Here is a 72,089-nt window from a genome sequence, read left to right on the forward strand (position 1 = left end):
ACATAAATCAAAGAATGGTCAGATATGGCCATGGAGTATACATCTGAAAAAAGATCACCTAATGTTTCAGATACCAAAATCAAATCTATCAATGTTTCACTATATCGAGTTATCCTCGTTGGCTTGGATACAATCTGTGACATATGGAGAGTATTGCAAATTTGCACAATTTTACGTGAAAAAAATATTTTCAGTTAACATATTACAATTCATATCTCCAATCACTACGATCTTATCACTGAAATTACATACATTTTCAAGATTTTCCTCAAGATTTTCAAAAAATGTTACATCCGTGCTCGGTGGGCGATATACTATTCCCACAAAATATGACTTACTGTTTGGTATTTTGATTTCCAACCACATTAGTTCTAATGAATCTTTTTCCAAATCTGTCCTTCTTTTATATGTGATGGCGGTACTTATGAAAACACCAACTCCCCCTCCTGTTCTTTCTACACGGTCATATCTTTCCAGATGGTATCCGTCAACAACAAGGGAAGCAGAGGGACAATCTGCATTCAACCATGTCTCCGACATCGTGAATATATCATATGGATTGTTTTTCAGGAAAATGCGTAATTCGTCAAACTTGTTACGAATACTACGTACATTAAGATGGGCTATTTTTAACCCCTTTTGTTTAGGGAAGTGAACAGTTGCTGATCTATCCTCGGCTATTTCAGTTTGTGAACTTATGCACACATTGTCATCAATCTCATCATTATTTACTGATTCTTCGGAGTGAAATGGTAGTTCAGATATTATACATTTCCAGCAAATCCAGTTAACGTTTGAATAAAAGATATCATCAGAAACTTCACCACATTTAACATGCGCCCATTTATCACAGTTAGTACATAGTATAGATTTTTGATTCCTCTTAACAGATTTTGCACAATATATGCATGGGTATTTATAGTTCATAATTATTGAAACAGTCTAACATATCAAACTACTGCTATTTAGTTCTTAGTCAAATTGTTCAATTTCTCTTTCACTGTTAATGTGTACCTTCTTCTTTGATTTCAGGAAAGCCGTGATACGACCGTCGTTTGTCCAGACTTTGAGAACTTGGGCCGATCGTCGTGTTTTGTTGAGAAGTTCTTGTCGTGATTTGGTCAGGTCCTCGTGAACGTAGATGTTTGTACCTTTCAGTTTTGATCGACTGTCGTAGATTTCCTGGCGCACATTGTAGCTGGTGAATTTGATGATGATGGGTCTCGGTTTCTTCCGGTCAGCTGATCCGGATCGTGGAGAGATGCGGTGACTTTGGTCAATGTTGGATGGCGTCAGTTGAATGCTCAATTTGTCAGCTACCACTTTCCGTACAAGATCATCGGTGTTCTCGTTCGTCGTCTCGGGAATGCCGTGAAAACGTAAGCAGTTCCTCCTCGAGTATTGCTCTTGTTCCTCACATTTTTGTTCCATGGTCTTCACTTGCAGTTGGAGATTGTTTATTTTGTCGTTGAGTGCACGCATTTGCTTTTTGTGTTCGTCAAGGTCAAGCTTGATAGCTTCATACACAGATTGGGTGACCTGCTCAACCATGGCATCCACAATGGCATTCACAAGCCTGTTCTTGGTGTCTTCGGAACAAAGAGCGTTCACAATAGCTTCTTGGATAGCATGTTGTGGCGCCACTTCTGGTCTCGTGATCCCCGTTTGCTCGCTTGACGGGGCAGCCATATCCCTGTCAGAGTCTATCGCAAATTCCTGGGGCTTCTCGGCCAGGCTCCCCCCGCTGGACTCCGGCAAGGGTCTGCTTTCCCTCTGAGTTTCTATGTTGCTCTTTTTCTGTCCTCTCGTCTTCATTTATATGTTGGCAATTCACCTTTATGGAAGTACAGTAATAATCCACATGGAGTCCTGAGTAATCCAACAATCAAAATATAATCAAATTCTCTCAGATCTTGGCTCCAAAAGGTGAAATTTTAGACGTGAAAACGCCGGACCTTACGTGACGTTCGTTCTCCTAATTTTCTGGCTTCTCCGTCTTTGAAATTAGTGCCGATAATATAGAATTGCAGATCCTGAATTGAGTGGTTGCCTGAGTTGAAATGTTCGGCAACTGGTAGTGATGAGTTGTGTTGAACTGAATTTCTGTGATTGTTGAAACAAAGTCTGAACTTAGTATGGTAGCCCTACTACATAATCGACCACCCTTTTTGAAACTGACCGCGTATAGATGATCTACATTGGCGCACAGAGCATATAGGCACAGCTTTGGCAACGGCTTTTACCACACGGACGGTTAGCCTTCTGTTTTTGTTTTTGGTTATTTTTTTAGATTGAGCTCTTTACCAACAAGTGTCGTAGGTTTTTCGGTTGTTGTTTTTGTTGTTTTTGTTTTTGTTTTGTTTTTTGTTTTTTGCGTTGATAGGGTGGTTCGAAAATGCGGCAGGGAGAGATTAATGTTGTCAAGAGATAGGTGTTTCCACTCCTTGTTGATTCCGTTAACCAACGTTTTTGTGGAGGGATGAAACGCGGTTAAAAGAGGTACCCTGTCAGATGGTTTAGCAGTTTCGTTTTTACTCTTGAGTAATTCTTCACGATTTTTTTTTATTTGATTTGGCTCTTTCTAGACTGCGTTTTATCATGTAGATTGGATATCCTCTTTGTAAGAAGAAGCCTCCTAGTGTGATTGCTTGCTTGTCAAATTCCTCGTCATCTGATATGACTCCGGTATCTCAAAAACTAACTGTACACGACCGCTTCTTGCAGTGTTTCGGCTTTCATGGCGAAGATAGGTGTGGGCTTGTGACACACACTTGCCGAAATCTTGTTTCCGTCTGTTATTTTGAGTTTTACATCAACGAATGCAATCTCTGAATTTGACTTAGACATAGTGAATTGGATGCTTCGGTTGACCTTTCCGAAGTCTTCTACGAATTTTATCAGTGACTCGTCTGAATCTGTCCAAATTATGAAAATATCATCAATGTATCTCAGAGAGAATAGAGGCTTCTTCTCACATTTGGATAGGAAACTTTGTTCTATCTCACACATGAATATAGTGGCGGTGTGGCGCCTTCCGGTTATCGTCGAGGGCGCTGTCGCCACCACAGAAAATAAAATATGACCGAGGTAATAGTAATGTGATGTTGTGTGTTTTTTGGTGTTTTTTTTTTCCAGAAAGATGAATTAACTCCGCGGGCGTGGTGTTAAGACCAAATGTCCGAGCGGTAAATACATACAGAGTTAATTGACCTTTCGGAAACTAATAGTCTCGGTGGGGATGAGTTCTTAGTTCAAAGTATATGACCGTGGAGGGAAGATGGAATATTCAAGGGGAGGAATATATGTGCAGTGTGTTATGCATGTGTGTATATGTATATATGTATGCTGTGTATGTGTGTATGTTGTGTATCGTGTGGTGTATGAGAATAGTAACTAAGTCAAGTGAGTCGTACACAGAAACAAAGAAAGACACAAGGTTGTAGTACTCAGATTTCAGGTTCAACCCCAAAAAAAAAATCAAAGTTTATCATTTCTTTTACAAAGTTCCAACAAGTTCGCCACTCTCACATACTCATTCACGTGTGTGGGACTAAACCCCTGAGGTAAATAAAGCTATCTTCAAGTTATTCATGCGTGTCTATTTAACCACTTCGTAAATTCTGATATCAACGGCGTAAATCCGTACTGAGGAGTGGGGGGGGGGGGGATGGTCACCATCACCACGATTACAAGCCCATAACCGGACCGGGGGGGGGGGGGGGGAGAGGGTGGGGGGGAAGAAGCTTGGTGCCCCCCCCCCTCCCCACACACACACACACACTTTACAGGGACCGGATGTCCCACTCTTTTGCATGAAATATAAAGTGGGAGGAAAGTGGCAGCAAAAATATGAAGACTTTTTGTTCTTGTTGCTTTTTTTTTTTTTTTTTTTGCTTGTCAGATGACTTTCGGCGGAAAATCAGACCTTAAAAGTATGAAGACATTTTTTTGTTTTTTAAATATCTGTGAGAGGGAGCGGAGCGACCAAACGGGGGGAGGGTGTGTGGGGGGGGGGTATCCCTCTCCCACACGAGGAAGATTTTGCATTTTCAGACCTGAAATTCAGCGATCTGGTGCACACTTTTGGTGAAAATTTTATTTTCTTTTCTTAAAAGAAAAATAAGAAAATGAAATATTCACAAGATTATTGAAAGACTAAATCGTGGTATTTCAGCTCTTGCTCCGCCTGTGCGACATCACTGTGAAGGCCTACTAAATAATGGGGCCTATCACCGGCGTAGACAGGATTTGACCTTAGGAGGAGCGGTTATGTGAGGGAGCGAAGCAAACGAGGGGGGGGTATAAATCTTTTTGCATTGAAAATTTTGACATTTTACAGTCCAAAAACTGCCGTTTGTAGCTATAATTTCGCTTTGAAAATTAAGGGGGGCACACCGGGTGCAACTGCTGTCAATCACTGGCAGCAACATCAGGAGAATGGCCGCTATTTGATAGCGAATAAATGCGAGCGAGCTTGAAAATTTTGACATTCTACAGTCTAAAAACTGCCGTTTGTCGCTATACTTTTTTGCTTTGGAAATTAAGGGGGCCGCGCCGGGCGCAACTGCTGTCAATCACTGGCAGCAACATCAGGAGAATGGCATAGCGGTCAAATGCGAGCGAGCGGAGCGAGCGAGCTTAAAAGTTTTGACATTTTACAGTCCAAAGACTGCCGTTTGTGGCTGTATTTTTTCGCTTTGGAAATTAAGGGGGACAGACCGGGCAAAACTGCCGGCAATTACTCGCAGCAACATCAGGAGAATAGCATAACGAATAAATGCGAGCGAGCGAAGCGAGTGAGCTTGAAAATTTTGATTTTTTACAGTCCCCCAAACTGTCCTTTGTGGTTGTATTTTTTCGCTTGGGAAATAAAGGGGGCGCACCGGGCGAAAACTGCTGGCAATTACTGGCAGCAACATCAGGAGAATGGCATAATGGTTAAATGCGAGCGAGCGAAGCGAGCGAGCTTAAAAACTTTCACATTTTACAGTCCAAAAACTACCGTTCGTAGTTATATTTTTCGCTTTGGAAATTAAGGGGGACCGCACCGGGCGCAACTGCTGTCAATCACTGGCAGCAACATCAGGAGAATGGCATAGCGATTAAATGCGAGCGAGCGGAGCGAGCGAGCTTGAAAATTCTGTCATTTTAGAGTCTAAAAACTGCCGTTTGTAGCTATACTTTTTCGCTTTGAAAATTAAGGGGAGCCGCACCGGGCGCAACTGCTGGCAATCACTGGCAGCAACATCAGAAGAATGGCATAGCGGTTAAATGCGACCGAGCGGAGCGAGCGAGCTTGAAAATTTTGACATTTTACAGTCCAAAGACTGCCGTTTGTGGCTGTATTATTTCACTTTGGAAATAAAGGGGAGCGTACCGGGCGAAAACTGCTGGCAATTACTGGCAGCAACATCAGGAGAATGGCATAATGATTATTTGATAGCGATTAAATGCGAGCGAACTTGAAAATTTTTGACATTCTACAGTCTAAAAAATGCCGTTTGTCGCTATACTTTTTCGCTTTGGAAATTAAGGGGGGCCGCGCCGGGCGCAACTGCTGGCAATCACTGGCAGCAACATCAGGAGAATGGCATAGCGGTTAAATGCGAGCGAGCGGAGCGAGCGAGCTTGAAAATTTTGACATTTTACAGTCCAAAGACTGCCGTTTGTGGCTATATTATTTCACTTTGGAAATAAAGGGGAGCGCACCGGGCGAAAACTGCTGGCAATTACTGGCAGCAACATCAGGAGAATGGCATAATGATTAAATGCGAGCGAGCGAAGCGAGCGAGCTTCAAAATTTTCTTTTACAGTCCCAACTGCTGTCAATCACTGGCAGCAACATCAGGAGAATGGCATAATGATTGAATGCGAGCGAGCTTCAAAATTTTCACATTTTACAGTCCCAAAACTGCCGTTCGTAGCTATATTTTTCGCTTTGGAAATTGAGGGGGGCGCACCGGTCGAAAACTGCTGTCAGTCACGTTTGGCAGCAACATCATAGAGAATGGCATGAATGCGAGCGAACGGAGCGAGCGAGCTTTAAAATTTTGATATTTTACACTCCAAAAACTGCCGTTCGTAGCTATATTTTTCGCTTTTGTTTGTCCCACTTTTATGGGAGAACCATCCCCCCCCCCCCCCCGATCGACGCCTCTGCATATGAGGGTGCTTTTGTTAAGTGAAAGATCTGCTGCACACTCTTTGATGAATTAGGGATATATACGTCAATGTCAAAAGTGTACAAAGTTTATCGAAAGGGATCCTGTATAGCGGAGCTTTTGCATGCTTATGATTGCAATACAACGATCTGGTGCATAGTTCTGGGGATATTTGGACAATTTTCCATTAAGAAAGTTCGAGATTTGTCCTCATCTCGGGAATTGCTTGGGGATAAATGATTTGTCTGCCTTAACACTTCCAAAGGGGCGGGGCAAATGCCCCTTTGCCCCCCCCCCCCCACCCCCCGAGACAGATTTGACGCCCCTGATCTTCCCTGGGAATGCCCATAGATGTATCCTGACTGAGTAATCAGTCACTGTCGTTTCTCAGGAATGATTCGGGAAATGGAGGGGGTTCAATTATGACGATATAGTTTTTGTTATTGTTTGTTTGTTTGTTTGTTTTCGTACATATTTTGCAGATGGTCCCCAGTTACTCGCGTCATAGCATGTTTACATGTAGGTCTATACTATTTGACGTTGTCAACGTCTGAGCCATACCTTACAGTGACTGTATGTCGATGTTACTTTCTTCGCGAGCGAGCGAAGCGAGCGAGCGCTTGAGAAAATTATGTATACATTTTCCTACAAGATAGAATACTGTTCAGCTATGTTACCTGTCTGAAGGCCGGCGTACAAACGTCATGCAATAATTATGTCAAAATTGTTGCAATCACATTTCTGCTTCCTCCATTTTTTTCCTCAAAATTCAGGGGGATGATTGTACAGGCCATCCCCCCTCCTCCATTTCAGGGGGGGGGGATATATCCCGCCATCCCCCCCCCCCCCGGGATTTACGCCCCTGATATAGAATCCTCTACATTTCGTTTGATTTGTACGTGTGCCTAAGCTCCTCTGTTTCGACTTATTAATGACTCGCTAGAATCCCTAAGATCTCCTGAAACTAATATAAAGTATACGTCTCTTATATTCTAGTAGAATTTTAATTTGCCAGATAGAGTACATCAGTTTACTAATGAAAATTTAATTGATCCTACCTAGTATTGTGCAAATGCAACTGTAATTTGATGTTATTTTATGGACCTCATTTGCTAGCCAACTTAAAATGGTCATTGATTTAATTAACAAAGAGCAATACTTTGTTCCTTCTTTCCCTATCTCTTGTTTACCGAGTTCATCATAGACATTTTAGATATTATGTATACGGCGTTACTGTTTATTATGAGAGCACTGTAACAGAGTAATCATCTCGGGGTTTGTTTCTTTTTTCGTGTTTTTTTTTTGTTTTTTTTTTTCCGTTTTCCGTTTCATGCAAGTGTTAAAAATGTGTGAATACATTGCAATTTGTTGCAACTACTATATATTTTCTAAACTGTTCCTGCATAGAGTTACTGTTGAGACAGCTTATAAGACTGCAAAGTCATGGATTCAAAACATTTCTTTCGACAGTATGAAAATAACAAGTTACAAGACATCAATTATGAAGATAACAAGTTACAAGACGTCAACCATACGTTTAATTTGATTAAATTAAAGTGAAACCTACGTTACCCGCCACTCTTTAAGATTACACGTACATCATGACAATATTTTCGTCCGTTAAGGCACGGTACAGCAAGTTCCCAACTCTTACCATTTCAATGCAATAAAATCATTAGTATGAGGCCAATTGTCTTCAAAGTATCAACAGTTATACGGATTACTGTTCTACTGCACAGTTTATGCACAGATATGTCATAAAGTCTTGCTGTTTTACAACTATTTCATTGTATTTTTTTGAGAATTGTATCGCCATATCACGATATCGTGTTACAATATACGTTCACTTACAGTTGATGAAAAGTAATGTAAGAATATACACCAAAACCAAAAAGAGAATGTACCAAACCGAGTTGCGCATTTATTTAGTATTATCTTTGTAACTTACGTTACATAATATGAAACATACTTTACATGGAATCTACCGAATACATTTTAAGCACATACTTTCACATGCTTCATCGATGGTACTCAAGAATTGAGTGGCAATTTGGGACTGATAAATGTTGAAATTGTTTTCTGAAAGAAATCTGATGTCAAATTATCAAGAAAACAAATTATCACTATAGGAAGTATGGTTTAAAGGGGATGGCTAGTAACTGATCAGTGGGAATCAGTGGGAATGCTGGGGAATGATTCTTCCAATTCTTGTGGGATTTATTTCAGAGTACATTATGTATCTATCGTTGTGTGAAAATTATTTGCTTCAGAACGGTCTCATATTCAAGTAATGTGCAGTTTAATGCCGCGTCACTGTACAGGCATGCCAGCCTGGAACCATTAAACTGCACATTACTTGAATATGAGACCATTCTCATTTGAGATAGAATGAGAGGGGTAATGAATGTTACACAAGGAAATTTACGTTCCATGAAAGAAACTATCACATCACAAATATAAAGTAAGTATTATGTGTTCATATCTTTAACAACAAACTTAAATATTTGTCTCATGGATATGTATCAGAATGAAACGTGTTCGAACAACTTGGATTAATTTTCCACTTTTGTGATTTTCCAGTTTCGCCGAAATACTAGTAGTGGTTTTGGGCCAGGAACACTGCAATTGTCAAAATGGCGTTCAACATGATGGGAGACCGAGATCGTTACCAAGAATAAACCATGCCAAATCATCATATATGGGCCCTGTTTTATAAAGAGTTAAAATTAATATTATAGTTGATTTCAACTGTGAGTCTATGGCAACCTGTGTGGTAAGGAAATTTAAATCGATTTTATCTTTTGATAAAACGGGGCCCTGGAGATGTTTCTTCATTCTCTTGTATCATATCAAGAGATGGACATCAAACAGAACACTAAATCGGTAAGTGTAGACATGTTATACACGATGTACTCATATTTGTTCTACATGTATTTAATCCATTGGAGCAAGAACGTGAATGGGCTTAAACAAAGAACTGTGATTTATTCATGATTCAATCACCATATGGGGGGGGGGCTTGTAACTTTAATGTTCAAATGGCTTACTCTATTACACAAGACAATCACCAGCTGCATCACCATAGAGTATGTTGCTGTATTAAGTGCATGTTTCCTTGTTTATACTATCAAATTGGATTAATGTCTTCCCAAATTCTTTGATAAAACTCACACACACAATCTTCAGTATAATCAATGTACATTACCATCCCAGATTGACCTCAAAATGGTGTTTTTCATTGAGAGAGGTTATTTTGAAGACACTTATCCTCCAATAACATGTGCTCGAAAAACTGACTTTATAAGTCTCTGGTGTTGTACCACGTTATTAAACTGAAAATATTCCTTTGGAGCTTACTGTCATCTATAATACAATATGTGATTTTTAAAACATTAAAGCGTTTTGCCTACTCAGTGAAACATTCACTAGATAGGTTCTCGTTTCTTCAGAATCGTTGATCGTTGTCAAGATTGGCACTGTCTGGTTAAAGTATATACGGCTTTAAGTGTGGACTGACAGTCTTCATTATGTTTTATTTTGATGCACTAATCAAGGTACATGTCCACTCCAAACCTGATAGAGGTGAATCACGGTTGTAAGGGGGTACAAAAGAATCAACCATTAGTAATGTGATTGCACAAAACTTTAATAGCTACAGGTACACGACAAATCAAAGACAGCTGGCCTACATACACTCTCCCCTCCCCCCCCCCCCCCCCAAAAAAAGGTGAAAAACAACCACTGTAAAGCAGTAATTATGCAGACACAAGTTGAACTAGACCGATAAATCTGCATCTTGTTCAGTGGCCTCTTCATTAATAAAAAAAAAATGAAAAAAAAAACTTACAATGTTTGCAGTCGCTATGCTAGTTGAGGGTCTGTACTAACAACTCAAAAAGGATGCACAACACATGCCTGACATATGGAGACAAATAAAGAATGACAGAACAAATATACTGCTACCTTTTTTTTTACCCTGTTATTTAACAAATCTATAGCAATATCTACTTGTAGGTTTATAAGCTACATTGTACCAATTCAGGCGGTGTTGTCTGCTATTCTGTTATTTACTCAGTAAGTGGAAAAGCCAGTAGTACGGTACTCAATTTTTTAGATAATACATTATGTTCGTTGAAAAAAAAAAAAATAGCCATACAGACACAATTAACCCTTCCAGCAACAACAATCAGCATTAAGTTTCTTCCTAATAATTGAAATCTGTAGAAAAACCAAAACCATGAATTAAAGCAATCACTATGCACCATTAAAACATATTCTCACATGCATGTCATGAATAGGGTAGAGTCTAATTCTTCTTCTTTTAGTACAGTACAGGCCACCATCACATGAGGTTTATCGGTATGCCGATGAGCTATAAGCACTACAGGCCTAAAGGCAGAAAGATACAGTGAAACATACCTAAGAAAGAGGGGTAGGGAGGGAGAGAGGGAGATAGACAGAAAGAGAGACAGGGAGGGAGAGAGAGAGAAAGGGAGAGAGAAATGGGAGGCGAGATAACAAAAAACTGGATATTTCTTCTTTTTTTTCCAGTCTCAAATGTATATCATGATATTGTGCAATATTAATCTCGCGATTCCATTTTTACGTGTAATATTTTATATTTAATAGAATAAGTGGTATACTTCATTTGAGTTTATTATGGATATTTATGTGTATAGGTCATCTTTTTGTACATGTATTCCAGTTTTGAGCTATTTTTATGTATTCATGTTTATCATTTGCTGTAAAACGTCACAATTCGGCCTTTGGCCAATTCAAAATGCAGCTCAGCTGGGATGTTCACCGGAGCCTTGCAGACGAACTATAATGTCTGGTGGGAGTGGTGTGAGTACTGATGTATGACACATTTGCTCCTGCAACAATTGCTCAGGTCTAATTTTTCTCCAAAACTCCAAAACTGTTATCATATATATAGGATAGGCTGTTTGATAAGGTTTTATATCACGTTTTATGCGAGGACTACATAGGGTGGGAAATTTAAATAGGGTTATCTATAAGGCCAGCGCTTTGTTAGTAGAATTTATGCTTGGATTAGCGTTCACATATTGTATAACGTTTTTCGTATCATTGAATGCACTGAAACAAAATAATAAAAATCATGTAGATCCTCGGCAGCCTGTAAAGTACACTGAGATACAGATAGATTAATATTTAAGTTTAACAGGTATGAAATGCGCTACACGAAACTATTTCTATAGGTGCCACTAGTAGGCTAATATTAGGCCTATTATTACTAACATTATCATTATTATCACTATTATAATCATATCATCATCATCAAAATTATATTTCATGGAAGCGTTAGAATATCGCAGAAGCAAATGCCATGGAAACTTGTTGTGAGCCCCATAGCCGCCGGCCTAGCAGAAATGATAGCACGCAGTTTAGTGCGCATAAGCAAATCTCAAATACGAGTTCACTGACCCTACCTGCTAAAATATCGAAAATCCTTCATAAGATCCATGAAAATTCCCAGATCACTAATTAAATTTCATCCTAAGTTCATTTCATGCTAATATTCTCAACATTTCCTGTAAGTTTCATCAAAAACTGTTCATAACTTTTTGAGTTATTTTGCAAACGAACAAACAAACCAAGTGACGCCGAAGAAAACACAACCTCCTCCCTCGGCGGAGCTTGGCGGAGGGTGTCAGATAAGGAATCGCTGTGGCATCCGTCCGTCCTGCCGTATCGCTCGTAAAAATTTGAACAACTTTGTACTAAAGGCTCTGATTTCACTTTTGGAGGCTAGAGGTGATACAAATTTTTTGTGTTGTTACATTTATATATATATATATATATATATATATATATATATATATATACACCGGTTTGTGACAAAACTGATTGTAGAGTGAAATTTCCATGCAACCACCTGCATAACTGCCTACAAAATAATAATGAAAAAAAAATCGCCAGAAAACCAAATGTGTTGTTTTTTTTTCTTTCTTTCTTTTTTTTTTTTTTTTGGGGGGGGGTGTTTTTAAACTTGTTAAGTTGAGACTCAATAGTGCGGTGCATGCAGAGCGACTTGCCATATTCAAATGTGTCCAGCCTGATTTTTTTTTTTTTTTTGACATGCGTAGCACAAAATCTGATATTAAATTTTCTACTTTGATTGTATTTTGTAGGACAAGTGTAAATGGTGAAACAAATGTTAACGGGGTTTATATCAAAAACCTTTTCTGAAGTCTAGAGGACATTTCCCTGCCTGCATTTACACACTTCTACACGATATGTAGAAATAATCAAAATTAGATTACCTCATTTACCTTAAATTGATCTTTCTGATAGTGATTAAGACTGTAATTGATTTGAGGATGGAACTTTGTTTTTTCTTTATCTAGACGATGTCCTGGATACTTCTAATGTTGCTTCATTCAAGGCTCTCATGAAAGAAAAAGGCCCTTACTGACATTATTGAAAGTTATTATCTATCACAAATCAAGAAAGATGATCCATATGATATAAACAATTACCGCCTAATATCTCTATATTTTCTAGTTTATCCATAATACTTTAGAAAATAATCTAAAAAGATAACATAACTTTCTGAAAACACACAATGTAATGGATTTCATCAATATGGTTTTAGGAAAAATCATTTTACCGATTTAGCTTTATTGCAAATTTATGATAAAATTTCAAATGTTATGTCGAATAAGGAACATGTGATTTATATATTTTTTTTTTATCTGAGCAAGGCGTTTGATACATTAAACCATGCGATTTTGATTTCTAAAGTGTGTTCATACGGTCAACATGGTAATGCGCTTTCATGGTTTCAAGATCATCTCTCAAATAGAAAACAATATGTATAATTTAATGGTACAGAATCGTGTTTTATCCCAAGAAGTAGCGGAGTTCCACAAGGCTCAATTTTAGGGCCTCTTCTTTGTCTTTTGTATATATGTCAATGATTATGTAATGCGTAATCTTTATTATCATTCATTTTATTTGCTGATGATACGAATATATATTTTACTCACCTAACTTGGAAATATTAATGGAATAATATAGTAAATCTAAAATTACCAAAAGTTTCTGAATGGTTTAAATGTAATAAATTATCTTTGAATACAGATAAAACTCATTTCATACATTGTAAACATTACAATGTTACATCAGTTACTACTCACTTAAACATTAAGATTGATGAGGTATTTATTCAACAGAAACAACATTTCAAATTTCTTGGAGTAGTTATTGATGAAAATATAAGCTGGAATGCTCATATACGTTATATCTTAGGTTCAAAATCAAGAGGTGTCGGAATTACCTCTTACCTGAAACTTGCTTTACCTTACCATGGTATCACCATATATATTTCACTGTAATATTGCTTGGGCTAATTGTGGTATAACTAAAGTTAATCCTTTTTATTATTACAAAAAAAAGCAGACCGCATTTGTACAGGATCGTCTTATTTTGCTAATACTGATCAATTGTTTTATAAGTTAAAAACACTAAAAGTGGCCGATATAAATGCTCTTCAAGTTGCAGTGTTTATGTTTGAATATATTTATAAACAACTTCCTTCATCTCTTATTTTTTTTTAATTACAGTATACATTCATTCCCAACTCACAATGCCAGAAATTTTCATCTTACAAATCCAAAATTGTTAGTAGCACATAAAATCCATAAGACATTATGGGCCTGACTTGTGGAATAGTCTTCCCAATTGTATTAAGATATCTTCCAGTCAATTCTCAGTCATGGCAAATATGAAACATTTATTATTGTCGTACAATAAAGGCAATTGCCGATTCTCTTTGTTATTCCATGACAGTTTACTAAATTTTAGATTCTTCTATTTTCTATTTGATCTTAATTTTCTGTAGTGTTATGTCATTTTGATTAAAAAAATTATCATGTTTAATAAAACACAGTGTGCGGACACAGTTTCGGAAATTGCCAAGAAAAACTTTTTTTTTCCACCACAATGTTATACCACATAATTCGTGTCCATACAAAATATCCATACATAAACATTATGTACATCATTTTTTATTATTAAATTAATCTAAACTTAAAAAAAAAATAGCAATAACAATAATAATACAACAAAAAAACACACATCCACGAACACCTTAATTCACCTTTGCACTGATGCATTTTGCAGCTACCCAACTCAGTTATACAGTTAAATATAATGATGTAAAGAAGTAGAAGCCATATGCTTTTCCAGAGACCGCCATCAAACTCAAGCTTAAGCTTGAGATGACGGTCTCCTGCATTCTTTATCATATGCAATGTGGTATGTATTAATTCAATTGAATAAGCAATGATTTTCCTATTGTTTTTTGTATGATTATAATTCACCTGTGCAATATTACATTATTGATATATTACATATGATTATATCTATATAAATTTTGTGCTGGATATGTGATTAGTAGTGGAAATTGTTTATTACGTTGTACATATATACCCTGTGAAAAATGCAGAAATAAATTAAATAAAATTAAATCAAAATTTGAAATTCATAATGCTTTGACTTACACAAGGAGCCATATGGAGTCTGTATGTCACCATGATTTATCTTTTTATTTTTCTATTTTCTAGCTAGATGCATTTAATTTAATTTCTTTTCTTCATGCTTTCCTCGAGAATTGTATTTGAAACTATCAAATACAATTGAAATACATTCATAACACAAGTCAAAATAAAAGACTTCTATTAACGCATGCAAACTACACAATGTGATGTTTGATGGTGATTCCCAAACTCCAGGAACGCCGTACCTGTGGTTAATTCATTGATACCTGTGTTTTAAACTTTTAATGAATTTCTCATGTTCTACTGCATTTATTTTAGATAAGATCAGGTTAGGTCAAACAGCCTGGTTGAACCAGGCTGCAGTGAGAGACTTCTTGTTTGATCGACTTATTTACCGTCCATGTACAACGAACCTGTGTGGGCACAACTCTCACATCGGAGGAATACAGCGATAGGCGATGCATTGATGGCAAAACTCGCCTGCGGGTATCTTGAAACTTTTTTTTTTTTTTTTACAAATGGTTTTAATGACTGTTGATATAATTGTGTCATCATGCAAATGAGTTGTTTCACACACGGACAACCAATCAACAAACGCCGGTTTGTTTGTTTCTATGTTGTTCTTTTTTTTTTAATTCCTTGAAGTTGTCATGTGTAAAATTAATGAAAGGCATAGAGAAATCATGTTTTTCTTTTGCACGACTTTTGGTATTTACTGGCAGGTTGAGACTCAGTAGTGCAGTACATGCAGAGAAATGCTACTTTCAAATGTGTCAAGCCCGAATTCACTGAAAAACTCGTGTTGAATTATCTACTTTGATTATATTTTGTAGGGCCACTCTAAATAGGTTTATATCAAAAACCTTTATCTAAAGTCTGGAGGACATCTGCCTGCCTGCATTAACACACCTCTACACAATGTATAGAAAATGATCAAAATTAGTTTACTTTATTTATACCTTAATTCGTCTTTCTGATGAAGACTGTAATTGATTTGAGGATGGAACTCTTTTTTTTTTCTTTATCTAGACTATGTCCTGGATACTTCTGATGTTGTTTCATTCAAGGCCCTCATGAAACAAAAGGCCTTAACTGCCATTGGTGAGAGTTATTATCTATCACAAGTCACCTAAATTCATTGTGCTTTGATTTACACAAGGAGTCATACGGAGTCTGTATGTCACCATGATTTATATTTTTATTTTTCAATTTTCTAGCCAGATAAATTTAATTCAATTTCTTTTCTTCATGCTTTCACCTAGAAACTATCAAACAGAATTTGAATACATTGACAAACACAAGTCAAAATTAAAGACTTCTATTAAAGCATGCAAACTACACAATGAGATGTTCGATGGTGATTCCCAAACTCCAGGAATGCTGTACTTGTGGTTAATTCATTGATACACGTCTTTTAAACTTGTATTGAATTTCCCATGTTCTACTTTATTTCTTTTAGATAAGATCATGTCAGGTGAGACAGCCTGGTCAAACCAGGCTGCAGTGAATTATACTGATCGACTTATTCACCGTCAATGCACAAGGAACGTGCGTCGGCACAACTGCCACATTGGAGGAGTTCCATGATAGGCGATACATTGATTTTCTTTCGCATGACTTTTGGTATTTACGGGCAGGTTGAGACTCAATAGTGCAGTACATTCAGAGAAATGCTAATTTCAAATGTGTCAAGCGAATTCACGAATTCACTGTTTAGCCAGATGCATTTAATTTCTTTTCTCCATGATTTCCTCTAAGATTAGTTTAAAACATTCCAATACAATTGAAACTCCAGGAATGCCATACCTGTGGTTAATTCATTGATACACATCTTGAATTTCTTATAAACTTGCATTGAATGTTCTGCTGTATTTCTTTTAGATGAGATCAGGTCAGGTGAGTCAGCCTGGTCAAACCAGGCTACAGTGAATTACTGATCGACTTATTCACCGTCAATGCAAAACGAACGTGTGTCGGCACAACTGCCGGAGGAGTTCCCTGATAGGCGATACATTGATGGAAAAATTTGCCTGCGGGTATCTTGAGACTTTTTTTTTTTTTTTACGTACAGTTTCCATGACTGTTGATATACTCTTGTCATCATTCAAATGAGCTTGTATCATCATTTAATGGACTCTGTTAAATTTTTTTTAGATGTTTTGAAATAGGTCATAGGTATATTAATGCCATCATATTACAAAGAACTTATTTCAGTTTGGAAAATATCCTTTTTTTTTTTTTTTGGTTGCTTGATACATTCCTGCCTAACCTGTCTTGAATTGCTATGGACAGAGTGACATTATCCCAAATGATTTTAGGTGGAATAGTTTGATTGACAAAGAAACATTTTTGGAAAAATTACAAGAAATAACCTGTCAAGTACCGCGGATTCCCTCCCAATCTAACGAAGTCCATTGGACCAGCAGTTTTCTTTATATCAAAATTTTGTTTCAACCAAACAAACGATAAAAGACAAATAGAATAGTGCTGCAGCCTGAATCTATACTTTTGTTAATGGGAATTTATTATAGCCATGGTCGCTATGACGGAAATGAACTAAAATAGCTTTTTAGTGAAAGTTTAGATTTTGTTGAGCAAGCTGCATTGAAGGGAGATGATAACTTTTCAAGTAGGGCTTCAAGTTCAATCATAAATACAGAGGAGCGTGGTTACATAAAGTTCCTCAGCTTTCAAGACATGAAGGTTTTCTCAAGGTTAAAAATTTACATGCGAATGGCCACATAATTTTGGAGCCTAACATTTTGAGCAAGTTTCTATTGAATTGTATTTAATTTTGGCTCTACATCTGTGATTGGACAGTGTGTGAGTCAAGTGTTAACTTTTTTTCACAATGTAAGACTAATGATTTCCTTCCATTAATGAATATTAGTATAATGTAAATAGTCCTATCACGACAATAGGTTAAGGACCACAAGACAGCCTCCTCGTATGGCCCGGCGGACATATTTTTCAGCCTGGAGGCCTCGCCAAATTTGGAGGTGTATGTGAGAGAGGTGAGACCACTTACGCCATCATTCTTTCACAAGGATGGGATGGAATCCCTTTTCACATTCCAACGGGCGGGGTGTCAAGGATGTGGGGCCAATCCTTGATACCCTTTGGACAGGGATGGGGTTTTCCGGCACGTTCTTCCCGAGGAATCTCAGAAAGACGATTTCAACAAAGGTAACAATTGCATTCAAAACAAATGTCATACAATATATCTGGTTTTTAATCATTTTTTTTTTCTGTAAAACGAACATGCATATTGATGTTTACATCCGAATTACTATAATTTCGTGGAATTCTTTGAACAACATGAATATGGTCCAGTTTTATTTTCATCTCACCTTCAAGACATAGGTACCATGAATCCATTGACAGGAACGGTAGCTTTCTTCCATCCACTGAAATTTCAAGCGGGCAAAAGAACTCTCGGCTTTTGACTTGTCTAAAAAGAGTTGTGGTAATCAAAACTGATTGTATTTTCCTTTAAGCCAAAATGTGGTAAAGTGCTTTAATTTATCACTTTCTTTTGCAGGATTGCCAATGTCAATACTTACCATATGTTGTAATCACCTTTTATTCTCATTCCATCTTTTCATGATTTCATGCTAATGTTTATTTCTTTTTTTTCAACGTAATGATTTTAATATACATTTATACATACATGAATGTTTAGGTGAGGAACGAGCGGACTCCTGGAGAAGCCAGTAAAGTGGCCCAATTCATGCAACATTCCGTGCATAGCCAGGCAAAATATTACACTGCCCTGTAAACTCCTGAAGAAAATTTCCAGTGCAGTGAAATCGTGGAAAGCCAACTTTTGCATGTATTTGCATTTATTTTCAACATAACATGCAATGTTCTATTTTGTTTTAAATTTAATATACGGTATTATTTCCATTCCTTTTTGTTCATCAAATCATTATTGTTCTTTTCAGTTTTACAGGAGTTCTGTGATCCACATTCTTGTCTCTGTATCTAAAGTGCACAAGTTCAAAATTTGTTTGACGGGTTTTAAGTCAACTTTAAATGCATTGGCCAGAACTTGTACCATACTTAGTAGTTGATTTTGGTTGGATATGGAGGGAGGGGGTGGGGGATTGGTCAATGTGATTCTTCAAAGAAGATCAATGTGAGTGTTCTTCATGAATTTCTTATCAATATGAATGAGAAATTTACATCAGACAGTGTTGATTTTGTTAGCAGGACCCCAGTATTACTGGGGTCAGCTTTAACATGTTTAAAGCCAACTGATAATATTGGTATGTATATACCAAAAATATACTGAAATATGTTATGTGATGTCTTTTTTTATGAGATGGATTTTTTCTTAAATCTTGTATCATACTCGCTTTTAACTATAATAATTCCAATACTTAATTGGAAATATTTATTTCGGTTGGAATTAGATTTTAGCCTTTTTATTTCTTTTATTTTGATTTATTTTATTCATTTTCTATTCGTATTTAGTTTGCAATGGCGTGTATCGCATCTTTACGCTATTTTGTGTATGTAGTTTTGTGAATTTATTTATGCTGCATGTAATTAATGAGTGCCTTGCCCCTCTATGAATTAGTTTCCCCAACTGGAGGGCTTTAACTCAATAAACAAACAAAAAAATGAAAGCATAAATCAAATTTGGAAGAGCCCTGGCATTTGCCAGGAATGGCGCCTCGGTGAGAAGAAGAGCCGTGTGATGTGGGATTCCAAAGACAACTTTGCTGGATAGGATACGAGGAAGACCCAAGACCAGCAGCGATCTCAGAAGATGTTCGAATTTGAACCAAGGTGGTGAAAGACTGTGATTTAAGACCCTCTCAAGCTTACATGTACATGATACAGCTATATGGAGTTGCCGAAACTCAGGTATTTGAATTAGTTGGAAAAAAAGAGAAAACGCCATCAGAATTTTGAAAAATCTCCCATTGACAATCATAATCCAGCATGCTGATTTAAAAACACGAAACCACCTCTTCATGCCACACAGCTCCTCGAGTGGGCATAATCGGAAACCACGTGTCACTCAAACGTACCAGAGCAGAGAGCCATGAAAAGATCATCACGAAGAAAGAAGAAGGAAACTTCTGAAAGCAATGACCAGGCAGTTCCGTCAACTACCGTAACAACCTCGGCAACGACAAAGCCACGACTCTTCGAACTGCAATTTGACACCACACAAGCACCACACAGAGGACAAAGAGTAGAATCCCTGCTGCGCGTGCACAAAACACACACACACACACACCGCCGTGCCTATGTTAATCTCACATCGAGCTATTTGCATGGGCGGCTTGTGATGCCCATGGATGTTCACGTGGTGTCCACCAAAAATACTATACTATTTCAAACGGTTCATCTGCCATTAAGGCTGATGTTTGCACGAGTCCATAAAAAAGATCATGCACATTTTGTAGAAAACTGCGTGTGTCTGATTGCTTTGCTTTGATTGTTTTGTTTTGTTTTTAGAAAAAGAGGCAAATTTATAGATGAAAGCATACTTCATTTACAAAGAATGGAGTGATGTAATGTGACATACAATGATCTCTATAATTCTGACAGCATTAAAAACAAATCTCACTTTTACTTGAAATCTTTCACTTCCTCATCATCCATCACGATATTAAAAAAAAAAGAAAAGATAGTAAGGTTGTGTAAGACTGTAAACGTGTACAGATAATAATACCTGAAGTAAAGTTTAGTCTAAATAGGTTGAGCTGAGCTTTTCATCTAATTACCTTATATTGTTTAAAGGAATCCGAATTGATAAACACTAAATTCCCCCACCGCCCCCCCCCCCCAAAAAAAAAGTGACGAAAAGAAGGATCACGATACGATACCCATTCATTAGTTAATAAGTATTGATGATCACACGGGCTTGTCATTCACTATACGTGCTTTACAATACTCAATAGAGGGCAGGCATTCGAATAATGAGCTCGCACATGCACACAGTGGAAATTTGCAGTTGTTGACAAGATTTCCATGTGTAAAATGAGAGTCAACAATCCGAGCCTAAAATGTGAATTTGCGCATTTTCTGTCTAAGGAAGACATAATCAAGATAAAATTCACGAATGCTTTCTGAGATGTAATTGATTGAAGGCGACTGACGAGTAGTAAGTCAAATTGTGCATATTACTTTAGGAAGTGTATTGAAACGGTACTCCAAATATTCGTGAATATGCGATGCAAGGTATAAATTAACAAATATTGTGGCTCGATGGCCAGGCAGTACGCACGACTCAAGAATTCTCCAACGTACAGTTTATGTCTCTCTTTTTTTTTTTTTTTTTTTTTTTTTTTTGACGCTGCAGCATTATACGAAGTTTAGAAGTTCAAGACTGGCAGTAACAATAAATCAATTGTCGACAATTGCCATTGTCATTGTCATTGTCTTTGTCAACGACGCAAATACGCCATCTCTGCGAAGTGCCTACCACTTTGTAACGTCACTATATGCCTAGAAGGACTGAGGAAAGTGTAGTAGTGGGAAGAAGTGCAAAAAGAGCAGATGCTGACTTGATGCGGTTAGGAGTTCGTCTATACGGCTTCTAGCAATAAGGGACATGGCCAGGATGACGGAAGAGATGGGAACCCACGTGCTGCTTTCACGATTTCCGAGGGCAGATGTCGAACCCTTCTTCAGCTCAGGAAATGAAACTCTCTGTACTCGAAAGCAGTTCGTGAAGTGAGGAGAGGACAAGATAGCACCGTTCCGTTCGGGCCTTGTCCTTTCTCCACGAAAAGTTTGAAATGAGGCGAAGACGGAAAAGTTGGGGGAGAGAAAGGCGCTGAAAGGCGTCAAGTACTCTAGAACAACAGCTAGGTACACTGGTGATTCGACCAACGGGGAACTGCATGCCAGCGCGTTACCTTTTGATGAAAACAATGTTATTATAACTATGAATATCCATTTTTCATATTTTGATATACCTACTGTTTCTTTTCATCGCGATTACAGTTGTGAACTGAAAATGCACCGAATTTAGTTATGAATGAATAGGCCTTATTACTAGTATCCCCAGGCATCAACATCTATTATTTAAGAATTCTACATACATTGTTTTTCTCTGTAGCTATAGGATTACATTAAGACTATTATTAGAAACGTATAGATTAATAGATATATAGATGAATAGTGTCTGTGCCATAACTTCGCTATGTTATGATATTATGAATGCATTCTAAAATCATAGTATGTACTGTTTATAGTATATTGTATTATCAGCGTCATATATCAATAAGCAAATGTACAATGGTATATAGATGAATTTAATATGAATATATTTTATTGGTGATATGGTGTTGTTGTTTTCATTCCAGTGTTCCACGTTAAACAAGATTGGCTTTTTAGTGGCACACTCTTTTCTGTCGCATTGATTTACCTTACTCTTTTGTTACCATGACAAATGCGCATTGGGTTTTTTTTTTATCATTCGTACATTGTTATGTACTTTATTTTGTATTCGACAAACTGTCTTTGTCAAATGACTGAAAGTCAAATTGACAACTTGTACCGCTTTGAATCTTTTCTTTCTCTTCTTTGATGGAAAGTAATAAACTATTGAGTTGACTTGAATTGAATTGAATTGAATTGAACTGAATTGAAATGAACACAATCATAGGCCTAATCATCCCCAAGCATCAACACCTATTATTTAAGAATTCTACTTACGTTGTGTTTCTCTGCAGCTATCAATAAGACTGATTGGAAACGTAATGAACAAAGTTAACTTACAGTTTGTTAGCATAAGGCGGGGAAGATACGTCTGTAAAATTCAGAATTCTTTTGAAATAGGTAGCACGTGATCATGATGAAACACAAAGAATTTTGTCGCTTCATTTTCAATGAGCCATACTAAAACATATGTTTCAACTCAGATTATAAACAACGTGAATGTGTGTTCCATCTGGTCAGCCTTGTTCATTATCATTGCAAGTGACAAAATGTTATTTTGTCATTACTGTGTAATTCTGGGAGAGACCTGTGCCTATCTTCATTTTATTTTTACTGTCAGGCTTTACAATGTTTCTTGCAAAAAGTGCTTAAAGCGTGTTACTTGGGTCACTCTAAATATTTGTGTGGTAGGCCTATATCTTTACAAGACTATACAGCGCATGTATATGTGGTTCTTTCCATATGGTTAGGACATAAAATCTCATCACCTGCACATACAAATGCAACTTCTGTAAATACACACTATCCAAAGCTCAATGTTTTTGTTTTTGTTTTTTGTTTGTTTGTTTGTTTGGTTTTTTTTTTGGTACTTATGGTATGTGTGTATGTATGTTATAATGTGTGGTACAGAAATTGAATCTGCCGTTTTTGTTGTTCTTGTGCTCATTTAATGTTTGGTGTCCTACCCTATTTTGGGGGTACCAAGTGTAACACAAATGTATCTTGGGTTCAAAACACTGATACACAGAAGTGCCTTGTGATCGATCATACTAGATCATTGCAAATACACTATTATGAGTTGTCTCGCTCACAATAAAAATTTTATTTGACCATCTGAAAGTTAATATTAGAAAATTACAAGTGATGATTGCTGTACCTATTTGATGTTTCACATTGATCCTTTGAATGTAGCATCACATAGGTATGCTGGTTATCCCATCAGAAATGTAGCTCTTCACACGTCACTGCATGATTAAAATCATGTAAACTCCATGTACTTTACTTATCCTTACATAATTATTTCATTTTGTTCTTTGATTCTTACAAATACAGTGTAAAAAGTGAAGTGAAGTTGGCCATGCAAAAAGCACTCGTTCACCAGTTTCCCAAACTGGACAATGAGGAAGGGAAGGGATATGTGAGTATCAGAGAATGTCATCTCAGCTTATACATGACATATATTACAAAACATACAAGGAATAATATACACTATATGTTTGGGCTGCTTAAATGATGGCTTGACTAGCATAAAACATTTCTATGTTAAAGTTTATAATGACGGCATTCAAACCTAGTTTAAAAAAATAAGAATTTCAGGCTGTTTAGATCTTACCCCAGAGAAGCCATACGTTATTTTTTACTCCATCTTTAGTGATTTCGACTGATGAAACTTCTTTGTTGAACAGTTGCAATTCCAAGTGTAACAAACTGGACATTACATGCTCTTTCTCTATTCAACCATTGATTGAATTAATCAGGTTGAAGTACAGATGTGAGATTTGAGCCTTGGGCATAATTGCGTTTGAATGAAAAACTGGAAATTTTAAAATTTATGACGAATTGATATGGTAAGTTGTGAGGAAATGACATGCTCACATTGCCATTTGCGTATTCATATAGACTGTTCAAGAACTGTTTCCCCCAAAAGTAGCGAAATTTTAAAATGTCATGACTTCCTTATTTTCCATCTGATCTCAATCAAATCTATACTGTCGAACTCGTAATACTTCTTTCTTTCTTATCAAACTAACTAGAACTAGGACTGGATTTCCCTCTTAAGATTGAATGTTTTTTTCCTGAGAGTTATTTACCTTAACCATCCTCTTGAGGATTATGCTATTCCCTTCTCCATAAAGCGAAAGGTACTGTGACATTTGTAGAATTCTCGACAAGTTTATGTCCATGCTTGATAAGATAAAATCAAAGTAAATCTATCATCGCAACACTCAATCAAAGTGCAAAATTTAAAAGGGACCATCTTGAAATTGTGCACATTGTTTAAAGCATAAAATAATAAAAGCCTATGGATTTCTCAGGAAGTTGTCCCAAAAAGGTACAGTTTTTCATAAGTCGAACATCCTTTTTGTTTTGTGCATATATCATAAGCAATAATGCTAACTTATTGAATGACTAGTGCTTTCTTTCTCAGCAACATATTGAGGGCATACCTCATACTGTAAGAAAAGAGAATGTTTGCATGCATTTCAATTTCATGAATGTCGCGAGAAACAAGATTAACAAAATTAGAATTCATACAAATAATTCTTCCCTACTCTACATGCGTTGAAACTTAGTGGCAATTTGAGAATATAATGATGCTTGTGTTTCGCAGAACTAGTAAGTAAATTACATGATTGGTACAGTTAATGCTTCATCATCCAAAGTGAAGTTACTCTCATTATTGATGTTGATTTTATTCAAAGATCCAGTGTTTAATATAATTTCACATCAGTTGCTCTTTTTATGACACCAAAGCATAACCAAGCACATGTGCAGCCAAAATTATGCGCCAAAAACAAAACATAAATATTATGACTCGGCGTGGAAGTTTGCGAACTTCGTGGTCACCCACGTGGGACCTCCTATCTTCCCTGGGCTGCAGAAGGAGGATAAGTGCGGGGCATCCTCCAGCACTTCCAGAGCTATAAGGATGGTCTACGAAGGGCCATCAAGCAGAGGGAAACGGATACGAGGTTCAGTCCAGAATTGCAGGTACACCTGTATTTGAGTTCACTTAATTTAAAACACAGGTAAGAGTATTACAGCGTACAAATGGTGATATTCTCTGCAGTGATATTAACGTGGTTACAAACTTTTTACTAGATAGTCACATAAACACTGCGGGTAACTTTTTTTGTTTGTTTTTTTTACAAATAGTTTTCATGACTGTAGTTATAATTGTGTCATCCTTCAAATGAGCGTGTATCATCACCCAATGGACTCCGTTTACGGTTTTTTTTAGATGTTTTGAAATAGGTCACATGATACTAATGTCATCATATTATACAGAACTTATTTTGATTGAAAAGGAACGTTTTTGGAAAAATTGCAAGAATGAACCTGTCAAGTACCGTGGATTCCCTCCAAATTTTACGTAATCCATGGAAACAGCAGTTTTCTTTATAATACACCTGTCAAACTTTTGTTTTAACCAAACAAACGATAAAAGACATATATGATAATGCTGCAGCCTGAATCCTCACTTTTGTTAATCGGAATTCATTATAACCAAGTTTGCTATGACGGGAATGAACTAAAATAGCTTTTCAGTGAAAGTTTAGATTTTTTTTTTTTTTTTTTTGCATTTGCATTTTTTTTTTTGCATTCAAAAGAAATATGTCATGCAATATATGTGGTATTAAATGAATTTTTTCTGGGAAATGAAAATGAATACTGACGTTCACTTCCGCATAATTTCATGGAATGACTTCTTTGAACAATAGAATGGATATGGTTCACTTTCATTTTTATCTCACTTTCAAGACATTTCAAGGCTTTGACTTGTCTAAAAGAGTTGTGACATCAGTTAAGAGTGATTCTAATTTCCTATAAGCAAAAATTCGGTAAATTACCTCAATTTATTACTTTCATTTCCAGGATGGTCAGTGTGAATAATTTACTATCTGTTATTACCTTTCTTTCACATTGCCATCTTTTGAGAATTCCATTCTAATGTACATTTCCCAATTTTTTTGGACATAATGATTTTAATAGACATTTATTCGTACATGAATGTTTAGGTGAGGAACGCACGGACTCCCGGTGAAGCATGCAAAGTTGCGCACTCCATGCAGCATTCTGTACAGTCGCAGGGAAAGTACACTGCCCTGCAAATTGCTCAAGACAACTTTATCAGCAGTGAGAGCATCTTCCAAGTGCAGGTAATTACAAGCGTTCTCAATATATATATATATATATATATATATATATATATATATATATATACATATATATTTCATTGTTGAATATAAGGTTAAGTCCACGCATGGTTTACTTGATTTTAACAGTAATTTAAGTACGTAATACAAACACAACGAAATGTTGATGAATACTGGATTTTATATTTTTCTGTTATAACAGTTGTTGAGTGGTTGATATGAAGAAGCGCGTTCATGTCTCCCGTCTTCTTCATTATTGTTATTTTCTTTTTAATTAATTGCAATCTGCACCTTTCTTTGTTAAAGCGTCAATAAAGCTGTATTTTGTTTTTATTTTGTAAATCGCTTGTCTTATATATCAGTAAACATCACAAGGGTATACAATATTAAACTATAGTTCCTTCGTTTCTTTCCATTCAAATTAAATTTGACAAGGTGAGTGAGTCATGTACCGTTTGCAAATTTTGTTTGGCTTTCTATGATTTAAGTTTTTTAATTATGTCATTTGATCGAATAGAATGTGTAAAACAGTGGCAATTAACAGTAATGGACACTATTTTACGATTGTGCTGTTGATTAAAAGCAGTTTGAATTTTTCACAGACCCAGCAAGTGTCACTGAACCGTTGTACAAACATCTTTTTATTTGAAACGTTGTATTATAAGCATCTTGACCTTTTCCCCTCATAACACATGTGTTGTAATGATGCTAACGAGTTTAAATATAAATTCATTTTATGATGGTAAAGGTAGTGATGTTTAATGTGTTATTCGCCTTTTGGTATTTTCATGCTTATCGGAGCTGAGTTTCAGCTTGAGTCCCTGGAGTGGTTTTTTTTTTTTTTTACTCACCAGCAAAAAACTCACTTCCCATTATTGTATTCTGTCATGTATTCAGTTTACGCATTTTGGCTGGCTTTCCATTAGGGCATTAGGGAGGAGGTTATATTTGTCGATAGGTTTCATGTTTGACTTAGCGTGCATTAGACATTTCCTGGGGGCAAGTATCGCAGGAAAAATCTTGGAACTGATGTTAAAAATTCATCTGATCTTTGGGAAAGTAGTGACTTACAAGCATTTTTTTTCTTTTGTTTCTTTTCACCGACCCAGCAAGTGTCATTGAACAGTGGCATATAACAACTTATTATTTAAAACGTTGTAAGCATTTTGACTTTTTCACTGACATGTTTTCACCTCATAGCATAAACTCAGATATTATGTGTTGGAACTATGCCAACGAGTTTAAATACAAATTCATTTCATAGTTATGGTTAAGGTAGTGATGTTTAATGTGTTATTCGCCTTTTGGTATTTAATGCTTATCGGAGCTGAGTTTCAGCTTGAGTCCCTGGAGTGTTTTTTTACTCACCAGCAAAAAACTCACTTCCCATTATTGTATTCTGTCATGTATTCAGTTTACGCATTTTGGCTGGCTTTCCATGATTTAAAAATTTTTTCAATTATGTCATTTCATCAAAAAGAAAGTGTAAAATAGTAGCGATTCATGGACATTATTTTACGATTGTGCTGTTGATTAAAAGCCTGTGTCCACAGTTTATGAACGCTTATGTTTGCTCCGTTTATGACTTTCTTACGTCTTTAGAGACAGAGTCATGTTTCACCTTGACGATGGCCTCACAACATTCGTGACGCCATCGAATGCTGGGTGCTACATGTACCAGCACGGCAGCAAAAAGGTAATTGTACACCATAGAGCACCGGAACAGCAAATCCTCGTTATTTGTTGCTAATGTACATTGCTTTTAAGAGAAAGACAACAAAATGATAACAAGAGTATACGAAGAGAAGCACCCGCTCCTGTAATCTCTCCTATTAAGCCTCTAGCCCCCCCCCCCCCCCTTTCCCGTATCCTATTTTTCTTGGTTCGTTATGGTGGCAGGATTTTATGAAGCAGCAAAGTTGATGCCCGGGGTAAATATAAGGGTTTTTTTTTTTTTTTTTCATTCTGCAGTGCTGCAATTACATCGTATAGAATAATTCATGTTAGAGTTGCTGACAAAATTCAAGCAATACATTTTCTATTAACACATAATGGTGTCAAACTTGATTACCCCCCCCCCTTTCCATTATGCTTAACTTGAATGTATTACACATTTGTTATTACATGACATTTTGTTCCTGCGACAATCGCTCCGGTGTTATTTTCTCCAAGGGCGTAGAGTTAGGATTGTGATAGGGTTGTAGGTTCAGTTTGATGTTATTACTAGCATTAGGGAGGAGGTTATATTTGTCGATAGGTTTCATGTTTGACTTAGCGTGCATTAGACATTTCTTGGGGGCAAGTATCGCAGGAAAAATCTTGGAACTGATGTTAAAAATTCATCTGATCTTTGGGAAAGTAGTGACTTACAAGCATTTTGTTTTTGTTTTTTTGTTTGTTTTTTTTTCACCGACCCAGCAAGTGTCATTGAACCGTTGCATATGACAACTTATTATTTAAAACGTTGTAATATAAGCATTTTGACTTTTTCACTGACATGTTTTCACCTCATAGCATAAACTCAGATATTATGTGTTGGAACTATGCCAACGAGTTTAAATACAAATTCATTTCATACTTATGGTAAAGGTAGTGATGTTTAATGTGTTATTCGCCTTTTGGTATTTTCATGCTTATCGGAGCTGAGTTTCAGCTTGAGTCCCTGGAGTGTTTTTTTTTTTACTCACCAGCAAAAAACTCACTTCCCATTATTGTATTCTGTCATGTATTCAGTTTACGCATTTTGGCTGGATTTCCATGATTTAAAAGTTTTTCAATTATGTCATTTCATCAAAAAAAAGTGTAAAATAGTAGCGATTCATGGACATTATTTTACGATAGTGCTGTTGATTAAAAGCCTGTGTCCACAGTTTGTAAACGCTTATGTTTGTTCCGTTTATGACTTTCTTACGTGTTTAGAAACAGAGTCATGTTTCAACTCTACGATGGCCTCACAACATTCGTGACGCCATCGAATGCTGGGTGCTACATGCACCAGCACGCAGCAAAAAGGTAATTGTACACCATAGAGCACCGGGACAGCAAATCCTCGTTATTTGGTGCTAATGTACAGTGCTTTTATGAGAAAGACAACAAAATGATAACAAGAGTATACGAAGAGAAACACCCGCTCCTGTAATCTTTGCTATTAAACCTCTGCCCCCCCCCCCCCCCCCCGTTCCCGTATCCTATTTTTCTTGGTGCGTTATGGTGGTAGGATGTTATGAAGCAGCAAAGTTGATGCCCGGGGCAAATATAAGGTTTTTATTCTGCAGTGCTGCAATTACATCGTATAGAATAATTCATGTTAGAGTTGCTGACAAAATTCAAGCAATACATTTTCTGTTACCATAATGGTGTCAAAATTGATTACCCCCCCCCCCCTTGCCCTTATGCTTAACTTCAATACATTAGATGTTTGTTATTTTGAGATAATCTGATATTGGTTATGGTGACATGACATTTTGTTCCATGCGACAATCGCTCCGGTCTTAATTTCTCCAAGGGCGTAGAGTTAGCATTGTGATAGGGTTGTAAGTTCAGTTTCATGTTATTACTAGCATTAGGGAGGAGGTTATAATTGTCGATAGGTTTCATGTTTGACTTAGCGTGCATTAGACATTTCCTGGGGGCAAGTATCGCAGGAACAATCTTGGAACTGATGTTAATAATTCATCTGATCTTTGGGAAAGTAGTGCCTTACAATCATTTTGTTTTGGGTTTTTTTTTTTTGGTTTTTTTTTTTTCACCGAGCCAGCAAGTGTCATTGAACAGTGGCATATAACAACTTATTATTTAAAACGTTGTAAGCATTTTGACTTTTTCACTGACATGTTTTCACGTCACAGCATAAACTCAGATATTATGTGTTGGAACTATGCCAACGAGTTTAAATACAAATTTATTTCATAGTTATGGTTAAGGTAGTGATGTTTAATGTGTTATTCGCCTTTTGGTATTTAATGCTTATATATTATGTGTTGGAACTATGCCAACGAGTTTAAATACAAATTTATTTCATAGTTATGGTTAAGGTAGTGATGTTTAATGTGTTATTCGCCTTTTGGTATTTAATGCTTATCGGAGCTGAGTTTCAGCTTGAGTCCCTGGAGTGTTTTTTTTTTTTACTCACAAGCAAAAAACTCACTTCCCATTATTGTATTCTGTCATGTATTCAGTTTACGCATTTTGGCTGGCTTTCCATGATTTAAAAGTTTTTCAGTTATGTCATTTCATCAAAAAGAAAGTGTAAAATAGTAGCGATTCATGGACATTATTAATTTTTACTATTGTGCTGTTGATTAAAAGCCTGTGTCCACAGTTTGTGAACGCTTATGTTTGCTCCGTTTATGACTTTCTTACGTCTTTAGAGACAGAGTCATGTTTCACCTTGACGATGGCCTCACAACATTCGTGACGCCATCGAATGCTGGGTGCTACATGTACCAGCACGGCAGCAAAAAGGTAATTGTACACCATAGAGCACCGGAACAGCAAATCCTCGTTATTTGTTGCTAATGTACATTGCTTTTATGAGAAAGACAACAAAATGATAACAAGAGTATACGAAGAGAAGCACCCGCTCCTGTAATCTTTACTATTAAGCCTCTGCCTCACCACCCCCCCCCCCCCTTTCCCGTATCCTATTTTTCTTGGTTCGTTATGCTGGTAGGATTTTATGAAGCAGCAAAGTTGATGTCTGGGGCAAATATAAGGTTTTTATTCTGCAGTGCTGCAATTACATCGTATAGAATAATTCATGTTAGAGTTGCTTACAAAATTCAAGCAATACATTTTCTATTAACACATAATGGGGTCAAACTTGATTTCCCCCCCCCCCCTTGCCATTATGCTTAACTTGAATGTATTACATGTTTGTTATTACATGACATTTTGTTCCTGCGACAATCGCTCCGGTCTTATTTTCTCCAAGGGCGTAGAGTTAGCATTGTGATAGGGTTGTAAGTTCAGTTTGATGTTATTACTAGCATTAGGGAGGAGGTTATATTTGTCTATAGGTTTTATGTTTGACTTAGCGTGCATTAGACATTTCTTGGGGGCAAGTATCGCAGGAAAAATCTTGGAACTGATGTTAAAAATTCATCTGATCTTTGGGAAAGTAGTGATTTACAAGCATTTTGTTTTTGTTTTTTTTTTTTCACTGACCCAGCAAGTGTCATTGAACAGTTGCATATAACAACTTATTATTTAAAACGTTGTAAGCATTTTGACGTTTTCACTGACATGTTTTCACCTCATAACATAAACTCAGATATTATGTGTTGGAACTATGCCAACGAGTTTAAATACAAATTTATTTCATACTTATGGTAAAGGTAGTGATGTTTAATGTGTTATTCGCCTTTTGGTATTTTCATGCTTATCGGAGCTGAGTTTCAGCTTGAGCCCCAGGAGTCTTTTTTTTTTTTTTTTACTCACCAGCAAAAAACTCACTTCCCATTATTGTATTCTGTCATGTATTCAGTTTACGCATTTTGGCTGGCTTTCCATGATTTCAAAGTTTTCCAACTATGTCATTTCATCAAAAAGAATGTGTAAAATAGTAGCGATTCATGGACATTATTTTACGATTGTGCTGTTGATTAAAAGCCTGTGTCCACAGTTTGTAAACGCTTATGTTTGCTCCGTTTATGACTTTCTTACGTCTTTAGAGACAGAGTCATGTTTCACCTCGACGATGGCCTTATTACATTCGTGATGCCATCGAATGCTGGGTGCTACATGTGCCAGCACGGCAGCAAAAAGGTATCTGTACACCATAGAAGACCGGGACAGCGAATCCTCGTTTTTTGTTGCTAATGTACATCGCTTTTATGAGAAAAACAACACAATGATAACAAAAGTATACGAAAAGGAACACTCGCTCCAGTAATCTCTGCTATTAAACCTCTGCCCAACCCTCCCCCCCCCCCCCTTACCCGTATCATGTTTTTCTTGGTTCGTTATGGTGGTAGATATTATAAAGCAGTAAAGTTGATGTCCGGGGTAAATATAAGGTGTTTTTTTTTTTTTTTAATTCTGCAGTGCTGCAATTACATCGTATAGAATAATTTATGTTAGAGTTACTGATAAAATTCAAGCAATACATTTTCTTTTAACATAATGGTGTCAAACTTGATTACCTCCTCCCCTCTGCCATCATGCTTAACTTGAATACATTAGATGTTTGTTGTTATTTGGAGATAGCATTCTGATATTGGTTACGGTGACATGACATTTTGTTCCTGCGACAATCGCTCCGGTCTTATTTTCTCCAAGGGCGTAGAGTTAAGATTGTGATAGGGTTGTAAGTTCAGTTTAATGTGGTTACTAGGATTAGGGAGGAGGTTATATTTGTGGATAGGTTTTATGTTTGACTTATAGATATTACATGGGGGCAAGTATCGCAGGACAAATCTTGGAACTGGTGTTAAAAACTCATCTGATCTTTGAGAAAGTTGTGACTTATAAGCATTTTGTTTGTTTGTTTTTCACCGATCCAGCAAGTGTCATTGAACCGTTGCATATAACATCTTATTACCAGTATTTGAAACGTTGTAATATAAGCATTTTGACTTTTTCACCGACATGTTTTCACCTCACAGCATAAACTCAGATATTCATGTGTTGAATGGTAAAGGTAGTGATGTTTAACCTGCTATTCGCCTTCTGGCGTTGCTCATGCTTACATGAGATGAGTTCCAGCTTGACTCCCCACACTGTTTTTACTGACTAGCACAAAAAAAAAAAAAAAAAAAAAACTCATTTCAAACTAATAGACGGTAGTGATCCGCATTCTTTTGTCTGTATCTCAAGAAGTGTACAATTTCAAAATTTCTTTGAAGTCAGCTTTAAATGAATTGGCCAGAACTTTATACCATTGTTGATTTGGGTTAGGAATTGGTCAATGTGATTCTTCAAAGAAGATCCTGGTGAGTGTTCTAAATGTTTTATTGTAAAAAGTGGGTGTGATTTTTTTTTTTTTTTGCCTTCCTGTTAATATGAATGAGAAATTTATATCAGACAGTGTGCATTTTTGTTACAGGACTCCAGTATTACTAGGGTCAGTTTTAAAGCCCACTGATAATTTTGGTATGTAATGACAATCACATTACATTATGATTCTTAATTCACTCTTTTTTTTTTCTCTTTTATAGATTTGCATGATTTATTAATGCCCTGTCAACCATGTACAATATGCTCAAATTGTCGACAAATCTGCAATTTTTCAAAATGTGCAATTACTTTTTTTCCATTAGAATCGCTAAAGCATGTGACTTTTATTAACCAATTATATTCATTTCTTTTCATCACATTTACAAACAAAATAATAACAAGCCAAGCCACTAATTTTGGAGTGACCTCAGGGATCACTTCAAAATCTTCGAGGGATCCCTGAGGACACTTAAAAATGAGTGAAAATGAATATTTTCACTCAAAATTCACTCCAATTTAACTCTGAATTCACTCCCTTCTGTTATTTAGAGAGTATAACACCATATCAATCACTCTTGGAATGTCATCAAGATAACCGCCACATCAACAAAGGAGTGTGATCACACCAGCAGTACTCGCAATCATCGTAAGAGTGTGATCACGCCGCCAGCACTATAGCCATCATCATGACAGTGTGACCAAGCCAGCAGCGCTTACCATAATAAGAATGTGGTCACGCCGCCAGCACTCGTCCTCACGTGATCATGACGCCAGCACTAACCATCATAAGAGTGTGGTCACGCCGACCAAGCTTGCCATCGTCATATAAGAGTGTGATCACACTAACATCGCTTGCCATAAGAGAATGATTATGCCACCAATAGGCCTCGCGCTCCTAATTCAACTCGCGCATTGCCTACAGGGAAGGCAGTACAAAGATGGGGTAATGTTATTTTTTACAAACAAAAAAAAAAATCAAAAATCAGTCAAGTGGAAAATTGCCACCTTTGGTGGTGTTTGACATTGCTTGAGGACAGGAGCTTCTGCAGGCTATGAAGAAATGGAATGAATCAGGGTTTTTGTATTTTTAATGAAATTTTATTGATATATGAGGTAATTTGCTATTTTTATCGTTTTTGAGAGTGACTGAATGACTAGTCTCGTATGGAGGCTCTTAAATTTTTTTAGAGCTTGAAAACATCCCAAAATATGTTGTTTGCTTGAAAGCAGAGAAAATTTCCCTTCATCTGCTTCAATTTAAAAAATTTTACGACTCGATTGATTTTTTATGATTTATGGAATATGCTGCATTTAACACAGGTTTCTATGGGAGCCCGGAAAAGGAGCGTGAGGCCTTTACTGCGAGACTGGTAGGCAGTGGGCATGAGAGTCGTCTGCCAGAATGTTCTCCCCAGCAAAAGGCATGCAGAGTGTACGGGAAGGTTCCGGGGGTTGCTGCCATGGTACCTGCTAGCTCAAATTTGGAAATATTCTTCAAGGGGTAAGTCAGACCACTAGTAAACAAGTAAGGTAGCCCTTGACCTTAACCCTAACCATAGCCCTAAGTTGAATCCATTGCCGACCCAAAGTTAGATTTCAGCCCAAAATCATATTCTAACCCCAAATTTAACCCGAGCTGCCTAGTATAATGAACTAGGCTCAAATTTAACCCAGTCTAAGCCAGTGTAGATCTCTAGATCTAGTCTAGACCGAGCAACTTACGCCCTAACCCTCACCCTGCCTTCCCCTCGTCCTAACCGTAGGCCTATACCCTTAAGTTTACTTGTACACCTCGAAACCAGCACCCAGTGTAACTGCATTATTTTCACTTTTACTCTGAAAATGGAGAGCTCATCTGATGGGCTGGCTTGGTCCCAGACACTGTGTTTTGTGTTGGAAGTTTCCTTGTAGCACCAGCCATGTGCCATTTATTTACCACTCATGGTCTACACATTCACTCCATTGCATTTCATTCTAACAACGTGAAACTCAGCCTCATTCTCTCAGAAAAATAGAGCAGGACTATCTATTTTCAAAGTGTCATAGTCATTGACTAACATTTAATGAATAATATATCTGCGTTGAAGGCTGGTCTACACAATATTCTGGTCTTGGATCTGAGGGAGCCAGCAGGTCTGTTAAGGCATTCATTAACGTTATATATATATATATATATATATATATATATATACATATATATATATATATATCTTTTTTTTTATGGCGACAAGCAAGAAGATTTTGGATATGAATGCGGAAGAGCGGAGCAAACATTATTCCCAACAGTTAGAAATGACGGACAAGAGTGCTGGTGATGATCCAGTGGTATGCTGGCTTTTTACAGGCCGAGTCAATAAGGCTGGATACGTCGTATTAGATGTAATTGTTCCAGGCCTGGGAAATTCGGTACGCACTTCACACAGAATGGCAGGATTAACTCACATTGTAAAATCATGGAAATTGCTCCCAGATGACGAGGCTTCACATCGTTGTGCGCAAAGGCTCTTTGTGAGGCCTGCGCACATTGTGATAGAACATCATAAAATAAATAAGGAAAGGCAGATCTGCCATGGGCTGGGTCGATGCATTGGGCACCAGCCCGAATGCCTGTTCAACACTTGAATTTCTGGTAAGGCCTAGTGTAATCTTGTTACGTTGACCCAATATGGTATTCATTTTCTTGTGAATTTTGCTCACATAGCTTAATTAGAATAATGATTTATGGAATATGCTGCATTTAACACAGGTATATGGGAGCCCGGAAAAGGAGCGTGAGGCCAATACTTGTCACCATGATAAAAGTGTGATCACGCCACCAGCGCTCGCCATCAGAAGAGTGTGATCATGACAGCTGCGTTCGCTATCATGAGTTTGGTCAGGCCAGCAGCGGTTGCTATCATCATGATAGTGTGATCACGCCGCCAGCACTCACCATCATAAGAGTGTCATCACACCACCAGAGCTTGCCATCTTAAGAGTGTGTTTACGCCAAAAGTGCTCGATCACGCCACCAAACTCGCTATCAGACATCAGAAGAGTGTAATCACACCAGCTGCATTTGCTATCAAAAGAGTGTGATCATACTAGCTGCGCTCGCGAGCACAAGAGTGTGATCGTGCCAGTATCATTGCATAGTATAATGTAAATGATGTATGAATCAGATTAATCTGTCATAAGTGCTATTTAGTCTATATCATTTTATGTCCAACATGTAACTTATCAATATGCAGTGGTTCACCGAAAGGGGCCATCTTTCCAAATCCTCATTGTTGAATTGACAGTGCCATTCGAACCTAACACTGAAGCCGCTCATGAAAGAAAAGTAGAGAACTGCGAAGTATTATTGAATGAACTAAAGAGCAAGGGCTATAAGCCTTCGTTTTTGCCATCGATATCGGAGCAAGGGGGCAGATAACACTTTAATGAAAACAAACAACGACTGAAAGGCCTACTCAAAACATATAAATCCAAACAAAGTCCCACTGCATTCTTTCAAGACCTTAGTAGATATGCAATAGTTTCTTATTCAGCATATTCTATGCAAGAAAAGAGCAGAATCGGGGGACATTAATCATTTGGAAATATTATATGTAAGTATGAAAGACACTTTAAATAGTTATGTAATAATTATGTAGAATCATAACATTAATTGGATAAATGTAATGGTTTACTGGAATGACATTTGGCACTTATCCAAAAACTTGATTGACATGCGAACACTTGGAAATGCATGTATCCTGGACAAAAATGATTCATTCGAATTTGATTTGATGAGTTAGAAAATGTAATAAATAACGAAATTAGTCATTGGTTATTGACACTTTAACACTAGCTCAAAATAATGTAATACGTAGCCTGGAAAAATATAGAATTACTGGAGTTGATTAACACTTCAGCAATCAGGAAAGAAATACAGTGTATGTGTACTGCATGGAGAGACGTACGGTGTTTGATTAATTTTGTGTGATTGCATGCAATTTGATTTAATTTGATTTAATTTTACACCATTCATGATTTTTAGGCGAGTTAGTCGAAAGTGGACCAAATGCGCACTTTCGAAAGGATAACACCAAGTCTGAATCTCACCTACGTAATAATTAGTTATGGTCTCTGCACTTCAAATTCTTAAATCTGCTTGACACATGTATAATATAAAACATACAAGGAATATACACTATGTATATAGTGCGATCATGCCAGCTGCCTTCGCTATCATGAGTTGATTATATACACTATGTTTGGGCTGCTTGCTAGTAATGATGGCTTGACTAGCATAAATCATTTCTATGTTAAAGGTCTACATGACAGCATTCAAACCTAGATTAAAAAATAAGAATTTCAAGCTGTTTAGATTTTACCCCAGAGAAGCCATACGTTACTTTTCACTCCATCTTTAGTGCTTTCGACTAATGAAACCTCTTTGTTGAACAGTTGCAATCCCAAGTGTAATAAAATGGACATTACATGTTCTTTCTCTATTTGACCATTGATTGAATTAATCAGGTTGAAGTACAGATGTGAGATTCGAGCCTTGGGCAAAATTGCGTTTAAATGAAAAACTGGAGATTTCAAAATTGTATGTACAAACTGATATGGTAAATTGTGAGGAAATGACACGCTCACTTTGCCATTTGCTTATTCATATAGACCGTTCAAGAACTGTTTCACCCAAAAGTAGCCAAATTTCAAAATGTCATGAATTCCATATTTTTCATCTGAATTCAATCAAATCTATACCGTTGAACTCGTAATACCTTTCTCTTTCTTATCAAATTAACTTATATTTAAAGATTATTAGTATTATTATTATTTTTTTTTTTGCTGAGAGTTATTTACCTAACCATCCTCTTGAGAATTATGCTATTCCCTTCTTCATAGACCGAAAGGTACTGTGACATTTGTAGAATTCTCCACAAGTTTATGTTCATGCTTGATAAGATAAAATTACAGTAAATTTATCATCACGTCACTCAATCAAAGTGCACAATTTAAAAAGGGAACATATTTTATTGTGCACACTGAAGCATGAAATAATTCGAGCCTATGGATTTCTCAGGAACTTGGCCTAAAAAGGTATGTGCCGATTATAGTTTTTCAAAGCTCAAACGTGTTTCGTGCATACATTATCAGCTAGTAATAACGTTAACTTATTGAATGACTAGTGCTTTCTTTCTCAGCATCACATTGAGGGCATACTTCATACTGTAAGAAAAGAGAATGTTTGCATACATTTCAATTTCATAAATGTCGTGAGAGCCATGCTTCACAAAATTAGAATTCATGCAAAATTCTTCCCTACTCTACGTGCATTGAATCCCAGTGGCAATTTGAGAATATATTGTGTTTCACAGTATGGAAATTACATGAGAGGTACATTTAATGCTCCATTATGTAAAATGAAGTTATTCTCATTATTGATATCCATTTTATGTGAAGATCAATTGTTTAATCATTATTATGATTTAACATCAGTTGCTCTTTCTATGACACCAAAGCACAACCAAGCACATGTGCAGTCAAAGCTATGCGCCAAAGACGAAACACAAATATTATGACTCGGCATGGAAGTTCGCAAATTTTGTTGCAAGCTACGTGGGACCACCAATCTTCCCTGGCCTGGAGAATTAAGGAGGATGTACGGGGCATACTCCCGCAGCTACGTGCTGCAAGGATGGCCTATACGAATGGCCATGAAGCAAAGGGGAACAGAAGTTCGGTCCAGAATTGCAGGTACACCTGTATTTGTAGGTGATAACCAAACTCCAGGAATGCCATACCTGTGGTTATTATTCATTGATACACATCTTTAAACTTGTGTTGAATTTCTCATGTTCTACTGTATTTCATTTAGATAAGATCAGGTCAGGTGAGGCAACCTGGTCAAACCAGGCTGCTGTCAGAGATTTTCTCTTGGTCGACTTATACACCGTAAATGCCCAAAGGACCTGTGTTGGAACAACAGCAACTTTGGATGAGTTTCGTGGTAGGAGTTACATCGACGGGAAAATTCGCCTGCGGGTATCTTGAAACGTTTTCTTTTACGAATAGTTTTCATGACTGTTGATATAATAATTGTGTCATCATTCAAGTCAGCGTGTATCATCATTCAAATGAGCGTGTATCATCATCCAGTGGACTCCGTTAAGATTTTTTTTTTTTTTGGATGATTTGAAATAGGTCACATTTTAAATTCCATCATATTACACAAAACTTATTTCAGTTGAAAAAAAAAATATCCTATCTTGGTTACTTAATACATTCCTGCCTAACCTGTCTTTAATTATTATATTATGGACAGAGTGACTTTATCCCTAGTAATATAAGGTGGGATTGTCTTGATTGACAAAGGAATATTTTTGGAAAAATTACAAGAATTAACCTGTCAAGTACCGCGGATTTCCTCCAAATCTAACGAAGTCCATGGGACCAGCAGTTTTCTTTATATATCAAAATTTTGTTTCAACCACACACACGATAAAAGACATATAGAATAGTGCTGCAGCCTGAATCTATACTTTTTGTTAATCGGAATCCATTATAACCATGGTCGCTATTACGGGAACTAAAATAGCTTTTCAGTGAAAGTTTAGATTTTGTTGTCTGAGCAAACTGCATTGGAGGGAGATGATAACTTTTCAAATAGAGTTTCAAGTTCAATCATACATACAGAGGAGAGTGGTTGCATAAAGGTCCTCAGCTTTCAACACATGAAGGTTTTCTCAAGGTTAAATAATTTACATGCGAATGGCCACAATTTTTGACCCTAACATTTTGAGCAAGTTTCTATCGAATTGCACTTAATTTTAGCTCTACATACCTATCTGTGATTGGACGGTGTGTGAGTCAAATGTTAACTTTTTCACAATGTAAGACTAGTGATTTCCTTCTGTTAATGAATACTAGTATGATCTAAACTAGGTTAAGGACCACAAGACAGCCTCCTTGTATGGCCCGGCTGACATATTTTTCAGCCGGGAGGCCTCACCAATTTTGGAGGTCTATGTGAGGGAGGTGAGACCACTCACGCCATCCTTCTTTCACAAGGATGGAATTGAATCCCTCTTCTTACATTCCAACGGGCGAGGTATCAAGGATGTGGGACCAATCCTTAATACCCTTTGGACTGCGATGGGGTTTTCCGGTGCCTTTTTCCCAAGAAATCTTCGAAAGACAGTCTCAACAAAGGTAATTATTGCATCCAAAACAAATATGTCATACGATATATCTGGTCATAAATCATAGTATTTTTTTTCAGTAAAATGAACATGCATGGAATTCTTTGAACAACAACATGAATATGGTTCAGTTTTATTTTTATCTCACCTTCAAGACATAGGTATCATGAATCCATTGACGGGGACGGCAGCTTTCTTCCATCCACTGAAATATTTTCCCTTTTTTTTTCTATACGTAATGATTTTATTAGACATTTATACATACATGAATGTTTAGGTGAGGAACGAGCGGACTTCTGGGAAGCCAGTAGAGTGGCCCAATTAATACAACATTTCGTGCATACCCAGGCAAAATATTACACTGCAAACTCTTGAAGAAAATTTCCAGTGCAGTGAAATCGTGGAAAGCATCTTCCGAGTACAGGTAATTCCAAGTGTTGTCACTTAATATGCATGGGCATAAATTCACCTTGAAGGCTTTGCGTGTGCTCGCATTTTTTGATCTATCAAATTGGCTTAAAAGGATCTGTGGAGCAGAATTTGAAGTCATTATGGAATCTTCAAATTACTTTGAGATGTAATATTACTTCACCAAAAAAAATATAAACAGCCATTTCATTTTGATGTTCATGCATAGTTTATACTTGATTTTAATACGAGAGTAGGTATTACAAACACAGCAATAAAATGTTGATGAATATCAATTGGATTGAAATTAAGCTATCAATGTCAGAAGTTTTACATTTATTTGTCATTCATAACAATTCTTGAGTGGTTGATATGAAGAAGTTTGTGATGTCATAACTATTTTCTGAAGTATAAAACAGGTACGCAAAGGCTTTGAATGTGCAGTTTTTATTGTGGAAAGGAATATGAAAGCTATTTTCTGTGTTGAAAGATTTTTGCCCGGGGGTCAAATGTAAAGTGAAAATGCTCAAATATACCCGAGTACTTCCTCTCTTAAACAATTTAGTCATCCATCTAAATGATCTACTTCAAGGAGAGTAAAAACTCAACACATTTGTGACAAACGTGCCATTTCAGTAATGTGAACTTGTTGTCTCATGTCTTGAGGATGTACTCGAGACCCATTAGGAGAACTATGTAAGACATAAGCATGACAGTTTCAGTAGTGATATTTGTAGTTTAAAATGTGTATTTGCATGTTATTTTCATCATAACATAACATAGCATGTTCTATTCTGTTTCAAATTTAATGTACGGTATTACTTCCATTCCTTTTTGTTCATCTGATCATTATTATTCTTTTCAGTTTTACAGGAGTTCTGCGATCCACATTCTTCTCTCTGTATCTCAAGAAGTGCACAAGTTCAACAAAATTAAATTTGTTTGACGGGTTTTAAGTCAACTTTAAATGCATTGGTCAGAACTTGATAGTTGATTTTGGTTAGATATGGAGGGAGGGGGTGGGGGATTGGAGTGATTCTTCAAAGAAGATCAAGGTGAGTGTTCTTCATGAATTTCTTATTAATATGAATGAGAAATTTACATCAGTGTTGATTTTGTTAGCAGGACTCCAGTATTACTGGGGTCAGCTTTAAAGCCAACTGTATATACTTATATATATATATATATATATATATATATATGAAATATGAGAAAGGAATGAGAAATCGGTGCGTATATATACCTTATACTGAAAAATGTTATGTGATGTCTTTTTTTTTTCTTAAATAATGTATCATACTCGCTTTTAACTATTACAGTGAAAACAAAGTTCTGGTAAGGGCTTGAGAACCTGTCTGGCACCATTTCATATTTGCTTGCAATATATCGAAAGAGTCTACAAAGAAACTTACCTGGCTGACGCGGTTTGCCGGAATGATGAGTCGTTTTGGAGTATTTTGAGAAAATAATAAAAGTCGGTAGACCGACTTTTATTCCAGAAGGCTCCAGACTAACTCGGTCTCGGGGAAAAGTCGACCCTATTCCAGACAATTTACACACAGTTCGTGATCGCCATGTTCATCAGTACTATACGGGTACCAAACGAGGCCTTACCGTGGGCCTTACTGAGCAGACAGGAAAGTGCGTGCTAATCCTGTACAAAACAAATGGACAGCGCGCGGTCCTCAAGCCTACTTGCTACTAGTATACGCACATCACCTCAGTTGCTGAGACGCGCGGTCTTTGAAGTTTTTGTTGTTGTTTATCAATCGTCTTTGATTGTTTTTAGAGCTGCTTGAGAGGCGCACACTAATTTTGCATGCGCGCCAAAGAGGTTTTTGATGCGCGCGTTGTAACAACTCGGACCATTACTGCATATGTACCATAGAACGCTACAATGTAGTTTACAGGCCGCTCCCATATGCATAGTATAGTACACCACACTGTAGTATATGGCTTTGCTTCGCGAACGAAGATTTAAGGAAGTCCACGTCTGCTGCAGGCTCGAAAGTGACTGATGAGTCCGATGCGGGACAGGCAGGCACGGTTGCAGCGGTTGCACGGGAAAGTCGGTTGGTTGATGTTGGGTGTTGGGTTTTTCCTCTGTTGTCTTTTTCTGTTGAGTCGGGCCCTGCGATCATCCTCGAAGGCGGCTGTTGCTCGTCGAACAGTAAGGCGCCAAGATGTGCGATCAGAGGCGATAGCAGCCCACCGTCGGTGATCGATGTTGCAGGTGCTCAAGGTTTTTTTCAAGCAGTCCTTGTATCTCTTCCTGGGTCCACCTCTTTCTCGGTGTCCAGAAGAGAGCTTACCGTACAGCATGACCTTCGGAAGGCGATGGTCGTCCATTCTCGAGACATGACCAGCCCAGCGCAGTTGAGTTTTCATCAGTGTGGCTTCGATGCTAGTAGTCTCTGCCAGCTCAAGAACTTTGATGTTGGTGATAAAGTCATTCCAGTGGATGTTTAGGATGAAGCGGAGACATCGCTGGTGGAAGCGCTCAAGAAGGCATAGGTGATGCCGGTAGAGGACCCATGACTCGGATCCGTACAGGAGAGTTGGTAAGACAACGGCTCTGTACACGCTGATCTTTGTCTGCTTTTTCAGGTGGTTGTTTTTCCAGACTCTGTCGTGCAGTCTACCAAAGGCGCTGCTTGCCTTAGCAAGTCTGTTGTCAATTTCTTTGTCGACTCTTGCGTTTGATGTGATGGTGCTGCCGAGATAAGTAAATTGATCAACTGTTTTGAGTTCTGTTTGCCCTATGGTGATGTGGGGGGACTGGTAATCCTGTCGAGGAGCCGGCTGATGAAGAACCTCGGTTTTCTTCAGGCTTACTTCAAGGCCAAATGCTTTAGCAGTAACTGCGAAGCAGGACGTTAAGCGCTGGAGAGCAGACTCTGAATGAGCAACAAGAGCGGCATCATCTGCGAAGAGTAGCTCACGGACGAGTAGCTCATGCGTCTTGGTGTGAGCTTGCAGACGTCTCAGATTAAATAGACTGCCATCTGTGCGGTACCGGATGTAAACAGCATCTTCGTTATTGAACTCTTCCATGGCTTGTTTGAGCATCATACTGAAGAAGATGGTAAACAGGGTCGGTGCAAGAACACAACCTTGCTTTGCACCGTTGTCAATTGGGAAGGGTTCGGAGAAATCACTGTTATACCTAACCCGGCCTTGCTGGTTTTCATGCAGTTGGATGATCATATTGAGGAACTTCGGGGGACAACCAAGGCGCTCCAGAATTTGCCAGAGTCCTTTCCTACTCACTGTGTCAAAGGCTTTGGTTAGGTCAACAAAGGTAATGTAAAGTCCCTTGTTTTGTTCCTTGCACTTTTCCTGAAGCTGTCTGAGGGCAAAGACCATGTCAACAGTTCCTCTGTTTGCGCGAAAACCACACTGAGATTCTGGGAGAACACTTTCTGCGACACTAGGCGTTAGTCTATTGAGAAGAATTCGAGCAAGGATTTTTCCCGCAATGGAAAGAAGCGTGATTCCTCTGTAGTTGGTGCACTCTGATTTCTCTCCTCTGTTTTTGTACAGGGTGATGATAATTGCATCCCGAAGATCTTGAGGTAGTTGGCCTTGGTTCCAGCAAAGCGTGAAGAACTCGTGAAGCTTGATGTGTAGGGCTTTTCCACCAGCCTTCCATACCTCTGGGGGAATTCCATCCACACCTGCTGCTTTGCCGATTTTCATTTGTTCAATCGCTTTAAGTGTCTCCTCGATTGTAGGGAGTTCATCCAGCTCAGGTTTAAAGAGCTGTTGGGGACTCTGGAGCAGGGCAGATTCTTGTACTATGCGGTTGGCACTGAAGAGCGACTGAAAGTGCTCTGACCATCGGGTGAGGATGGAGGTCTTGTCGTTGAGGAGAACTTCGCCGTCTGCGCTACGAAGAGGACTTTGAACTTGGTGTGAGGGACCATAGACACTCTTCAGTGCCTCATAAAAACCCTTCAGGTCGCCAGTGTCGGCACAAAGTTGAGTTTGTTTGGCAAGGTTTGTCCACCACTCATTCTTGATCTCTCGAAGTTTGCGCTGGAGGTGACTGCATGCAAGACGGAAGGCACTTTTTTTCACTGGACAGGATGGATTCGTGAGATGAGCCTGGTGGGCAGATCGCTTCTTAGCAAGTAGCTTTTTGATCTCCTGATTGCTTTCGTCAAACCAATCCTTGTTCTTCCTGGAGGAGAGTCCCAATACCTCTTTGGAGGATTGTTGTATGGCTGATTTCATCCTAGCCCAAAAGACTTCAGGAGAAATGTCCTTGAATTGGTTTTCATCTTCAAGCCTTGTTTGGAGATTCGTCTGAAAATTACATCTCACTTCAGCTGACTGCAGGTAAGCAACATTGAATTTCTTCTGATGAGCCCCTCTGCATTTCAGCTTAGGCTTGAAAAGAAGGTTTAACTTGCAGCGAACAAGCCGATGATCAGTGTGGCATTCAGCACTGGGCATAACTCTGGTGTGAAACACGTCACGTTGGTCTCTCCTGCGAACCAGAATGTAGTCCAATAGATGCCAGTGTTTGGACCGGGGGTGCATCCAGGTAGTCTTTAAACTGTCCCTCTGCTGGAAAAGGGTGTTTGTGATGACTAGTTGTTGTTCTGTGCAGAACTCCAGCAGGAGGCGTCCGTTGTCGTTGCACTTTCCGACGCCATGTTTACCAAGGATTCCTGACCAGGTTTCTGAGTCTTTCCCAACGCGAGCGTTGAAGTCACCAAGGATGACAACCTTGTCGTCTTCCCGAACTTGTTGGGAGAAGGTGCGCAAATCAGTGTAAAACTTATCCTTTTCGGCTGGTTCCGCCTGAAGGGTTGGGGCATAGACACTGAACAGAGTGATATATTGACCGTTGCGAAGGGAGAGACGCATGGACATAATCCGGTCAGAGTGGCCTGTAGGAAGGTTTTCGAGCCTGGAGGCGATGCAATTCTTGACCATAAAACCAACTCCTGATAGACGTCGTTCACACCGAGGTTTCCCAGACCAGTAGAGTGTGTAGCCCGCACCATGTTCTTGGAGATTACCTTCATCTGCAAGGCGGACTTCGCTGAGAGCAGCTATGTCTATGTCAAGTCTGGAGAGCTCATGAGCGATGAGGGCGGACCGCCGTTCAGGTCTGTGGCCGTCCGTGTCCAACATTGTTCTAACGTTCCAACATGCTAACTTCAGTTTGTGTACACCTTTTGAAGGAGGTGTGACCTTTTTGTTCTGTTTTGTTCGACCGCTTGGAAGATGCCCGTTGGCCGCGGTTAACCAGCTAGGTCAGAGGAGACGAGCTTTGGTTAGGCCACCTTTTCTAGGCCCCTCTCCATGCGGAGCAAGCAGTGCTATCCCTAAAAAGGGCTGCTTGGTCGTTCAAGGTGCTGCCGAATGATGCTGTCGTCTCCAGGTCAGCATTAAGCGACCAATATCCTGAACCGCCTGCATGTAGGATTGGAGCTGCGGCTGCCAGTGACATCTTTCACCTGCCGTTTTCGCCCCTTTCCCAACGCTGCAGGACTTTAAGGGGGAGGAGGACGTGGACATGTCCTCGGGCCTGCGCAAAATAGCTTTTAAGTGGAGTGCAGTGTGCGCAGTACTGACCCCACTCTTTACACCCAAGGTTCGTGTGCTGTAGCCAAGCAAGCTAGGACGTAGCAGCGAGGTTCTTGAGTCGTAGGTTTTACATCGGAGTGTCCTTCTCGTATGCAGGTTGCTTAACTGGGCTGAAGAGGCCTGCCTCCCCTGATATATGGATTATAGCTGTAACTTTCGACCGCTGTCCACAGAATATGGAGTGGCGCGCCCTGAAGAGTCTAACAACTATTGGTCGTTGAATCCGACTTGGTCTCTTTCACTATGGCCGTTGGCTGCCTGGCAGCTCATCCGCCCATAATTCGTCGGCGACCATCCGAACCGTCGTATATGTCAAAATTCGGTAAATTTTTCGAATTTCAGATTTTGCCGTTTTAAGAAAGCCCAGCACACACTCTTTCTACTCACAAAATTTTGAAACCGGATTTTGTGTTTTTAACAGAGAAATTTGATATACGTCATTTTGCCTGAACGCGAATTGGCTGAAGGCGTTCATCCGAACCGACGTATCGCTATACGTCGGTTCGGGTGGTCGCGAATCTTCGAGTCGCGTTCAGAGAAGGTGTCGTATCGCCAGAACTGGCAGAAGCAGACGATGGAGGGTCAACCGGACCCTCCCCAGGACCGGTGAGTTTTACAATGAGTAGCTATGAGATCATGGAATTTCAAATAAAATGAACAGACCCAGGCAATTTCTATCCGTAAGATTGTCACTTGTCAAGATAAATACGCAGATTGTCGTGGGTTTTCCAAAATATTTCGTTTTGTTGTTAGGTGTAGTCCTGTGTATAGATAAATATGTGGGTACAAAGGGATACTCTATACATAGTAATCAGTACAGTTTAGTAGGGTTTAAATCATAGACCCTTTTAGTCTAGAAAAACAACGTTCACAATGATCTCGTTGAGTTGGCTTTATGTGCTTATGGTCCATATGTGGACCTCATACGTAGTGGGTGTGGGCAATGCCAAACTGTTAACACTTCAGGGTGAGTTGTTTGGGAATTACCACAAAAAGTACGAGATTACTAGTCGGACGAGTCTAACAAGTTACGTGGTCACAGCCAACAGAGCGGCTAATCGCTGGTTCATCATTGAGTGTAGGGCCCTAGAGTTCTGATGATAGGTTCTATACTTACTTATATATCTATGGCCGATTGAGCCCCAAGATTGTAAACACACACAAAGAAAAACACCCAAATCTGAGTGTAATGTATCTCATGTGAATTTGCCAATGTAAGCCAAGGAAGGAGCTAGTAGAAGCCGAAGGGCCTATACTGGCTATAGGCCTAGTAAATATGAATAATTTCACCAACGTCTATAAATTTATCTGATAGGCCTACTAGGATTCCTGGGACTCTAGGAGTAGGATTAAATAATGCTGGCCCATAAATACATATGTGTTGTTCAGAGATCTAGGCAACTGCAAAAGCTTTGTACGGGTACCAGTACTGAGTATGTTTTTATCGCATGCATTTTTATGTCGCTGTGAGTGCCAAGTCTCCATAATATTGAAATCACTGCAATGAAGGCTTTATCAGGGCTGCCAACTCTCATGCATTGAGCGTGAGACTCACTCATTTTGGTCCTTTCTCACTCTAAAACTTTATTTCATTTGCATGCATTTCTATTGATCTCACTCATTTTGACTCCTGAATTATAGCATTAGCCTATGGGAGTCTCACTCTCAACTAGTTTCCAGTGTTGGCAGCCCTGCTTTAGTGTATTAACAGGCCAGAGGGCAGTACTTGAGTAAGCCCCTCCTGTGATATCTAATAGTAATACGCTGATGTTCCACTACAATTAAAATATATAAATTTAGGTCTAAATGCAATGTTCCAATTGTCAGATCTAGCCTAGCTATAGGCTATAGGTGCCCACACATTCTAGAGGGTAGTTTTGCAGTACCATAAGCACAGGGAATCTTCGCCCTCTATCCGTATATAGTATGAGTTGAATTGTGCTTTTGCATTTTTATGATCAATGTAAAAATAGACCACTAGATAGACTTGAGGTAAAACATTTCTGCTAAAATTAATTTTTTTTTAATACACTTGTAGTGAATGTTTTTGTTTTTGTTTGTTACAGGTCTTTGTCCTCAGGGAAACCACCAGATGTTGAAGTCCTTTGGGACAAAGATGGGTACGAGGAATACCGTAGCTGTTGATCAGCTGAAATTCAGGAAGGGCAGCTTCCCACGACTTGGAGTTCGTGTGTCAATGCGATGGCACAGGAAACTGTGGAAAGGCACAGTTACTGCTGTGTATAGGGGAGAGAATTCTGAAAGCAGTAGCGATGATGGAAACACGAGCACCGTAGACAGCAGTGACAAAGATGATACTTCTGATTATGACGATGATGACAACATTTACCGGGCGAAATTAGGTAAGATTGAGTGCACACAAATGAATACATACTTGTAGTAAAACGTATGGACAGTATACAGTGTGTGTGTTTATTCAATGCCTCTAATAACTTCATAACTGTGCTGCAATGTTAGAAGTAGCTTACTTCATACTGCATGAATGCATTTAAGTAGGGCCTGGTATATTACATTTTCATGGTGTCAACTCATATATAGCACAACCTGGTATACCATGTTTTCAAAATAAAGACATGAGCATGTACTTGTGTAGCCTTAATTCATGTTTATTTGGGCTATGCCTAAAAAAAAAACAAACAACTTTAATAAACAGATACTAGACCTTCTATCAGTATCTTTTCTTTTTTTTTTTGTGTCACATCTGCTTGTATTTTGTGTTAGTTACTTTTTCCAATTTCATAATGCCCTTGTTTTACCGCAAAACTGAAGATCTATGTGTGTAGCCAGCCAGGCCGAGTTTAAAATTTTTTGACTTGCTGACCCCATTCGGGTGCCCTATACGTAACAAAAGAGTTTGTAAGCCTATCCGCAAATGCTATTTTTGTGCCTCACTTCCAATGATGTTTTTGTGTTCTTCATAAGCACATGCAATTGACTGTGGAAAGAGGATGCATGTACCGCTTGACTGCTTTTGCATTTAATGCAGATCACCAGTCTGTCTGATCTCTGCTGATGGGCAAAAATAAAACTCTTGTTTGTGGACATTTACATAGGGCTATCTGACAAATGTGGTATTAAAAGGTTAATCTTAATATAAAAAAATGAATTCAACTTTTAAAAAAATATGATGTTAACAGTGAAAAATATATGCACTGTGTATATTTTGTTTTCCTCATTTACAGTTGGCATCAAAAAGGACATCAGCTACATTGAAGGAGCACCGTTAGATCCATCCCAGCAGAATGTCAGCTCTGACCAACTTCTCAATGTTGAGTGTTTGTAAAGCCTTAATCTTGTTCAGAAACCCAAGCAGATATGGTTGAATCAATCTTGTTGGAATATCAATGACATCAACTATACACAATCAAAGAATGTACCATCCTGGCTACCATGTACCAGTGTTTTTTGCAGTTGTCAGGGGTGGGACAAGGAATTCTGTAAATTGGGGGGGGGGACCACACGGACATCTCCAGTTTTTCTCTGTTTATTTTTTGTTTAAAAAAAGGGCATCTTAAACCCCATGTGTCCTTGCGCGGATCCACCATGGGTTGTAATCTGGATTACAAAGAAGTGATAAAGTCAATCTTTCAATAAATGTGATTTTAAAAAGAATGTAGTATTTATGCACCATGTGTATTTTCTTTTTCTTTTTGTTTTCTTCATTTCCAGTTGCCATCACCAAGGACATGGACTGCATTCACGAGATACCAATACCAGAATTGAACAACGAAGTACCATCAGATCCATCCCAGCAAAATGTCAGGTCTGACCAACTTCTCATTGGTGAGTATTTGTAAAGCCTTAATCTTGTTGGGAAACCCAACCAGATATTGCTGCAGTAATCTTGTTGGAAAATCCATTAGTAATTAAGATTGAATTATGCTATTGCTGTCTTATAAACTTTAATAGCAATTAAAAAGGATGACATAAACTAGCTACGATGTACCAGTGTTTTTTTCAGTTGTCAGGGGTGGGTCCAGGAATTCTGTGAAGTTGGGGGGGGGGGAACCACATGCATGTCCTCCAGTTTTTCTGTTCATTTCTTTTGTTAAAAACATAAAAATAAAGGGTATCTTACACCTGATGTGCCCCACATGAATCAACCACTGGTTGCAATCTGGATGACATGTTATCCTTCTTGTCATATTGTAGCAAATGGCTAACACACAACTGGAGAATGAAGCTTGTCTGCCAATTGTACTTGGACCTTCCAAGCAGAGTGATAATCTATGAGCAATTTTCAAATGAGGATACATGTACCGTTTGACTGTTTTTGCATTAATGCAGATCACCAGTCTGTCCGATCTCTGCTCATGGGCAAGTCTTGTTTATGGACATTTAAATAGGGCTTTCTGAAAACTGTGGTATTAAAAGGTTAATCTAAATAAAAAAGAATTTAAAAAAAATTCAATCTTACAAAAAAAATCAGATAGAAACAATAAAATAAACATGGGCTATGTATATTTTGTTTTCCTCATTTACAGTTGGCATCAAAAAAGACATCAACTGCCTTCCTGAGATACCAATGCTAGTATTGAACAATGAAGGAGCACCGTCAGATTCATCCCAGCAGAATGTCAGGTCCGACCAACTTCTCACTGGTGAGTGTTAGTACAGCCTTAACCTTGTTGGGAAACCCAACCAGATATTGCTGAATCAATCCTGTTGGAATATCCATTAGTAATCTGGATTAAATGACGCCTTGTTGCCATATAATAGCAAATAAAAAGAATGACATCAACTATACACAAGCATAGAATGTAGCATCCTGCAGTTTTCAGGGATGGGTCCAGGAATTCTGCAAATTGTGGGGGGGGGGGACCACACGCACGTCCTCCAGTTTTTCTCTGTTAATTTTTTTATTAAAAAAAAAAGGGGGCATCTTAAACCCTATGTGTCCCCGCATGGATCCACCATGGGTTGTAATCTGGATGACATTTTGTCCTTTGAAAGAAATGATAAAGTCAATCTTTCAATAAATATGATTTCTTTTTAAATGTAATATTTATGCATCATGTGTGTTTTCTTTTTCTTTTTGTTTTCTCCATTTCCAGTTGCCATCACCAAGGACATGGACTGCATTCACGAGATGCCAATACCAGAATTGAACAACGAAGCACCATCAGATCCATCCCAGCAAAATGGCAGCTCTAACCAACTTCTCACTGTGAGTATTTGTAAAGCCTTAATCTTGTTGGGAAACCCAACCAGATATTGCTGCATTAATCGTGTTGGAATATCCATTAGTAATTAAGATTAAATGATGCTCTTGCTGTCTTATACACTTTAATAGCAATTAAAAAGGATGACGTAAACTACACACAAGTAAAGAATGTAGCATCCTGGCTACCATGTACAAGTGTTTGTGTTGTCAGGGGTGGGTCCAGGAATTCTGTGAAAGTTGGGAGGGGGGGGGGACCACTGGCACGTCCTCCAGTTTTTCTGTTTATTTCTTTTGTTAAAAAAGACAAAAATAAAGGGTATCTTACACCCGATGTGCCCCACATGAATTAACCACTGGTTGCAATCTGGATGACATGTTATCCTTCTTGTCATATTGTAGCAAATGGCTAACACACAACTGGAGAATGTAGCTTGTCTGCCAATTGTACCTGGACCTTCCAAGCAGAGTGATAATCTATGAGCAATTTTCAAATGAGGATGCATGTACCGTTTGACTGCTTTTGCATTGATGCAGATCACCAATCTGTGCGATCTCTGCTGGGCAAAAAAAACCTCTTGTTTGTGGACATTAATTTTACAAAGGGCTACCTGAAAATTGTGCTATTAAAAGGTTAATCTTAGTAAAAGAAATTATAAAGTCAATCTTTCAATAAATATGATGAAAAAAAATGAAATGTTTGTGCACCATGTGTATTTCTTTTTCTTTTTGTTTCTTCATTTCCAGTTGGCATCACCAAGGACATGGACTGCATTCAAGAGATACCAATGCTAGTATTGAACAATGAAGCACCGTCAGATCCATCCCGCAGAATGTCATCTCTGACCAACTTCTCACTGGTGAGTGTTTGTAAAGCACTTAATCTAATCGGGAAACCCAACCCAGATATTGCTGACTCAATCTTATTGGAATAACCATTAGTAATCCGGAATAAATGATGCTATTGCTGTCATATAATGACAAATATAAAGGATGATATCAACTATACACAAGCATAGAATATAGCATCCTGGCTAATATGTACCATTATTTTTTTTATTTTGCAGTTGTCAGGGGTGGGTCCAGGAATTCTGTAAAGTGTGTGTGGGGGGGGGGGGAGAACCACACGCACGTCCTCCAGTTTTTTCTGTTGATTTTTTGTTCAAAAAAACAAAAACGATAAGGGCATCTTACACCCCATATGTCCACGCATGGATCCACCATGAGTTGTAAGCTGGATGACATCTTGTCCTTTCAAAGAAATGATAAATTCAGTCTTTAAATAAACATGATAAAACAAATGTAATATTTATGCACCATGTGTATCTTGTTTTCCTTTTTGTTTTCTTCATTTCCAGTTGGCATCACCAAGGACATGGACCGCATTCAAGAGATACCAATACACACTTTGTACCAGAATTGAACAATGAAGCACCATCAGATCCATCCCAGCAAAATGTCAGCTCTGACCAACTTCTCACTAATTATTGCTTGCCTATGGTGCCTACAGTTGTTTGTGCATGCAAAAGCAATTTGGTCTATGTATTCAAATTTTTGATAATTTATCACTCCGCACTATCTCCCCACCACAATTCTCCATGTTATGATTTGTCTATTCTATAGCTATTAAATATTCGATGATATCATAATAAGCTTTGATACTTTCTTTAACAATAAGTGTCATATTTTTTAATGTGAAAGATGTACATGTAACAGCTTTATTCCTCCTTCCAAATGTGATTTGATTTCTGTAGGACCATTGCGTAGATATTACTGCTATATCGAAATGAACGTACAATCACAAACATGCACATAATAACAACTCAAATCATACCTTTTTTTTAGCCCTAAGACCTGAGTTATTAGAGATTCACTAATATTAAGAGGAAGTTGGCCTTCTGCTTTAAGCCATTTCCATCTGATGAATGTTTCAGAATGTTTTTCAATATAAACTGTATTGTGTACAATTTTCTCATGTTAAAATCGGTTTAACAATTAATTTAGATCAATATCTATTTAACCATTCTGTAAATTCAAAAAATGTTAATGAAATTTTACCATTGTATTTAAGGACATGTTCATTCCTTTTCTTTTCTTTTTTGATGTGAGATATGGATTGATTTTGAAATGAATATTTCTGCATTTTAATGCAGCCTTGTCTCAAGACTCACTTTCTTTGTTTTGTTTTTTCTCTTCTATGTACTGTGATCTCATATCGTGAGGAAATCATAATATTATGCACACTAAAATGTCAGCATATATAATTGGAAGTGAAATGATATTCATAGTACTACTTGAATATCATTTAAGTCTGTAGGGGTCTGTAGGACAATACACCTTTTATTATTTGTTTGAACAAGTGCAATCCATGTTTGTGTGTGTGGGTGTTTCTGCGTAGAAAATTAATTTGCATCTGTTTCAGAGTCCTGAACGTATATACAATGTATATATATATTATATATAAACAATAATGTGAGACAGACGTGTGGCTAAGTAAATTCTTTGCTTGTTATTTCTGATGAGCAAGCTGATAATTGAGTTTTACCCAACTGAATGATCATGAATTATGTCTGCCATGCATGTGAGCTGTAAAAGAAAATCTTTATTCATGGGTTAAAATGTACAGTATCCATCATGGTAGCTTAGAAAGAATGAAAGTTAGGTCATTACAGTCATGATTGCGGCATGAATTACCACAAAAAATAGCAAGGCTTGGATGTGTGATTTTGGTTTTTGTTTACAGTATTGGAGAGTAGGAGAGAGGGTTAAAGCGTTGCAAAGGAAAGAGAAGAGGTGGAGGAGAGCAATGAGAAGATGAAATGAGCTAGAGGAAAAAGAAGAGGCAGGCTGCAATGAAAAAGCAATAATTTCATAGGCCCCACCTCTTTCACAATACATGTATAACCACTTTTTGCGTGATACAAATTAGATACAAACTGATCAAAGATAATGTGTTCTAAACATGGAGTGGGTTTTTTGATTGTTTGTTTGTTTGTTTGTTTGTTTGTTTTTTTACATCAAAGGAACTCTCGTCTGATGCCTGAAGCGTAATTCATGTCAAAAAACAAAACAAAACAAAGCAAAACAAACAAACAAAAAATCTGCAGAGGAACCTCCCCCTCCCCTACCAGTGTTTCATCATGCATGCCAAAAGTAGACCTTGGACGTATTTGTACTACATCTTATGAAATTATGACACAGAATAGTTGCATTCACACAAAAATATGCACGAAATCACTCGTTTTACAGATAAATACCAAGTAACCATGCATATCGCATAGACGCGCGTGTTATAAGAATAGGATACGTCGGTTCGGAGATCGCACTTTCGGTACGCGCGTTCAGCAAACTGACGTATCACCCCGATACGTCAGTTCGGATGACCGCGCGTACTGAGCGTGCGATCTCCGAACCGTCGTATACCTGTTTTTCGACTCTTCCTGTGCGGAGGCCTTTCTTTTTGTGAACGTAGCATTAGTTTTATTCATACATAATTTTAAATACATATATTATACGAATCGTCTGGAATTTGCCTTTCTTTTCATATAAAAAGATCGGGAATAAAAGCAAGAAATTTCTTTACACTAGACTTCAAATGACCCCCAAACTTCAAACGCGTTTTTCTCGAAAACGTGTTCTCGCACACCGCTGACAGATACGACGGTTCGGATGGTCGTCGACGAATTAACCAAGCAGATAATTAACCAAGCAAAGATAGAAAATAATAGAGAGGAAGATAAAAGTCAAAAGAATAACATTTTCATTTGGCACCGTATAAACTTTACTCAGTGACGATTTTATACTTGTACAGTATAATACATTTGATTTTGTATTACACTTCACAGCTTGTATTTCTTACAAAATGTTTAATAATATCAGTAGACAGATGTATGCCTTGTACTGCCACACTTAAAATCATTGCTAAGAACAAAGTTTGTACTACGTAATACGTACCGTACCAGATGAGGAGCAACTTATTATGTGTGTGATGTCATGAGCGTAAGCAATACAGGGCGCCTGCTAATCAGCGTTTATTTCTAATTGAGGAGATCTATGTTAAGATGTCACAATAGATTGCATTCATTACGTAGAAATTTGTGCATCTCTATTCAACGTATTTTAATTTATTTCCTACTTAATATCGTTGAACGCAACGTTCAAAGTACTTATCCAATAAATAACTGAACAGAAACGAGTTAGAACCCGGACAGAAAAAGAAGACAAAATAAGAGAGTGAAAGGAATAGAAAAAGTAAGAGTTAACCTGTCTACTCCTGTACCGCAGTACAGGGTTACGCCTTTCCCGTCAACAAGAGGGTGAAAAACCCTCCCGTTGACACCGGTGAAGTTTTGGCCTTTCCTGGGGGCGGGCGCCTTTACCCTACCTACCCACATATAACTAGCCTAGCAGACAGGAAACTCGTCGAAAAGAGGAAGATATAGAACTAGGAAGACTGCAGCGTTAACCTTGGACACCGTACATTATACTCAATCATTTAATCTTTGTTTAATGCATCTAAATATATTATTTTGTACATAATGATGTATAACTTAAACCAAGATTATTTATTTCAAGTATTCATCCATGCTTTATAATACATGTATAAATAAATAAACGGATGTATATTGTATGCAATAAAAATTCTTTGTTAGATAAAGAAAAAAAAAACACACTAAACCTAAAGTTGAATTGAAAAAGGTAAGGCAGAAATGTTGGTAAGGAGCGAGACAGCTTACAGGAAGCCCGTTACCAGTGGAGGCGGTTTGCGTGATGAGTTACCATGCTAACCAAATTTGAAATGATTTCTAGTACAGTACATGATGCGTTTAGCGTAAGTGCATTTGACGTCATAATCACAAGCAGTACTACAGGCGCCTGCTAACCAGCGCCTAGCTGCATGTACGCGATACTAGTACAGTGACGTCATAGTAGGCTGAAATCCTCGCGTAGGATGATTTGCGCGTCTATTTTGCGTATTTTTGTTTATACTTGTTATTGTTGGACGCTAAGTTTATTATACTTCTTCGACAAAAACGGCCAGAAACAAATAAAAAACCCGGAAAAACTCGAAAACACTTAAGTTACGTACTACATACCAGACATCAGCGGAATCAGCGTGATGAATGTGTGGTAAATGGAAATATGCGATCTGTTATTGTTGCGTCAATGCGTTGATGCGCGTTGTGTCCATGCCAATGGCGCAGTGTGCGTGTGGTTACGGTTGGCATGGGCACAACGCAACTTTTATTTTCATGAGAAGATGACGCAGATTTAATTGATTCTTGACTTTGACTTTGACTTGTGAGACAAATGGACGTGGACATAGTCTCTGCGAGCTCTTTGGTGTCGAATAATCAAAAGTTCGACTATATTTGTTATTCTGTATAGAGTCTAGTCTTACTGGCGCATTGAATGTACGCATGAGTATAATACGGAGTAACGGAGTTTATACATGTATCGGCAGACTGAGACTGTTTGATTTGTTCAGTAAAATCTATGCAACGTCAACTGGAGACTGTCAGTGTCATCATTAACCCGGCTTACAACAAATGGTGTCAGGAGTGGGATGATGACAGCCTGACGGAGTGATCCACTTCATCCAGTTGAAGAACCCTGATCGACGAATAACAGCCTCGAGTATGACGGAATAATGGTCCACGTTTTGCTCCGAGGAGACCTGCTGTTTTGACTACACACTTTGGTAGCAGACAGGAGTATGGAGGAGTGCTGGAGGTAATCTTGATGGTGTAGATCGATCTACGTTGATCAGCCCTGGTAGAGCAGCACTACTCTGTGAGGCAGCTTCATGATGATCAGGCTCGTCGATGGTGGGCTGGAGACTGGAGCTGATGGTCCGTCGGGAGATTTGCTGTGGACGTCGGAGTGGCGCTGGCGTGCGTCGGGGGCGGCTGAACGTCAATCGGGATGCGAAATCGACGGTTACAGAGCTGCGATATGGCATCTCACGCACTGAGCAAGTATTTTGTAACTGAAATAATGGATGATGCTGAACTTTCGTTTAACCGATTGGACTTCATGCAGATTTTGGACCTATGATGCCATTATTTGGGCATTACGTTTCATGTTTGAAATTGGTCAGTTTAACTGCGTAATTAGTCATGTGTGAACAGTTTGTTCATAAGGATGCGCAAATTGATAATTTCTCTTCATTTGGACAGGCAATGAAAGGATTGTGTGTAAATCTCGCTCTAGGCCATGCACTAATTGAAAAGTTTAGTGGGTATTGTGAAGATGGCACAGAAACACCTTTTTCTAATTGGATGGAAATGTTCAATCTCACTGTTGAGCCTTTCAGTTTAAGTGATGAGGAAAAGGCTAGAGTGTTAGTGAACAACCTCATAGGGCCAGCAAGAGAAGAGATTCGCTATTGTCTGTCGGACGAGAAGCGGAGGAGTTTTACAGAGGTTGTAAAAGCTCTCCGTCTGTGTTTTAGTCGAGAGAATTCTCACTATTTGCGGTGTTTGTTCTATAAACGTGTTCAACGTGATGATGAAGACTTGGCAGACTTCAGTAGGGCTCTCATGCGTCTTTATGCAAAATTGGTAGATGCTGCAGACGATGAGAAGGAAGCTGCGGCTCTGAGGCAGCTTAGAGACGAAGCTCTGTCCAGTCAGTTTGTCAGTGGAACACGGGATGAGAGGGAACGTATCTTCTTGAGGCGTTTGCACATGAAAAATAGGGGAGGCCGATTTGAAGTGCTCAGGAGAGAAGCACTATTAGTTCTTCATGATGACTGTATGCTAGAGGGAGATGGGTTGAAAATTGGGAGTGCTGATGCTGGAACGCAAGTAGTGTTCACTGACCCGGTTGCTCAGCAGCTAGATCTTTCTTCAGATACAGCTGAAAAGGAGAAGGAGGATGCCATACCTATTCTTTTGGATGGGGGATCGCAGATTCTGGGTTGCGTTGATGTAGATGAGGGTGGTGCAGAAATTGATGCTGGGGGACATGGACATGAGTCATGTGATGAACAGGTTGATGCAAAGGATTTAGATGCTGGGGTGCTTCTAATTGCAAAACCTGTAGGAGAGGGTACCAAGAGGGTTCCCGGATTATCGCATGAGGGTCAGGATGTCCAAAAGCATGCAAAAGTGCAGCCACCAAGCACTCACGTAGCGCCAAAGGAGTGGTCAATTTCAAAAGAGGGGAATATTACTCATGGTAACATTGTTGTCAATGATGTAATAACAAGGGAGGCATGCATACCTATCTGTGACGTGTGGAAGAATGGATGTCATGTTCAGGGAACGGTATGGGGGCCCTGGGAGTCAAATTGGAGACCGGATTTGGGGTTGGTCGCTGCAGGTTAGAAATCCGCAATCCGTCCATGGAATTTGTTGTGACTTGATTCGCTTACAGTGTATATAATTATACGTTCATGACTGCAGCTGAAACTTGTGTACCATCTCAAGTAGCAATGGAATTAGGAACTATATGCCAATTTAGAGATGCAATGCGAGAAATGGTTATCAGTATAATATGGTTGTTTTAATTGATATGTGATTGATAAGATGTTTTAAATGAGATATTGAAATAGTGATATGAAAGTATTTGAAATCACTATTACGTGGAAAAACGAAGGAACTATTAATAGCTATTGTTTTAATTGTTTTGTTGGCAGCTGAACAACATGGCATTCTGACAATATTAGTGGTTGTTCAGTGAGTCAGAAACTTTTGATAATGAGAATAGATGGTCGAAAATTCATGCTTTGAATGATCCCTTAATTTGTGTGAAGTTTTGTCAATGAGCAAATTGTTGACTGTGACGATATGACACATAAAGCGGGGAAGTTACCTTTATTATTATATGCTTGCTAAAGCGGGGAAGCTCATTTCTGTTAGTAGTGAATTCTAATATTCCGTGACTTCACTTTGTTTTAAGTGTTGCATTTCCTGATATAATTGTGTAATATTGAGTAATTGAGAAATATTACTCTTAGAAGATAGATTATTATCATACGGGTCGTATGATATAATCGCGGGGAAGTTGTCGTGTTGTATGTACAATTTGCATATGTATTAAGAGACCTGTCTATGTTGTGCCTCGATATAAATCTTAATTGATACAGACATTAATGTATGGTTTTATATACGACGCAGAACATTGTTCTGTTACGGCACGTTTGACGTTATTCTGGGCTTATACCAAGACCATTTTCCCGGAGAATCTGAACATTGCTTACTGACAATGTGGAACAACTGAGCTATACATTGAAGCGGAAGGAAGATAACGTATTGATGTGTTATTCTCTTGGCCCGAACCTTTATGCCATGTATCTGAGTTTGTATGATTTGCTGTTAATTTGGAAGGTTCAAGAGTTTCAGCTTTTGGCAGATTTCAAAAATAATGTTCGATTTTGTAGTATTTCCGCGTTTGTATATTTGACTGGAAAAGCGGGGAACACACGCTTTCCTGAAATATATTTTAGTGATTATCTACTGTTAATCCGCTCTTATATGGGATTGCTGTAAAGTGTATAATGATTTGACATGAAGAGCGGGGAATTTTTTGTTATGTATTATTATGTACAATGTTATGAAAATGATATGATGTAATTGGGATTATATAACCCATGGTTGTGTTATATAATCGCGGGGAAGTTTGTGGTAAATGGAAATATGCGATCTGTTATTGTTGCGTCAATGCGTTGATGCGCGTTGTGTCCATGCCAATGGCGCAGTGTGCGTGTGGTTACGGTTGGCATGGGCACAACGCAACTTTTATTTTCATGAGAAGATGACGCAGATTTAATTGATTCTTGACTTTGACTTTGACTTGTGAGACAAATGGACGTGGACATAGTCTCTGCGAGCTCTTTGGTGTCGAATAATCAAAAGTTCGACTATATTTGTTATTCTGTATAGAGTCTAGTCTTACTGGCGCATTGAATGTACGCATGAGTATAATACGGAGTAACGGAGTTTATACATGTATCGGCAGACTGAGACTGTTTGATTTGTTCAGTAAAATCTATGCAACGTCAACTGGAGACTGTCAGTGTCATCATTAACCCGGCTTACAACAAATGCAATCTAGGTATATGAAAAAGTTTTTCTGATGAGGTGAAGAGGCGCTGAAAGCAGAGCATAAGATGGAGCTCCGCTCCGGCACGTCCGTCCTCCAGCACGTCCGTCTTAATACACTGTACAATTCAGAGGAACAACCAATACAACTCATCCCGCCGTCAAGCAAAGCGAGGCCGAGTTATCCCCGAGTCCGAGTCTAGCCTGACCCCGTTCGGGTAAGTTCTGAGACTGAACGTTTTTGGTTAATATTTCCCATTTTCGTCGTTACCCATCGAATATCTTGTTATTACAGCGTTATTCCGCACATTTCCTAGGCATACGTTCACATTTTGGAGCAAAATTTGACAACTTTTGCAGGCGTACCAGAACTTTTTTGGGGCTTTATTAATTACGATACTTAATTGTGAATACTTATTTCGGTTAGAATCAGATGTCAGCCTTTTTATTTCTTTTATTTCCATTAATTTTTTTTTTCATTTTCTACTTGTATTTAGTTTCCAATGGATTGTATCTTTATGCTATTTTGTGTATGTAGTTTTGTGAATTTGTTTGTGCTGCATGTAATTAATTATGTATGCCGTGCCCCCAACTGGAGGGCTTTAACTCAATAAACAACCAAACAAAAAATTAAAGCATATACCAATTTTGAAAAAGCCCTGGAATTACCAGGAAATGGCGCCTCGGTGATAAGAGGAGCCGTGCGATGCGGGATTCCGAAGACAACTTTGCTGGATAGGATACGAGGAAGGCCCAAGGCCAGCAGCGATCTCAGAAGAGGTTCGAATTTGAACCAGGGTGGTGAAAGACTGTGATTTAAAACCCTCTCAAGCTTACATGATACAGCTATATGGAGTTGCAGAAACTCGGGTATTTGAATTAGTTGAGGGGAAAAAAAAAGAAGAAAAACGCTCAGAACTGTGAAAAATCTCCCATTAAGAATCTTAATCCAAAATACTAATTTAAAAAGACGAAACCACCTCTCCATACCACACAGCTCATCGAGTGAGCATAAGTGGAAACCACGTGTCACTCAACTTTAATGTATCATAACAGAGAGCCGTGAAAATTAGAAAGGAAAGAAGGAAACTTCTGAAAGCAATGTTCAGGCAGTTCCGTCACCAAGTACCGTGACAACTTCGGCAAAGACAAACTTACGACTCCTTGAACTGCCATTTGACAAGCACCACACAGGTGCCATAGAGTAGAATACCTGCTGCGTGTGATGCAGAAAATACACACACACACACACAAACACCGCCATGCCTATGTTAATCTCACATTGAGCTATTTGAACGGGCGGCTTGTGATGCCCATGGATGTCCACGTGGTGTCTACTAGTCTGGGCTCCGTCCCCTTTTCCTTGGTGCGACCAAGAGAGGGCGCAAATTTTCTGATTGCGATAATCGAGAGACTGCGCGCCCTCGGGTATCGCAGTTCTCGGCGTATCGCAATCCTCGGGTGTCACGCCCTCATATACGGCTTGTCGCGTACACTGAATCATCACCCCTACGAGTAAAAAGAGTCCAGAAGCTAGACTAGGTGTCTACCAGAAATACTATGCTATTTCAAATAGTCCATGACATTAAAAAAAATAATAATAAAATCCATGTACATTTTGTAGAAAACTGCGTGTGTCTGATGAAGCTGAAGTAGTAGTGTTTCGCATCTAATTTTTTTTAAGTACAATTGCTTTGGCGAGTTTTCTTTTCTTTTGTTTTGTCTTTGTATTTATTTTTTTATTTTTGTTTTTAGAAAAAGACACATTGATAGATGAAAGCATAAATATCATTTACAAAGAATGGAGTGATGTTATGTGACATACAATATAACTTCTATAATTCTGACAGCATTAAAAACAAATCTCACTTTTACTTGAAATCTTTCACTTCCTCATCACCCAAATCACCCATCACGATATTTAAAAAAAAAAGATAGCAAGATTGTGTAAGACTGTGAACATGTACAAATTATAATACCTGAAGTGAAGTTTAGTCTAAATAGGTTGAGCTGAGCTTTTAATCTAATTACCTTATATTGTTTAAAGAAATCCGAATTGATAAACGCTCAATTCCCCCCCCCCCCCAAAAAAAAAAAAAAAAAAGTGACGAAAAGAAGAAGGATCACGATACGATACCCATTCATTAGTTAATAAGTATTGATGATTACACGGGCTTGTCATTCACTATACGTGCTTACTCAATAGAGGGCAGGCATTCGAATAATGAGCTCGCACATGCACACAGTGGAAATTTGGAGTTGTTGACAAGATTTCCATGTGTAAAATGCGAGTCAACAATCCAAGCCTAAATGAGAATTTGCGCATTTTCTGTCCAAGACATAATGAAGATAAAATTCACGAATGTTTTCTGAGATGTATTTGATTAAAGGCGATTGACGAGTAGTACGTGAAATTGTACATATTAAGAAGTGTATCGGAACGGTATTCGTGAATATGTGATGCAAGGTATAAATCAACAAAGTGGCTCGATGGCAAGTAATAAGGGACGTGGCCAGGATGACAGAAGAGATGGGAACCCAAGTGCTGCTTTCGCGATTTCTGAGGGCAGATGTCGAACCTATCAGGAAATGAAACTCTCTGTACTCGAAAGCAGCTGTTCGTGAAGTGAGGGAAGGACAAGATAGCACTGTCCCGTTCGGTCCTGGTCCTTTCTCCACGAAGAGGCGAAGACGGAAAAGTTGGAGGAGAGAAAAGTCCTGAAAGGTGTCAAGAACTCCAGAACATGCAGCAGCTATAGGTACACTGGTGATTCGACCAACGGGAAACTGCAGGCCGGCGCCTTGCCTTTTGATAAAAACAATAGTATTATGAACTATGAATATACATCTTTCATATTTCGATATGCCTACTGTTTCTTTTCATCGCGATTACAGGTTGTGAACTGAAAGTGCAGCAAATTTAGTTATGAATAAATAGGCCTAATTATCCCCAGGCATCAACACCTTTTATTTAAGAATTCTACATAGTTCTTTCTCAGTAGCTAGGATTACATTAAGACTAATTAGAAACGTAATAAATTAGATTTATAGATGAGTAGTGTCTGTGCCGTAACTTCGCTATGTTGATATTATGTATGCATTCTAAAATCATAGTATTACTGTTTATAGTATGTGTGTATCATCAGCCTCATATATCAATGAACAAATGTACAATGGTATAATAATAGATGAATTTAATATGAATATATTTCATTGGTATATTGGTGCTGTCGTTGTTTTTATTCAGGTGTTCCACGTCCTACAAGCTTGGCTTTTTAGTGGCACAGTCTTTTCTGTCGTTATGATTACTTTACTCTTTTGTTACCATGACAAATGTGCATTGTTTCTTTTTTATGTCATTTGTGCATTGTTATGTACTCTATATTGTATTCGACAAACTGTCATCAGATGAAAGAAAGTCAAATTGACAACTTGTACCGCTTTGAATCATCTTTTCTTTGCCTTCTTTGATCGAAATAAATAAACTATTGAATTGAATTGAATTGAATTGAATTCAATTTAATTTAATTTAATTGAACATATAATAGGCTTAATTATCCCCAGGCATCAACACCTTTTATTTAAGAATTCTATTAACGTTGTGTTTCTCTGCAGCTATAGGATTACAATAAGACTGGTTGGAAACGTAATGAACAAAGTTAGCTCACAGTTTGTTAGCATAAGGCGGGGAAGTGATGACTGTAAAATTCAGCATTCTTTCATAGATAGCAGGTGATCATGATGAAACACAAAGAATTTTGTCGCTTCATTTTCAATGGGCCATACTAAAACACATGTTTCAACTTTGCAGATTACAAACAACGTGAATGTGTGTTGTATCTGTCCAGCCTTGTTCATTATTACTGCAAGTGACAAAATGTTATTTTGTCATTACTGCTCTGGGAGAGACCTGTGCCTATTTTCCTTCTTTTTTTTTTTCTGTCAGGCTTTACAATGTTTCTTACTGGGAGTACTCGATGAAACTCTGAAAATAATACGTATAGACTTCTGTAATTATTCTATGTACATCGAGGTAATACAATTCACGAGCTACAGCCATACGTTACCTCCCTCTTTTGACGAGTTGTTCGAATAGCAACGTCTGACGGAAAGGAAAAAAAAAAAAGAAAACACCACAAACCCAGATAACACTCAACCTCTACTCCCACTGTGTTTACACACACAGAATGACGAAATGTACCATCTTGTCCGATTTAATCAGCCTGCACAGCGGATTGACCTCAGAGTACAGAATCACCTAATGTAACTCGGTTTCTATTGTGCTTAAAACATAAGCGATTTCCGTTGCGCTGTTTCTATGACCTTGGATTTTGATTTCATGGTGCTGTAAAAGAAACAAAAAACCAATACATATACACTGCAGTACTGAAACCCTTTGGATTCGGAGCAGGAGCGGGAATTGCCAGATATACGAAATTACATATGGAATGAGGTGAGTGTGCAAAAGCAAGTGTTGTCTTGGTGCTCACTGCAGCTTTATCGTGTAAGCCAATATCTTGCTTCGATCTCCTTATTACGCATGGGTATATGACAACGGAGTACCCAAATGCTCAATCGAGTTGTACCTTGACCGCGTTTTATGTGCAATTTAAAGTAATCAAAGTCGATAGTCATTACATGATTGTATGACTGCTATCGAAACTCGAATTTTAGACCGGGTTGCGGTTTTTTTTTTCTGTTTTTTTTTTTTTTTTTTTTAATGGGTTGGAGGCTTACATTGCCTGCGGAGTACCAACCGCTTCCCTTATAGCTTGTCTGTACTTGATGTTAAGGGAACTTCCCCTATGTAGAACTGAGGAAGAGCTACGGTTTAGTCGAAGGTAACCTTCTTTTCAGTTGTGTTTAGCTCATATTAGGATGAACTCTGCACGTGTATTGTGGTTGTTTATGCTATTCACTATCCACTCTTTGCTACGATTATTTCAATTTTTTAAAAAGCAGAGCGGGGTTATTCGTTCATTATCGATATAACCTAACGCGAATAGCTTTCTTTGACATTCCATAAAAAAATCAAAAAACTTAGTGAAGATTACATTGAATACGACATACAGCGTGTCATGCTTATTTTTAGCAGCATTTTATCTTGTTTGTTGTTGTTTGTTTGTTATTTAAGTATTCATATAAAAATACACACATTACAAGTTGCATACATTGCATATACGTACAGAAGAAACGGGGGATTGCCTGTTCAGTCATATTATCAAAATATGTCTATCTTATCTAGCCTTATCGTTGCATACCAGATATGTGTTTTTTTTTTCTTTTACAAGCGTCCGCTCTCAAATCGTCATTATTGAAGATCTAAAGATTCCTATACTGACAGATCTCAAACAGAAAGTAAACAAAAGCACAGATTGTTTTCTCTAGGATATCTAACGTTGTCTTATAGGTCTATGTGATCTGGTGACGACATCACTAGCGAAGATTTTCACGCTTATATACTTTTTTACATTTTTATACATTTTTACTATGCATATGCCCCCATGTGTGTTTGACATCACGGTTGTACAGCGGTAACAACAGCCACACACAGATCTATTCGTGTAATAAAATGCTATATATACACATGATACATGCTAATTATATCCTTACAAATTGTCAGAACTGAAGCGACTTGAATTTTTTAATAATTGCCACAATGATGATTTTAATGTACAACTATGCATGTTCCGAAAGAGGCAAAGTCAATTGTATATTATTCGTTAGACACTATACCTTTATAGGCAATTGTTCTTGGTAAGTGGCTGGTTAAATGTCATATGTTTGGGACGAAAGATATTGAGGGGTAATACGACACAAGTATACGTTTATGTTTTTGTTTTGTTTTTTAGGTTCTTGTCGGAAACATACCATTTTATAGGAGAAATTATTACCAAATTATCTTAGCCACTATCAAAAGTCCTTGTTGGCCCCTGGTTAGCCCACATAGTGCCTGATATCAGTATTAACAATCACGCTGGCAATGAATTACTTTCCTTTGTCGTGTTCATATTTATTCATATATCATTTAGACAAGAAGGCACAAATTATTGTTATTATTATTATTATTATTATTATTATTTATTCGGCTTTCAATCACAAATACATTTTTCGAAATCAGAAAATTGTACATTGGAGTGGTAAGGGGGCACCAGGTTGGGCAGCCCGGGTCTGGCAAGAGCCAACTAAATGACTTAGGCCCTCAGGCCATCCTCCCCAATCCACCTGGTGCACTCAAAACAGTCCGTTTACAATATAAAAAATACAAATTTCATTAACAGGCATACATAAAAAAACAAAAACAAATATACCTGATCTTTTATTTATTGGAAAAAATACAATCACATGCAGCAGGAAATATTCGGAATCGAATGTGCTAAAACTGACTTTGTAGATGAAGATGTCCCTGGAAGGAATGAAAGACTATACTGCCGAGTGTAATTACACTCATCTTCTATTGCGCCTATAAAGGAGTGATAGATACAAATACATTATAACATTGAGAACAAAGAAAATAATTTGATAGATATCATGGCAACGAAGTTGTTGATTACTTTAATAATATTCATGAATGCCATTAAAACCACCTACAGGAAGATGAACCTTCTATTGCGCCTATAAAGGAGTGATAGATACAAATACATTATAACATTGAGAAAAAAAAAGAAATAATTTGATAGATCATGGCAACGAAGTTGTTGATTACTTCAATAATATTTATGAATGTCATCAAAACCACCCACAGGAAGATGAACCTGAAATTTTGATGCGATCACTTCCTGAAACTACATGTATATCCATCACGTATTATTAGAGAACACTAAGCGGGAAAGTGGCTTTAGTACAAGTTCTTGGGCCGAGGTTCGGGTGGTTCAGGTATAACAGATTCGTTCTTGTTTGTTTATAGTCCTTCTATCCCCATCTGTGCTTAGGTGAGTTGTATTAAAATAAATATAATGTGTGCTTTCGTGACGAACTCCATGCTTTCTTTCGAGTCCTGTGCATCACTTGAATGGATAAGGAAATATAAAAGCTGTATCGAAATTCTAAGGGGAGGACAAATATAGAAACGTGGTCTAAGCATATTCATTGAATGAAAGGCTATTTATATAATACTGGATGGCCTTGAGGTTAATACAAGGAAATATTGGACGAGCTATGCACAAATATTGGACGAGTCGAAGACGAGTCCAATATTTTGCTTAGCGAGTCCAATATTTCCTTGTATTGACCGAAAATAGGACATCCAATATTATCATTATTATCTTACAGAGGATTTTAGCAAAGAATATTTTCACTTACCCTTTCTGTCTCTGAGTGCTGTATGGTCTCCTACTGTCTATTTTAGTTCATTCGTGATTGACCAATCACAGACGTTTTACTTCATATTTCGAGTCATCTCGTATATCTCAACCAATCACGGTGCAGTTTATAAAAACTTTAGGGAATCCCCCTCTTGCCGTCCAATATTTTAAATATTGGTTGCCTCGGCAGAAAAAAAAAAAAAAAAAAGATATTGGTCGAGTTCAACAAACTTTCTAAGTGGGTCGGAGGTTATGAGGTGCGTCGACAAAATAACACTTGTATTTGGGCTCTAAAAATCCTCTGTATGGATAATAGTTTGGTATAACTGTTCGTAATCATAGCTTTTGCATTAGCATTCGTGGGTCTTGAGGTTAATACAGAGAAGTTGCTTTTTAGAACAGTTAGTTTTGTTCTACACTTTGTATTAATTCGTGTATGTATACCTGCAGCAATGTATTTCTTTTTTCATGCGGAATAGAGCAAAGTTCCTATCTTCTATTCCCATCTCCTCCACAACGATACAACAAATTTTCACTTATTGCACATAAAAGCATCTACATTATTTTAACTGTTGTTTATAGGTATTATGGTGCCAGACCTAGGAAAGCATAGTTATAATATGCTTTAAACGATGAGCAAGGGAAGTGTGATTTGCAATGCTGTATGTAATTATTAAGCTGATTCTAGGATATCAGGGAAAGCATTCGTTCTGGACAAGCGTGGGTTGTTTCCGAAAGGGCTATGGGCTTTACATATAGTTGAAACGAAATTAACGGAAGGTTTTCAGTAGATCACAAATTTAGTAAAGTACGTGATATTTGAAAAGTAATAAGGAGTTAACTCTGACAGCAAAAGCCAAAGAAAAAAAAAGAAAACGGAATCTAGTAGTTGATGTATGATGTATTACGCACTATCAAAGAATAAATTTATAAAAGGAAATATTGCTTTAAGTTTTATTTTGTTTTCTTTTGTTTTAAGGATTGGTCGGTTAAATACTTATCATGTGTTTGTATCAAGTATCGTTCGCGTTTGATTTTTATTGAGTGTTAATTCCAGAAAATCTGGGCGGGACGTTTGATTGCTTGAATGATTATGTTCTTATTCGGCATCGCCCCCCAATTTGGGGGGGAAAAAAAACTGATATCCAAAAACATAATACTTGCTGGTCAGACACCCCTCAAGTAAAAAAAAAAAAAAAAAGAAAGAAAAAAAAAAAGGAATAAAGCAAAAGCAATAGAAAAGCCCTCCACTTAGTTCCTATTATTTAAAGATCTTGGAATGCGGGGCCACCAATCTTTACGACATGACTTGTCCTGTGTGTTTCTCTTTAATTGATATATCATACTTCTACTTGTACCTCTCCATTGTATTCACGATTATTTCAACAGTGTCGATCTATATATACATGCGTTGTTACGTGTATTCTTTTCATTGACATTAAGTAATAGGCTTCCAAAACAATATTGTTAAGTTAGAAATGCAGTAAAATAAATGCCGATGTGAAGTCTAAGGTAATCAGAACTTTTCTCTGCGTTTCATCCACTGCTTACAGGTGTGTGACACAGAGTAACACTCCCGACTGCAATACGGACTAGCATCACCATGCTAGCTACTTATATATTTGCTGCTCTTCTGGTCACGTGCTCCGCCCAAGCTCTGAAGGATGAAGCGCCGTGTGACAGGTCGGTGCACTTTCGTTTGGTTCCTAAAGATATATATATTGATCCGGGCCCGCTCCCCCCCCCCCCCCACCCAAAAAGAAAAAAAAAATGCGTTATAAACGCAAAGTTTTTACTCGAAATATCAAACGCACGTCCCCGAGTCAAAGACAATTTTGCTTTTAAATGCAAGTGCGTCGCTGAAAGGACTTGCATTTCATTTCGTACGCAAATATTGAATACAACTTTTCATTTGATTCTGATCAAACATAAGATATCAGTAACAGACATACTGTGTTTCCTAAACACAAAATGTCTGATGAGGAGTCGAGTCGTCGGAGGATAAAGTGTACTAATAAAAGGTGCTCCAGCTCCATCCCGAATCTTTATAGGGCCTGTACTTTCCTCTAGACAGTCTCTCACAACGATGAACATTTAAAGAGGTAGGAAAACTACATGTTCAACAGGGAAGGAATTCTCCATGTAGTCACTGCGCGGAATCGTTCAATTCCACGAATGTAGCCTGGAAGTATTGGTTGCAGCGATTGGCTATACCAGATCAGAGCAGTGTACGATTCCGTCTCATCTGTGCACAGTGTTCATGCCCATGGCATGGGACTACATGTACAGTGTCACCCTGCTTCCATGCTGTTGCAAATGACTTGCGGGAACAAAAGAACTTTGTATGTTCTGTTTCATAGGCGGCATACACACGACAACAACAACAAAAGGAATTACAACAAATCATAAATTAAGAAAATAACTCATCATATTATACTTGAAATGTGCACGCAATCTGTTGAACCTGACAAGAGAGACATGATAAACTTAGAAAGACGGGGTTTGCGCTTGAGTGATTCATTTGAATTAGTATGGTTCTAATATCACTGAGTAATGTATTGACACCACATGAAGTTGACTTTGGCAGCTTGACTTACGAGTAAATCTGAATTTACCTAGGCCTATGTCATCTACTTATCATTGGATATCATGAAGAAAATATCAAAGATAAAATTTCCGAAACTCATTACGTAAATTATTGAATATAACTCTGGTAAAAGCCTACGGTTTACCTGCATGAAAGCCACGGCGAAAGTTGTCTTGACTGTAGATTTTGATGGAGAATGCAGTTTGAGTATTTGGGGTTTCTTTCCACTCTTTCTTGCACCCTTAGTCCCATCTACTGTAATGGACCGCTGCTGGAAGCCGCGCAGAACGCAAGGATATACAACGACTCGAAGACTTTCGTTGATCTACATATGAGACAGCCAGAAGGTATACGTCTTATGAGCTCCATATATTATGTTCTTTTTTTCACATAAAATACTCCGAAAATAATTGCAACTCACGGTAAGCCCCTGCCCCTAGACTATATCCAAGTCTTGTCCCAGCGAAACTGTGACATTTAATATTGTTATATTGCGAACTGCTACGATAATAAGGGAATGATTTGAAAATATATCTGAACTGTACAGACAGAACTACGTACTGAAACAAGAACATGAGCAGTAACTCGCCACAAAATGCTCACTACAAGACACTATCTATTTAGTCCACTGAAAAAAAGAAGGCAGTTTTTTTTTTTTAATCTTTGTACAGATCAATACTTACTTTGGGAATGCTTTTTGTTCATTATGCCGTCATGCCTTACGTAAGCGGCAACAAAACTCCTCCACTCAGCCCCGTCAATAGTCAGGTACTGTTTGTGTTTCCAAAGTGTGCTTTTAGTCCCGATTATCCCTCTCTCCACGTGTGGTACTTTTCAAAGAGTACTGAGCATGCTGCAGTAGTACAAATAATACCAGTAATACAAAAATATGTAGGGGGTCACTTCAGGGTCCCGTTTCATAAAACTTGTTATAACTTGTTAATATCAGTGACAACTGCCACATTTCTGTGACAAATTTGCTCTTAAGTCTTAGTCTTACGCTTAGACAATCAGAAGACAGTCTTTTGATCGCTAGGCCTAGGAAATGCATTATTTAGATTCGAAGTGTAGACAACATCTAGGTTCTACTGATCTAGGCCTACATTTTAACAGCCTTTACTACAGCCCAGGTACAATTGTAACTTATCACCACACTAGCTTCTGATTAGGGCCTAACGTTCTAGTTTCTACGTTAGGCTTACCACTAGGCACTACTAGTATTAACGAGTCTAACTAGGTTTTTACATTTGAATCTTCACCTGGTCAACCGTGGAAGTCTTAGTAAACTTACTCAACAAAGTGGATTGCTCAACACTAGATATTCTATAGATAACCCTTAATTAGATCATTTATCTTATTCCTACTAGATTCTAGTACGCTGTTAGTGAATCCTAGTCAGAGGAGTTGTAAATTAATTTTGGAGTAGGCCTAGGCCTAGGCCTATTATTAAACGCTAACATTAGGTGTTCTATAAATTAGATCTAACAGCTAGGCCCTAGTGCTACCACCGTAGCGGTATAGACCTCTAGAAAATCTACTCTACGTAGAGCTAGCGTTAGAGTCTTCAGGCATTATTCGGCAATTCAACATACAAAATACAAGCGG

General features: G+C 38.0%; 2 protein-coding genes across 4 annotated transcripts in view; both read left to right on the top strand.

Moving 5' to 3' along the window:
* Positions 1-46,788: 46,788 nt before the first annotated feature.
* Positions 46,789-53,563, top strand: LOC140230010 (uncharacterized). Of its 3 annotated transcripts, none has more exons than XM_072310218.1 (7): positions 46,789-46,970; positions 48,431-48,727; positions 49,568-49,653; positions 50,054-50,168; positions 50,870-50,986; positions 52,294-52,406; positions 52,905-53,563. In XM_072310218.1, exons 2-7 carry the CDS (start codon positions 48,457-48,459, stop codon positions 52,974-52,976), a joined length of 774 nt encoding a protein of 257 aa, XP_072166319.1. In that variant the 5' UTR covers positions 46,789-46,970; positions 48,431-48,456; the 3' UTR covers positions 52,977-53,563. The 3 variants fall into 3 exon arrangements, 2 of the variants coding, with proteins under 2 accessions (XP_072166319.1, XP_072166318.1); XR_011901351.1 differs by lacking the exon at positions 46,789-46,970 and adding an exon at positions 51,440-51,552 and having other exon boundaries at positions 48,130-48,727; XM_072310217.1 differs by lacking the exon at positions 46,789-46,970 and having other exon boundaries at positions 48,130-48,727.
* Positions 53,564-69,500: 15,937 nt separating this feature from the next.
* LOC140229637 (trehalase-like) overlaps positions 69,501-72,089 on the top strand; it is an 18,430-nt gene continuing 15,841 nt past the window's right edge. The window contains exons 1-2 of the mRNA XM_072309882.1: positions 69,501-69,580; positions 70,731-70,831. Of these exons, the coding sequence (XP_072165983.1) occupies positions 69,501-69,580; positions 70,731-70,831 (181 nt within the window). The remainder of the gene's footprint in view (positions 69,581-70,730; positions 70,832-72,089) is intronic.

Source organism: Diadema setosum, chromosome 6 (assembly GCF_964275005.1).
Source record: "Diadema setosum chromosome 6, eeDiaSeto1, whole genome shotgun sequence".
Lineage (NCBI taxonomy): Eukaryota > Metazoa > Echinodermata > Echinoidea > Diadematoida > Diadematidae > Diadema > Diadema setosum.

Coding starts and splice junctions, on each gene's coding strand:
- LOC140230010 (XM_072310217.1), top strand. CDS start 48,406: ATGTTTTTGTTTTTGTTTGTTACAGGTCTTTGTCCTCAGGGAAACCAC. Junction 48,728..49,567: donor CATTTACCGGGCGAAATTAG/GTAAGATTGAGT, acceptor CCTCATTTACAG/TTGGCATCAAAAAGGACATC. Junction 52,407..52,904: donor CTCTGACCAACTTCTCACTG/GTGAGTGTTTGT, acceptor CTTCATTTCCAG/TTGGCATCACCAAGGACATG.